This window comes from Xenopus laevis, chromosome 3L (assembly GCF_017654675.1).
Source record: "Xenopus laevis strain J_2021 chromosome 3L, Xenopus_laevis_v10.1, whole genome shotgun sequence".
NCBI lineage: Eukaryota > Metazoa > Chordata > Amphibia > Anura > Pipidae > Xenopus > Xenopus laevis.
The window spans coordinates 42,604,390-42,676,478 of NC_054375.1; positions in this window are offsets into that span (position 1 = coordinate 42,604,390).

The window sequence follows — 72,089 nt, forward strand, 5'->3', positions numbered from 1 at the left end:
ATTAACCCTCGATATTCGACTGGGAATTGAAATCCTTCGACTTCGAATATCGACGTCGAAGGATTTAGCGCAGATAGTACGATCGAACGATCAAAGGATTATTCCTTCGATTGAACGATTAAATCCTTCGAATCGAAGGATTCGAAGGATTTAAATCCAAAGATCGAAGGAATATCCTTCGATCAAAAAAAGTTAGGCAAGCCTATGGGGACCTTCCCCATAGGCTAACATTGACTTCGGTAGCTTTTAGATGACGAACTAGGGGGTCGAAGTTTTTTTTAAAGAGACAGTACTTCGACTATCGATTCAAAGTCGTAGTCGAAGGTCGAAGTAGCCCATTCGATGGTCGAAGTAGCCCAAAAAAACCTTCGAAATTCAAATTCAAAGTTTTTTTACTTCGAATCCTTCACTCGAAGTTAGTGAATCGGCCCCTTAGAGACACTTCGTCTGGCAAAAAATTTGCTACCACTAAGCTATTTCACTAAAATGGGATGTTGCTTCTCAGCAGCCAAACGCTGGCAACGTTTTTCTAACGTTAATTCGCCAGCGGGACCATTTCATAGTGAACTTTCACTAACGTTTGTTTCTGCCTAGTGAAACTTCATTAGTACACTTCCGCTTAGGTCAATTTGAATATGGCAGGTACTTATAGGTCACATAGACGTCTTTATTAGAGATGTTTGAGAAGTTGCTTGAAGTGACCACTTGTTCAACGAAAGAACATAAAGACAAATGAGATCATCTAATGCCCAAGACATGAGCCGACCCTAAAACAAATGTGGAATGCCCCTCAAATGCTTAAAAAAGGTTAAAACATTTTAACATTTCAATAAATGTCCAATAAATTAACATTTTAATAACTTTTCGGCATACGGGATATGATGTCGCTGTCATAATATTGAAGAGGATGTAGCTTCATTTTATCAGTTTGCCAGGCCTAAGCTGGCAAAGGAAACTCTGGCTAAAGAGGTAACGTTCTGTAAAATTCACACTTTCGTGATTTTGTGGAGTACCGATTGTTTGCCTGAAAATTTGCCTGGCTATAGTGTGCAAAACTGTGCTAACTCCCTCCTAAGGGAGGGAGTGGCTAACACAAGGTTGGCAGACTGGGGGGGAGACACTGCACTGTGGTGTGTTTTTGAAATGTATTAACATGAATTTTTGTTGTGATTAAAATGCACAAATTAACTTTTCAGTGAGAAGCTGTGCCTGTTTCTAAGTTATATGTAGCTGATTGAAATGAATATGTATAAACATCTCCACTCCCACAGACATTTTTTGCTGTTCAATTCATATCAGAAGTTTTTCAGCAAAATGCATTTGGGAGTTAAAACATGCTAAATCATTAAAATAAATGTTACCATAGTTTTTTAGATGAAAATCTATACCCTATACCCTGTCACGCTTTGGTATAGTGAGAGAGAAGAGGTGGAGTTTCCTCTTTGGCTTCTGGTTGCTAACCTAGCCGGATTTTCCAGGGAGCATGGGTGCAACAAGCCCAGTAAAGCCATGTGCCCTAGCGGGACCAGTACCTATATAGAGAGAAGTCGGGGAGCAGGGACCTTGTGAATGAGGCTAGTAAGTAGCAGGAATATAAGGTTATAGTCAGAGAGGGAAGAGAAAAAGAGCAGCGTTGTGCTCCATCAAGGAGGTGTAGCATGGAGTAGCTTCCCGGGCTGTAAGATTTGCCTACAATGAATGGACCACAGTGGATAGGATGTCAGGCTTTAGCTTCTCCTCCCTGACCACTCCACTTGATGAGATCCAGACCACGTGTGAGGTATTTCTGCCTAGAGGTATGCTGTACTGCTTCGATTACATCCTTTGATTCTTCTGCATCTACCTCTGAAGCTCTTTGTGAGCCCTGCCAGCTCTGTGTGATCTATGTGTGTGCCTACATATATTCTGCAAATGTGTAATGATGTAAGTACCCTGTGGCAAATAAAAGTTTATTTTGTTTGACTGCAAGAACCTCATGGGACCCAGGAGTTACACTACACCATACCTGAAATCTTCCACTTAGCGAAGGCCCTAGCCTGAAGTATGTGAGTCACATGTAACCCATGCTCTAAGCATTAGCTAGACGTTAACTCATTTTGGCCTGTATAGGCCAAGTTAGCGTTACATTTATGTGCCATTTTCTCCCTTACTCCCCTCATTTGCCATTATTTCTTGCTCTTCCTCTTTTTATTTAATCTACCTCAATCTCTTACCCCCCCGTCTATTGTCCTGAAAGAGAAGCAGCATTGTATTTTCCTTTTGTGTCATACTGCAGGATAACACTGTTGTTTGTTCAACACTATTCTGTCATGCCAATCGGTTTAGATGCTCAAGTCAGTGATATGATATTTGAGCGCAATCCTCAGTGTCAGACTGAGGTGTGTGGTACCACCTGGGGGCCCCTTACCACCATCACAAGCTCCAGTTCCATCAAACTCCACAACCCCTTGCTGCTCTTGCTACATTTTCTCCTTGTGGCCACAAGGTGGAGGGAACTTTCCCAGAGGGTGAAGTGGACATGGGTTGACTGGGGCCATGGGGCCCACCGGGTTTTCCTGCCGACCAAGTCCAACCCTGACAATCCTGCTCTGGACAGAACAGTGTCAGGAGTAAAAAGCAATATTTTCTGATTCAAGATCACATCACACACCTGCAGTTCGAAAAGCATTCTGCCATTCAAAATAACATTTCAAACAGTGGCTGGAGTGACAAAGCTAAATAGTGTGCAGGAGCACTACTGACTGTGCTCTCTAAGGTTGATGTTTTAATTATGCCCCCTATCACTGTCTTGAAAAGTGGTTTAAAACATTGACAATTATGCAGCATATCAGTGTTCATGCCTGTGAATAAAATATAAGCTATAGCCGGCCATATTGGAAATTGTTTCTGAAGACTAACTTGACATGAAACCATATTATCATTCCCTAGAATGATTGGAAAATGTCATTATCTATACACGTGTATACAGGCATTTAAAACTAAACCAAATATACACTATATCCTTATCACGTTTTAAATTAGTAATTACCCTCCTTTGATTTCAAACATTTTTGTCTACCTTTGACATTAAAATGTCTAGACTATATGTATATGAACACATATTACATTGAATCCTTCATTTTATCTTAAATACATGCTTTTAGGTAAACTTGAAGATAAAAAATATATATTATAGTAGGATTTCAACAAAATGTCAGATGTTTTCGTGTAAATGGAATATCTTTCTCCTAAATGCGCTTGCTTTCCAATCTCCTACCTACATTTACTGAACTCTCTGACTTCTCTTTCTAATTTCATATCTCCCTCCTACTGACAGGATCTGTCTTCTATTTCAGCCAAGAGGCTTTAGGGGGTAGTGAAAAAATTTTAATAAAAATTCGTGCTAAAACAGCAACAGGTGATACGATACCATAACACTTCTTAAAAAATTATATATTAAAACAGCAGCGTCCATCACTGGCGCAGCTGGTTCGTTGTAAATCCAATGTAAATCAATTTTAGATATGAACAAATTGTATTTTTCACCAAAAACCATACAAACACAGCATTCTTTTTAATCTGCTTTTTATTGTTAGCTATTAATAGATAGAATACATCTGCACCGTTGTAGTTTAAAAGCCATCTGTAATGGCAGTATTAACTTCTATATCATTAGATCAGGTTTAAAACAGTAAGCACATTGTAAATAAGAAGAAGAGGAAAAGTTTATCTGTGTTTGCTCAGGTCCTTGAATATCTTATCAGGTTTTGTGTTCTTGCTCAGTAACAAGCAATAATGAGAGTGTAATTTCTTTTTACAAGAACCACATCAGTGTGGTCATTTTGGTAAAAATTTGAAATCCTTTTAAATTAAAAGCAGGATAAATAGTGCAGATTGAAAAGCCCATAGGCTCTGTGTTGTAGAGATAAGATAATTGGTTTAACCACATAATAATTCAAGGTATAGGAAACTGCTCACATGGCAAAGAGAATATGAGTTTATTGCAAACACTGAAATTAAAAGAAATCTTGTACCACAAAATGCTGATTCTTTTGCATTCATTTTGACATTAACGTGAATAGTATTTTTTTTTTCAATAAAGGACCATTACACCATTGTTATTGTTCCATTTGGACGTGTGTACTGAAAACACTAAGAAACAAATATTTATAACTCCCCTTTGATTTAATTCCCAAGCATACAAGTGCATTCAGGTGGTCTGACTTGCAGTTTGACCATTGTCTAAGCTGCCATTGTGTCTCTAAAAAGGAAAAAGTCTTCTTTTAACCTTTCTCTTTTTTATGAACCAATACCTTTCTTTGAAAGGGCACGATCACCCACCTGCATCGATATTCTCACAAAACACCATCTTTAAAAGACAAGATGCATTTTATGCATGTTCCAATTTTAACTTGCACCAGTTTTTTTTTTGCTGCTGCAAATTTCCCACAGCAAATTTTCACGAAACCTTTCATGGGCACGAAATGCAGACATTCACCATGAATCCATGCCTGGAGAATAAATTCGCTCATCACTACTCTCCAGTTTGTAGTTTCAACAATCTGGTTGCTAGGGTCTAACTAACCCTTGCATCCTTGCATTGATTTCAATAAGAAACTTGAATATAAATAGGGGAGGTCTTGAATAGAAAGATGAGTAATTAAAAAGTACTAATAACAATATATTTGTTGCCTTACAGGGCATTTGTTTTTTAGATACGGTCAGTAACCCTTATTTGAAAGCTGGAAAGAGTCAGAAGAAAAAGGCAAATAATTAAAGGGTAACTATTGTAAAATTTAAATTTAACATACTGAAATACAATCAATTAAATATTTTGTATTATTTCTGAAATAATCAAGTTTATTTTCATTATCCCTCACTCAGTATCTTCTTGCAGCAGTTGAGTGTCAGATATTCTTTGAAGTTAGATCCAATATATCTTATAAGGGGGCTCCCTTTCCTAGTAGATGAATTAAAACTCAATCAAATAACTGATTCCAGTAGAAGAAAATCTAACAAAATCACTGCCTTTTGCACAAATCCTGCATGTAGAAAGACATGATGTCTGGTGATTTTAATAGAGTGAGCTCTAATACATTTTCTATGCAAAAGGAAAACATTTCTTCATGACCGCAATGTTGATTGGAATCATCCCTGGATCAACCATTTGACACTCATTTAACATGAATTATATTATATTATGCATACTCTTTGGTTTATACTGTAAATATTGAGTTACAAAACTGTGATCATGTTAATTTACAGACAAACTTGATCACAATGAAAATTTTATCATTCCATTCTTTTTATGAATTTGAATATTTAAAAAACTTTAAAAAGCAAATAGCCTGAATGTTGAAAATATACAGGTACCTCCCATTAACTTTTCATTCTAATTTCCATTGCTAGAACTATATTTATAAAGTAGTGTAAAATATTTTGCAACACAAAATAGTGTAAAATGTGGTGTAAATTATAAAGCTACAATGCTCTTTTTCTTCCTGATTTAACGTTGTCCATTGCTATTGCAAAGATCAGGAGACCGATTCAAATAAAAAGTACAAAAGCTGCAGTATAAAAATTTTACAGTTCAGTTTAATAACTAAATTTGGCACTATTATTTTATACTATTCAAGACCTTAAATTTAAGAAACTTAAGGTACAAGTTCAGTAATTTAAGAAATGTTGGTATGTGTAAATGTGTAAATGGGTATGAATTAATGGCGGCTTTTTCTAAGCAAATACTTTTTTATTAAAAGTCGAGCTTAGTTTTTTTCATGATTCAAGGAAAATGCAACAAAAAAAACCCCTGAATACTTCAGAATATTCCTGGAGGACTGCAGGATATATAAGAAGTTTTAATCAATTTACTTTTAAAGTTTTGGATCCTTCTTATGGCTCTTTAGAGTCAAAGGTGCGCTATGGTAAACTCTTTGAAGGAAGTTAATGGGGCAGCATGGTTTTTGTTTGTTTGTGTGTGGAAGGTGTTTGGTTCCTTCTCAGTATGGCTGCTATCACAGTATGCCTTCTTCAAGATGGCGCTAGAGCCAATAAGTTCTGCCTATGTAAGGGCGAGATCAAGCCATAAGGAAGCAGCAAGACCTTTTGCTTTGGCGAGTGCCAGCCCTTCAGTCAGTCCTCCAAGACATATTCCTGACTATCTGCTGGTAAATTACTCCAGGTTGGAGGCTTGCAAGTTCTTAAGATCATTGGTAGAAGACTGTTTCAGACCTTTGGGTTCTGTCAGGCTATTGGATAGAGTTTTTCTCTATCCCAAAGCAAAGGTTTTTTGTTATTTCTCCGGTTCCAAGGTCTACAGAGAAAAGAAGAGCCTTGGAGAAATATCTAAGGCTTCTTTAGTTCAACAAAGCCATTATTCCTGTCCCAGAGAAAAAGGTTTTTACTCCATTCTATTCCTGGTGAAGAATTATTTGGGGGCAGGAGGCCAGTTTTCAATCTTAAAAGATTACACTTCTTTATAGTTCCATAAGAAGTTCAAGATGGAGTCTATTCATACCATCATTCCAGTGGTTCAGGAATGAGAGAAACCTACATGCATGCTCCTGTGGTAGTTTCATCAACCTTTTCTACATTTTGCCACTGCAAATTTTCATTATGTTGCCTGCCATTTGGACTAGCGTCTGCTCCCAGGACCTTCAAAAAACTCCTTGTTCCACTGATTGCAGAGCTCTGCAAGGAGGGTATAAAGATATGGCACTAACTAGATGACCTCCTTCTGTTGAACAAGGATTCAACTCTTTTTCTGAAGCAATGGGATCAAGTTCTTTCTTTTCTCTCAAGCCACAACTGGCTACTAAACCTGGAGCCATCTCAATCACTGGGGGCACTCTTTAATAAATTGGTGTGAGAGGCCCAGAAGCTGATGCAGATGGTTTCACTTCTTCTCAGGGAGGACTGGGTCCCAGCCAAAGATATTATGTCAGTTTTGGGTTTGATGGCTTCAACGATTCTGGTCACCAAATGGGCTCAATGGCACATGAGTTTGGTTCAGCAAGTGTTTCTTTGGCAATGGAACTGGTATCAGAAAGATTAATCGCAGAGGATTGTCTTACCACAGTTTCTGAAGGAGGATCTCCATTGGTGGTTGAATGTCTCAAAACTTTTGAGGAGTCTTCCCCTATGTCAGGATTTATGGGAGATGGTGACAATGAGAGAACAAAAGGTGGAGTTACACACACCGGGGTCCTTTAAAAGTGTAAATCTTTATTCATCCATATTTAAAAGACACGCAGCATGGTTGCTTAAGTGACAGCAGACAGGTCGTCCCTAGGTTGGGGTGCTCTCCTTGATTCTCACTTGGAGCTGGGAGTTTGAAAACCCTGCATTGGGGATGTACCTTCCAACATTTTGAAGATCAGGGAGGTCAAGGGTCCCCTTCAGTCAATTGCTCACCTGTTGAAGGGGAAATCCGTGAAGATTAAGATAGATAACACCACAGCTGTAGCCTACACAAGGAGACAGGCGGGGAGGTTAAGAATGCTCAGCTTCTGCAGGAAGTTTCTCCTATTCTATGCTGGGTGAAATAGAATCTGGAATATCTGACAACGGTTTATATTCCAGGTTTGCAGAATCAGCAAGCAGACTTCTTAAGTACCTTGAGCAAACATGAGTGGCATCTCAACCTAGCTGTGTTTCAGCAGCTTGTGAGGAGATGGGGCTCAATCTGATGGCCTCAGAATGCAATACCAGAGTTGTCTTTGTTTTTCTCATCCTTGGTCAGGAACTGTGGATAGCCTTCTCCAAAGATTGAAGTTTCCCCTTGTGCACCGTTCTCCCCAGAACCTCACATGCTAGCTGTGCTTCTGAAGATTCAGAATGTATACGTCAATGGAAGAAGCACCTGTCTCAATTTTAAGTTTTTATAGTCTGTGCTGGGTTTATTCCAAATATCCAACTTTTTCGGGCAAAAACCGAGCAATTTGAGAAAAAAGCCAGAAAAATTTGAGCAATTCGGGAAAAATTCTAAAAAATAATATAAATATAATAAGCTAAAATCGAGCATGGGAGTTTGGTTGTGTTTTTTTTAAAATAAAATATGAGATAAATTCATCTTTGAGTTAATAACCGACTCTATAAACCTTTCTCTTTTGCATTGGTTGAGTTTTTATTGCCCATCCTGTTTTTTCCTCATCTCAGGAGGCAAGGATTTTTTTTTTTTACAGCTTTGGAGGAGGAGCTTTCTAGTCGGGGTATACACCCAATGTTTGGAAAGGAAAATTTCAGTAAGTATGAAAACAAATGTCCCTATTCCACCCTTGAAAATTATTAAATAGGCCTCCACATTTCACTCCAAAATTTTACTCTACACCAAAATTGAGGTTTATAGCTATGCATGATTTTACACCATGTAATATGGTAGTAAAGTCTTGCAATAGCATGCCTTTATAAATATAAGTAGTAAGAACTCTTGAGAAAGGGCCTTTGATGCCCGAAACATGTTGTGTGGACAAAATAAAAGCTTAATAGCAGTTGATGATCTGCCTACTGTAAAATTCCCAAACCCATGATGATTTGATACATGAAATTGGATGCCTAAGACAGAGTATCCTGGGAACCATTACACAGACAACACTTAGCAACAATTGCAGCTGACTGTGAGTAACATATATAAGTAGTAAGAACTGCCTGTTTTTAGAAACTTTAAAGTTATCCAAAACCAAATAACTGAGTATTGCTTGGGATTATTTAATAAATTAAACTATTTATGATAAATACAGAATTGCATAAGTTGTATTTAGCGAAGCATTGAGAAGTTTAAGTCTATTAAACTGAAATTGGTATCTTACTTTGGCACACAGTAATTTAACCTAAAGATAACACTTTTATCCCCAGAGCTACAAGATGTTCTTTCTAAAACTATAAAATAGTTAAGATAAGAGCTGCAATTTCATCATTTTTAATGTAAAATGTCTCCTGTGGGTCTTTGGGAATCGCAGGCAAAACAGCTAATATGACTGCTGTTCATGAAATACTCCTGATGCCTGCTTCAAAATTTAGGATGAGAAATTAAACAACAAATTGCATTTTAAAGTCATCTAACTTTTTTCTACAGGTTAAAAAAGGAGTCATCTCCTGGAAATGATGTCAATGAAATACATTGCCCATATTAAGTGGATGACAATTTTTTTTAAAATTGACACCATTCCATTAATGAGACTTAATTAAATGGGATCTAAACCCAAAAAATTTATGTAAATTTACTCAGTGTTGCCCTCAAAGCACTTTTCCATTCTATCTATTTTTAGTGGTTTCTGGGATATTAGCTGTCTTAGACTGTCATTACCAGGGTCTCAGCTGAAAAGCAATCTTTGAAAGGCAGAGAGTCAGAAACATGTCTTTGCACTTTTTATGTGCTTCCAGTAAAGTCAGATAACCCTAATGTTACTGACTCTCTGGCTTCCAGAAAGTGCTGTGGAGCCAAAAGCCTGGTATTAGCAATGTTAAACTGACTATTAAACCCCTAAAAAGCAGTAAGTTGCAAAAAATGCTCAGAGAATGACTTTGAGTATGGACAAGCAAACTTTTTTCACCTTGCACAGGTGAAATTTGACAAAATTTGCAGTTCCAACAGTGGTAGGAATATTTGAAAACCCTTGCCTGAATTTCACAATGTGTTCTGTTTTGTAAGAAACAAATGCAGCCTTTTGCACCAGAAAAACAATTCAGAATACAAGCTTCAGCTTTGATAAATCTACCCCTAATTTTTTAGGGTTTAGACTCTTTTAGATCCTTTTAAATTAGCCTTTTAAAGGCTGATTTAAAAAAACAACCAGGCATGGTGCAATGCTGCAAAACTGGCATAAAGCACAGTGGGGGCTAGGTAATAAAAAGGCACTAAGTTTGCCAAGGAGCAGTAACCCATATCAACCAATCAGCAGGTAGTATTTACTGATCACCTGTTTAAAAGCAAACAGCTTATTGCTTGCTTTGGCTTACTGCTCCTGGGCAAATGTAGTGTCTTTTATTACATATGGTGGATTGAGTTTTGTTCCATTTGACATACCTTACTCACATTGCTTTGTTTCACTCTGCTCTTCTACTTACTACTCTTCTGTCAGTAATTCATTTCTGCCTCCTGTGCTGGTGGAAGATACAGGAAAGAATGGAAGTGAACATTTTGAGGACTATTTCCTTTTTTTCAAAGGTCTGGTTTTAGTGGTTTTTAAAGTTTTTCAAACCATGACTAAACTCACAAACTCTGAAACTACAAATGTCATGAGATTTATTAAAAAATCTGAATAAAAAAGTATGAATGGAAAATTACTGTGAAAGAAGTGTTTAATAATACATATACCTTGAAAACCTCTAAAAAAAATTCTAGACAATTCTGGACAAAAAATCCAAATTTAAAGCAGTCCCATTGACTTCTACGGACCTTTTACAAGGAAAAGTTTTGTATTAGAGGTTTTTGTGGTTTTTACACTTTACACTATAATCTCAAATTTTTAGAGCTTTTTTAAAAAAAATTAGAAAACCACAAAAAACGTGAATTCAAATTTGTTAGTAAAGGAGCCTCATCATTTTCCATAAATCTGGAGGCTAAATTACTCAAATGTTTTAATGAACTGAAAAAATAAAGTTGACAGCTTTTTCTTGTTGAGTTTTCTTGTCAACTTCTATTACATTTTTTTTAAATTAATAATGACTATTCAAGTTTCATAAGAATATTCTTTGAGTATTTTCACATTTGCATTATTTTTTTGCATTCTTCTCAGTTTTTTTCTTAAAAAGCGAAATTCAAAGTTGGTGTTGTTGTGTGTACTTCTGTGATTAAACAATTATGGCATTGAATGGTGTTATCATTCAAAGTTTTCATTAAAAAAACAATATAAGTGCATTTATTAAACAAGTAGAAGCAAGGTTGTCTTAATTAGTCACAAATATTAATTTAAATATTAATCCTTGATAAAGCATTCTATAATAAGGTGTCACATGGAAGGTATTTGATGGCACTTCCAGATTTCCATTCAAAGTTGACTATTATTTTTCAAAGGACATGCTGTGTGAATTTAGTTTTCTATATTACCAGAATATTAAATAAAAGATAGAGAACCACATGCCATATAATGGCAATTGATTTAAATTTGGTAGCTTCAGACTAATTGGAACTTTAACAAAATTATCAGATACCTATAAAATATGTAATTATGGTTTATGAAGAAACTCATAACTATTCCAGGGAGCTAATGTATTACCCATTTTGGGATTATTATTTTTTTCCTCCTGCTGAGAAGTTAAATGCACACATTCCTTGCTAGGTAATTTGCTTGCATTCCTCTGAATCAACATGTTATTGAATTTGATGGCCCTTTTCAGCTTCACTAACAATGCAGTTATATAATCTTCAAGCATATTAGTATAGCTTCTTTATGCAACACTTCAATACACCATTTCTTTTGGCCATTAAAAAACTGATTGAGCAACAGCTTTTATTTTCTCATTTCTCCAACTAGATAAATAAATGCTAAGGTGAATTAGGAAAAAATAAAACTATATAAAAAAAGATATCACAAAGCAGGCAAATCTATTTCAGTTTCAGTAAAGGTGGGATAGATATATAGATGAATGCAGTATTTTCTGTTTGAATAAAGCCAGTTGCTTTTTGTCACCATAACAATGTTTTGTTGGCCATAAAAATATCAAAAACAACCATATCTTGATATCTTTCTGACAGCTTTGCCTCCCTCTACTGCTTTGTAATGAAAGCTGGCTAGCACCTGACAATTGAACTTGAGATAAATATTTTAAATCTAGCATGCAAGAGGTTCACCAATCAATCCTCATCTTCAGGAAACCATCAGAGTGAGACAGAATGCCATTTTGAATCGGTTCAGCAAAGCAGAACCAAGTCATATCTTTTGTGGAATGCAAAATAAAAAAATAAATAAATGGAATGTAATACTTTTTGAATACATGGTTTATATATATTTTTTTTTCTGTTCCAGTGAATGCATCTAATGTGCGTCCTAGTGCATTAATACTATTTCTAATTTTTCCATAAACCATATTTTTTGCATTCATGTTCACAACCTTTTATTATGACGGTATGCTTATAGATAGAGCTTGTTTCTTACAATAATGTATTCTCAAATAAATATATATAATTTTAGAATACAATATATATATATATATATATATATATATATATATATATATATTTTTTTTTTTTTTTTTTTTAACTATATAATGAGTTAAAACATAGGCTTAAAATACCAATTTTACATAAGGTGAGTAAATACATTCACCAAATATGGCTAAATTAGAATAACATAATGACCTAGTAGATTATTCAAAATCTTGTTTTTTAAATGCAAATAATTAACATAGCATATGGGCTTGGTAAGTAGCTGCAATGAAGTCAATCAATAAAGTAATTTGAATATGTTAAGGGAAAAAGTTAGAATGGGGAGGTGTTTGGGGGAACAAAAATAATTGCTCCAGGTAAACCCAGTTAGCAGGCAGTATTTAGTATCTGTTATATGAAAGCATATAACTGATTGGTAGCTAAAGATTACTATAGCTAGAATAATATTTGTTCTTATACCATATTATAAATATATTATATAAAATCACCAGGAATGCCCAATATTGACCAAAATGTTTGTGGTGCATAAACATATGACTGTAGTTGTTTTTTTAGTTAGTATGCAGTTATTGATCTGTTTTGTATGTTGACATTACCACACATCCTACAATTTATTAAAATAAACTAAAAAAAGTTTGACTTTTTGGGATTTATAATGTAAAAAACGTCAACAATTCTGAATGTGAAAATACTCCTGTGAAAACCTGTTGAAAACATGTAGAAGTCAATGGCAGATGTCCTTTTTACAACTGGAAGATCTTTCTTTGATTCATGGTTTTACAGTTTTTGGCGCTGACTTTTGTGCGACAATACCAAAAAGTTGTAGTTATTGTGCAACAACTCATAAAGGTGTGGGTTTAAAGACTTTACTGTGACTTTTCCTATTTGTACTTTTTTTGTTTGTATTTTTTAATAAATTTCAGGACATTAGTGGTTTTAGAGAAAGTGAGTTTAGTTGCAGTTTCAAAAACCTCTAATACCACTAAAATCCAACCTTTGATAAATAGGCCTCCACACGTCCAATACCTGTAAAAAAATTGTACAATTGCGGGGTATGTCTAATTCTTACTAAATGAGCTCAGCTACTCCTTGCTTTCTGCAACTCACCATTCAAGTCAGCTGCTGAACTATTTCATATCATTGATAATTATACAATTGTGGGGTATGTGTAATATGTTTTATTGCTTTTACGTTTATCTAGCAACTTTTTTACTAGCTTCAGTGAAGGGTTGGCATGTCTATTGTATCTGACATCTGACTCTATCCTATTAATTGCTTACTTACTGATGTTCTGTTAGGTAACCAGGACTAGGAGATTCTTGTGTTTTTAAACTTGTCTTAATTAATAAACTGCCCGCCCTCACCCATGTGACCCCCTTGATGTATATCAGGACATTCACTTTAGGGGAAGCATGGCAGGAGTGAGCATGTCAAGAGACCTATGGCAGATTTAACAACTTAAAGTCCATTAATTTAATGGACTTCAGGTGTTTAACAACATCTTTTCCAGACCTGACACAATTACAATCCTGCAAACTTTATTCACATAAAGCCAGCACCCTCTCTGCCTTTCTCATGTTCCCTTTGGAATGCATCATCAATCTGGAATGAACTCACAGCAATCCATGATTTCTTTAAATTCAAATCTCTTCATCTTCTGGCTGTTGTTGAAACATGACTCTCTCCCACCCACACTGCTTCACCTGCTGCCCTCTCCTATGGAAGCTTCTCATTTAGTCACACCCCTAGACCACACCAACTTCTCTTTCCTTCACTAACTTTGAAGTCCACATCATTTGTGTGTTTTCTCCAATCTGTCTATGTGTCACTGTCATATATCTTCCCTACTCTACTTTCTTGGATTACTTTGCTGCTTGACTTCCACACTTTCTCTCCAGCGAGACACCTGCTCTCAGTTTAGGTGACTTCACCATACTCTCCCTACCCCATCTGACCAAAGCTTGAAAGGTTTGTCAACAAATGTCTGATCCAGCATCTCACTCACATCTCCCTTCTCGACCCACTGCAATCTGGCTTCTGCCATAGGTCACTATTCCATACTCATCCTTCTAGATCTCTCTGCAGCCTTTGACACTGTTGACAACCCGCTCCTCCTAAACATTTTATACTCAGCTGGCATTTATGACACTGCTCTTTCATGATTTACATCTGACTATTCCTTTAAAGTTGCCTTCTTTAACTCTTCTTCTACTACGTTCCCTCTCTCTGTCGGAATTCCTCAAGGCTCTGTTCTAGGCCCTCTGCTATTCTCACTCTATACTACTTCGCTAGGAAAACTTATTCAGTCATTTGGACTTCAGTATCACCTTTATGCTGATGACACCCAGCTCTACTTGTCTACTCCTCACCTCTCTCCTTCTGTCCTTGCTAAAGTTACAGACTTTCTCTCTGCTGTCTCCTCCTGGATCTCACAGCGCCACCTGAAACTGAATCTTTCAAAAACAGAACTGATTATATTTCCTCCAAGATCTTCCCCTGTCCCTCAGATATCACTCACAGTAAATAACACCACTTTTCATTCCACCACACAGGCATGCTGATTAGGAGTTATCTTAGACTCGCATCTGTCTTTTTCACCACACATCCAAACACTTGCAAAATCTTGTCGTATACAGATGGTCAACATTGCCCAAATATGACCATATCTCAGTTGCGACTCAACCAAAACACTGATTCAGTCTCTCATCATCTCCGGCCTTGATTACTCCTCACAGGTATTCCAACAAGTCACTTTTCACAACTCCAATCCTTTCTAAATGATGCTGCTAGACTATCTATTCATCTATCTCACTGCTCAACATATGCATTTCCCTTCACTGGCTCTCAATCTCCTTCAAAATCAAATTCAAAGTAATCACACTTACATTTAAGGCCCTTAACAGTGAAGCCCCTCCCTATATTTTATCACTTATCTACAAATACACTCCTTCACGCAACCTTCACTCTGCTTCTGACCTTCACCTTGCTTTTCCTCTCATCACTTCTGCCCATTTTCGTCTACAAGACTCCTCTCGGGCCTCTGCTTTTCTCTGGAACTCTCTGCCTCAAGCTGTCAGACTTTCTCCTTATTTCAAAACTTCAAGTGCTCCTTAAAGACCCACTTATTTAAAGAAGCTTATTCAATGTACCTTAATTAATCAATCATTGCTGTATCATAAATCACAAAATAGTTTCTATAATACTAATGTCTCGATTGTACCCTAACATTTAGTTTGTAAACTCTCAAATGTAGGCCCCTCTAATCCTATTCTATTCTGTAACCCCTTGTTTGTTATTCACCATTTATTCTCCGTTTGTTATAAACTAAGGTAAAGCACTGTGTATCTTGTGGGCACTAAATAAATAAATAAATTAAATAAATGACGATGATGAACTTATGTAAAACCAAGAACTTAAACCAATTGCTATTGTAGTTATAATTAATGATATGCATACTTCATTTTCATGGTAGTCGTAGGTATTTAAACTTCCTTTACAGCTTTTTTAAACACTGAGCAAAGCCCACGACCAGAAACAATGCATTAATAATCAAAAACTAGTATTGTTTATGGACATTGAATTTGACATAGTCTGAAATAAAACATCAGGATGAAAAGATGCAATGTAAGGGGTCACCTGTGTAACTGATGTTTCTTGAAAGTGGAGGGGTATGTGTGTGTGTTAGGAGGGTATTACAATTTACTATACTGTTAAGCATGCATGTAGTTTTCCAGAATATCATTAACCATAGCCTTTTGACATAAAGAATTGAGCCTTTCAGAACACAGAAAACTTTATTATACTCATAGAGCAAGCTTTTACTTTTGATGTGAATGTTGCAAGCTCAGTGCTATAGCCTGCAGCCATTTGCTCTTCATTAAACTCGTAAAAGCCAAAATAAAACCTTTGAGATAGGAGCATAAAACTAAAAACATTTACTACTCTTAAGATGTTGTTTATCGGCAGTCTTATATAAGGTATTCTGCTTAAAAAAGTCATAAACTATTAAATCATTGCATCTAACACACTGAAAAGAAAAAGTCACACAATATGTCAGCAAAGATTAAGATGGTACTGTAGCAATGCAGAACGGCGCAGTTATCTGTTCTATGCAGTGATATAGTCAGACTGGCAAAGGAGTTAGCCTCTGAAGGTATCTTCTAATATATGTACATTACACTGTACATAGAAGTTCTAAGAAAAACAAGGGGGAGGAAGAAAAAGGGGAAGGACTAGAAAAGAAATAGACTGCAAGGTTAAATATGTATTTATTTCATGTGTTAAACTATAATACTGTAATACTGTATTACTGTGTTATGGTATTACTTTGCAGATAATACCATAACTAAAATCAAGCCTAAGATCCCAACAATGCACTTAACCATTGCTCTGTCACCTTAGTGCGTGTCGTTTTGACGAATTCCCAGTGCTGTAAAAAAACAACTTTTAGCCCTCTTGCTATGACAACATTGTTAATATATTTTTAGTTTATGGAATTACATTTGTATTACAGTGAAGCTAATACAGGTATAGGAGCTATTATTTGAAAACCTGTTATCCAGAAATCTCTATAATTTACTAAAAGTATGTTTTTTTGTGAAAATCGCCAAAGATGAAGCAGACAATTAGATTGCGAAAAAGCTCAGTGCAAGAGAAATTTAACCACGTTTCAAAAGGTGAATTGACGCCGAGGCGAACGATCGTTGTGACAAAGTCTTTTTTGCCAGGTTCTACCTGGAGAATTGATAAGGTGAAGCTACATCTGCAACATTATTATGTCAGTGACATCATATCCTGTATTCCAATAAAGTCATAAAAAAGTCATAACGCTGCCATTTTTTCATATTTTAATGTGGGATTCTGTTTACAAGTAGCAACTGTTAAATATATGTTATTAACACTTTTTTAACCATTTGACAAAGTTTTGCTTGTTGATAAATATGCATATACGCTACAAAATAACAGCGTAGATGTAGTTGCATGAAGTATGGTGGAGCCTTCAGAAGGGAAAATTCGCACTTAAGTAAATTTGCCCCATGGATGCAATTTTTTGATCAAATAATAATTGATAAATATGCATATACGCTACAAAATAACAGCGTAGACGTAGTTGCATGAAGTATGGTGGAGCCTTCAGAAGGGAAAATTTGCACGTAAGTAAATTTGCCCCATGGATGCAATTTTTGATCAAATAATTCAAACTATTAAAACAAATTTCCTTTTTCTGTAATAATACAGTACCTTGTAGATCCCAACTAAGATATAATGACAAGCAAAACCAGCCTATTGAGTTTATTTAATGTGTAAATGATATTTAAACAGACTTAAAGTATGGACTTTTAAATTACAGAAAGACATCTTATCTTGAAAGCCCCAGGTCCTGAACATTCCCATAACTCCCATACCTGCAAACAGCTTTTCTATTTATTCTATCATTGAACCTTGTGCTAAAATCCGTCCCATAGATGTGATATTAGGGATGCACCGAATCCAGGATTCAGTACGGGATTCAGTCAGGATTCTGCCTTTTTCAGCAGGATTCGGCAGAATCCTTCTGCCCGGCTGAACTGAATCACGTGACTTTTTGTCACAGAACAAGGAAGTAAAAAATGTTTTCCCTTTCCCACCCCTAATTTACATATGCAAATTAGGATTCCGATTTGGTTCGGTATACGGCTTAATCTTTCACAAAGGATTTGAAGGTTTGGCTGAATCCAAAATAGTGGATTCGGTGCATCTCTATGTAATATACAGTAAGTGATCTGACCAGTGAGTAAATTAAACAGAACAGAACCTAGCCCAAGAAATGCCACTTTTGACCAGGTGTAATGTTTAGTTTTGCCTATAAAATATACATAACTTCATGTCCTTTTGTCAAAAATGTATACTTTTGCCAGCCTTGAGTTCAGTCACAGACCTTTCTGAATCAGTCCTGGTTTAGAAAACTTTTCTCCACTAATATAACTGGATATACTACAGCACATGAGGCTTTCATCATTAAGATTACAGAGAATAATAATGTAATGGTTCTTTCAGAATAAAATGCTTGGAACTTTCCCATATAACAAGCTTACATGAAATGGATAAAAAAAACTATATCATGGATTTTTTATGTTTTTCACAGTTCAAAAACAGTACATTTCTAATGTCATTAACATAATTATTAATATTTGAATTTTTGTAACTTAAATGTTGAATAATTACCTGTATGATATATTTAGAAAGTATATAAAATGTAGAGTATATTTGTGTTATATAAACAAGGCATTACTTACTCCTATAAATGTAATTGTGCATTTTCATTTTGTGTCCACACATCTTTGTTTATATACACATACTGTACTTTTTTTCTGCTTTAGTTTATACAGAATTATCTTTTTTGGGGGGCTATTTACATAGTCTTTGATGGATTTGTAAATGTGCCCTTTTGCAGGTGTCCCGATAGACTTATGTTATTCATTGTTGTGAATGCCAAATGCCCTGTTTCCTTTTTTATGACAAAAGTATGCACAAATCTCACATACAGAGACTTTAATAAAATATACTTTTGTCAGTTTGTGGACCAGACTGTATGATGCATGTGTTGCCCACCAAAACTAAATGTGATTATGGTTGCTCAACCTCAGATGCAATCATAGCAAAATAAATTATTGAAATTAAAAAATGAATCTACTTCTAACCTGATGCAATGCAGCAGTTATTCTGCAACTATAAAGAAAGGGCAAGATTAAGCTTGAAATGTTGCCTGACCTAAAAAATTCAACTTTTTGCAACAAATAACTGCTGCAGCTGTGTTTTTTCTTGTATGTCTATGTAACTCCTGGCAAAGGTTTCTGGGCTGCTTTGCATCCAACTCACAGGTTATACAAGGTGGTTGAGGAACACACAATTTCTACTATTCTGGAACTACAGTATACAACAGCTACCCAGTGAGCGGAACAAGTTACGATGGGTCCATTCCCTGCATTCACTTCCCTTTGACATAAATGGTTTGAGGGAGAAGCTTTGCTATTTTAAGAGATTTCCACCTGACGCAACCATATTCTGCTGTAGTCACTGGGTTTCCTATTTAGGTGAATAGGATGTTGCTGAAAGGTGGAGATATTTCATTATGTGTCAAAATATCTGTTGTAGTGATGGGCGAATTTGTGCTGTTTCGCTTCGCGGAAAATTTTGCGAATTTCGTGCAAAATTCGTGAAACGGCGAAAAATTTGCTAAACGTCTCCAGCGTCTGGTTTCTGACGCCGTCACCCGTTTTTGACCCCGGCATCCGTTTTTTTTTTACGCCGGCGCCCGTTTTCAAATTTTTTTGGAAAATTTTTTTTTGACGCCGGCTAATTTTTGCCGCGAATTTTCGCGGGCATTTTGGGAATTTATTCGCTGGCGGCGAATAAATTCGCCCATCACTAGTCTGGTGTCCTTAAAGGAAAAGGAAAGTCTTTTTCCACTTGGGGTTGCCAAATGTTAGGCACACCCAGATGATTGTATTTACTTGCCTGAAACCCCGGGCCGGTGCACCTATCAGCAGAAAACTGCACCTGCCCGGGGTTCTCCCAATGAGCACCATGGAGTGATCCTCTTCCAGCTTCTTCAAATTTCCCAGGGCAGACGCATGCACAGTAGAATGAAATAGCCAACTTTTTAGTTAAAGTTCGGAAAAGAAAGAACAAGCCGGAAGAGGATCGCTTTGTGGTGCTCTCTGGAATAACCCAAGGCCGTTGCAGCTTTTTGCTGAATGGAGCACCGGCCTGGGGTTTCAGGTACGTATATACAATCACTTGGAATAAGACTTTCCTTCTCCTTTAAGGCTGATTTAATTTTTCCAACATTTTGCATCTTCTCTTTAATTCTCTTGTAGCTCTTGTGTTTATTACAAATACTTATCATAAGCAGTTAGGGCGAGGCAAAACCAAAAGTCTTCTCTGATTGCTTTTCCAGATAGCAAATGTTTTCCTATAATGAAAAGCATGCCGTAAAACGTATGAAGGCTGTATGTGTAAAGTGCTAGTTCCAGAGACGTGATTCTACAAAAACTGTCTATCTTGGTTGTTATTATTTACAGTATATACTCCAGCCAGTAACTTTATTTTTATGTCTTACCGGTAACTGTTCATATTAATCCCTCATGGGTATACAGAAGGCTATTTGTTGTACTGAAGGTTCTGTTTTTTGCATGACCTGATTTGATAGATATTTTTTCTTTTTGTATTTTCAACTTTTAAACTGTTCAAATCATAGATGACTTTTGATTGTTGAAACAACTAATAAACTCAAATCATATATTAGCACAGAGAACCTAACTGGTTTTGAAAACCGGAAATTTGGATCTTAAAATAACAGACAGCGGCATTTTTGCCACCCCTGGTACCAGGTGGAGCGCTGCTGCCTGAGGTGACAGCCTCAACTCGCCTCATTGGCGAAGTACCCCTGAGCACATGACCAGGCAAAATGACCTGAGATGGCTGCCTACACACCAATTTTAAAATTTAAAAATACACTTGCTGGTTCAGGAATTTAATTTTGTATGATAGGGTGAATTATTTGCTATGTAAACAGTGTAATTTAGAAATAAAAACGACACCATTCAAATCATGACAGAATCCGTTTAATTAATTCCTCTGTAGCGGAAGGCACCAGGGACTACATTACCAAGCAGTCTTAAAGGCACAAACATTTCGGGGGTTATTTACATTTTTCTCATATATTACCAGAAACAAACTCAATCTAAATTTGTGGCATCATGCGTCAAAATAAAAAGACACGTGTTAAAAAAATTTCGCTGCGCGACATTTTTTTGATGCCCATACATTTTAATCGGTGTCGGTGAAATTTCGCAGGTGGCAAATTTTTGGCAAAACAAAACAGGTCAAATTCGCCCATCCATATTAGACAGCCATGAATTTGTGGTGAAATTCCAAAAATTCCTGTTGAAAAACTTGCAGAGAAAAAATGCACATAATAAAAATCACCTCTTGACTTTAATGTATTAGGACAAAAAAGACGCTATAAGAAAAAAGGCCCATTAACTTTTTAACGCATTAGGATAAAAGTCACTTTAAGAAAAAAAGCCCATTGACTTTAATGCGTTTGGAGCAAGAAAAATTGTCATGTGCGTAAAAATTGTAGTGCGTAAAAACGCCCGTTGACTTCAAGTTTTGAGACAGATTTGCTCATCACTATGTAAATGTTTATGTGATAAAAAAAGCAAAGTTGATCGCTTGTATTGCCTAACTAGAGATAATTACCATTGCAAGCTTTCCGTAAAAAACATTTCCAGATTTGAATGAATCTGGACCTGTAAAATTTATAAAGAATTCCCAGTTCAAATTCTTTTCACAATCCAGTGCACATGACCCGTGGTTCACTCACTAACTGGATTATAAAATTCTAGTATACGATATACTTCAAGAAGAAAGTTTAAAAGCTTTTATTTACAACATTTGGCTTTGATCTGTGACAATTGGCACACAATTGTGACAAAAGCCTCACTGTATGTCCTAAATAAAGGCTTTAAACTTTCTGTTGTGTCACATACTAGAGTTATATTGAAAAGAGGTCACAAAAGACTGGTGGGGAGTTGGGAATTTTAGCCAACATCATTTAAGAGAACTTACACTTTGTGCTTTGACTTTGCGATGTTTAAAACTTTGTGTATGATAAAACGATGGTGTTTGAATCAGTGGAATGGAATGGAGGAAGTATAACAAGCTTATGATTTCTGGGTCACTGTAAAAGTGGTTGGGATAATAGAAGCATCCTGGGGGAAGTGCAGCAAGAATCAGAAGTAAACCTGGAATAAACAAAATATAGTTGCTGGACAAAGGAAGGAGCCATTATAGTTTGGCAGCAGTGAAAAAAGACCATAATATAGTAAATAATTCCCTTAGTTAATAATCTCAAACTTAAATTAATAATAACATCTAAGAAAATGTCTCCATAAATCAGGAAAATACTTGAATGCATATGTGTCTTATTTTTGTCTGTGCACCATTATAAATAGACTCTTAATAGTTTAATATGAATTTCTCACCTCAGTAAGGACATTACATTGGATTATTATTTGCCCTTAAAATATTTAGTCCCCCAAATTAGTATATTAGCAGAATATTGGGCCACTTTAGGCCACAGCAGACTGCTGTCAATCTACCATAGCTTTATTGTAGATCAAGGATCTCATTATTTGTTCTTTGCAATTTGCCTAATGTCAAAGTGGCAATTCTTCTCTTAACAATGAAACATTCAATTAACCTTGTTCAGATAACCTCCGCAAAATCTATACTACCTAAATGTTCACTTGAAAACCATGATGTTCATTTGAACACCCAAAATTAGCTGATTAAAGTCAATGTCAAATTGACTGGGATGACAAGGATGCCACTGTTCACTGAGGTGTAAAAATGACATGAAGGATTATTATTCAGAGTTATAAAACCATAATCAGTTTTTGTTAGATCAAAAGTGTTACAGGTAATGTTAACAGGATCGAATAGTATAGTACTATACGATCCTTATCATATTAAATATGATCAAATCTCCAGTATTCCTGTCTAATGCATTTAGGCAAAATAGAGCATAAAAAAATTGACTCTAGCGTCAAAATAATTTTGACGCCCATTAACTTTCCACTGTTTTACAAATTTTTTTGCTGTTTCGCGAATTTTTCGGTGAAATGGGACAGCGAAACTGTGTTTTTTTCACGTAACATTTTTCAAACATTGCACGCTGCATATTAACTATTTTATATAAAACATATTTTACTATTATTTACTATATTGTTTGTACTAAACATATGAGCAGGCAAGCCCCTATGTGAAATCGAATATATATAAACCCCCAAAAGAGGGAATACGTATAGGGAGCGATCAGCGCCTGTGGCAACAGAAATAAAAAACAACAAAAATAGCGCAATACGTTTGCAATGTAGAATATCACCCCGTGCTTGCACTGGATGTTAAGTGAATATGTTTTCCCCTTTTCCTTCAGGTGGCTATTAGTGAATGAAAGTGGCAATTCAAGTGAACAGAGGGGCGGAAGAGTGCTTTTCCTGTAAAAATAGAATATATTCCAAGGATGCAGGTGCCTCCACCTTCTATATAAAATGCCTACTTACAAACCACTGGCGTGGTATAATGCGTTTAATATGAAGCTCTCTCAGGTTTTCTCCTCCAGTGTTCAACTCCGTCCAGGTTCCCAAAGTAGGAATACAAACCGATGATAGTGTAACACCGTTTATTTAAAACATAATTAAAAGCAATTAAAATTTACACTCACATTTCCCTTGCGGGTTTTTGCGCATTGAGTCCAACAAACAGTTTTTCTGGGGTCCCCAGAGGCAGTCCTGCCAGCTCGCTCCAAAAATCTTTTCTGCTCTTTTCTGCCCCTATGTGGACGATAGCCTTTGGGAGACCCTACTTGGAAGAACACCTAGATTTTATGCAACTAAAACTTGCTTTCAAGTCTGGAATACAAAAATATTCACCTGCTTTGAGGCCACTGAGTGCAACATTCAAGGGGTTGGTGAGCAACTTGCGAGGGGACATGATTACACTTTACAAAAAGCATTTGCCTCTCTCCTTAGCTCAGAGTTGCCAAAACAGAGTTACTGTACTGTTTAATATTGCTTGAGAAACAATCATAGAATACCATACACTTCTGTGTAAAGTATTGCAATAAGCATTAATTTAACAGGTTTTTTTTTTATTCCTTGTTTTGAGAGAAAAAAACATCTACTTTGAGTTTCTTACAAAAATGATGCCTTGGGGAAATTAGTCTACAAAGCGAAGTGCTAATTGAGTGAATAAGCTGTTTGTTGTAGAAATCATATCCATATCAATTTGCTGTATTTAAATTATTGTATACACTTGAGAACAAATGGTGAGCTTATTCTACAATGATAGTTTTTGAATGTTTCAGTAGGTATGAGACTAACGCTCTGAAGATATAAATTGATAAAACCTAGTCTGTGGAATTCTTAAGGGATCTAGAACAAATAGAATGTTGATGTTTAAGTTTGATTTGATGTGAAGAACTATAAGGAGAAAATAAACATGAAATATCTGTATTATTTGAAAAAGAGAACTGGTGGGATGAAACATGTGACTGGATTGTGAATTTAAATGGTTACACCCTTTTTAGGAGGGACAGAGGGATTAAAAAGGGTGGAGGAGTGTGTTTGTATGTAAAGCCTGAATTAAATCCATGCGCTAAATAAATAACAATAGCTGGCACTGGTGAGGGTGTAGAATCACTCTGGGTAGAGATTTTGACTGGGCAAAAGGTAACAAAAAGAATTATCATTGGTGTATGCTATAAACCACCTCGTATAAGTGTCGAGTATGAAGCCCAGCTACTCTTGCAGATACAAGCGGCTTCACAGCTGGGTCAAGTTGTTGCTATGGGTGACTTCAATTATCCAGACATTGACTGGGGAAATGGGGTTGCTAAGACAGAAAAAGCTAGTAGGTTTGTAAATATGCTGAATGACAACTTTTTATTCCAGCTCGTTCAAGAACCTACTAGGAATAACTCTCTTTTGGACCTTGTAATAACTAACAATACTGAACTCATCTCTAACATTTGTGTGGGTGAGCATTTAGGGAATAGTGATCATAACATGGTCTCCTTTGAGATTCTGTTGCAGAAGCAATTCTATAAGGGAGTAACTAAAACACAAAATTTCAGACGTGCAGACTTTGACAGTATAAGGGCATCTCTGCAAAATATTAAGTGGGAAATGCTTTTCACAGGGTTAAACACAGAACAAAAATGGGAAGTCTTTAAAATGCTGCTTAATAAATATACTTGTCAGGGGGGTCAGCTGGTTGATGAAAACAAAATAAAAGCGCAGATTCTGAACTCATATTTTTCATCTGTCTACAAAAATGAGGAACCAGTAAGTAGTGATGGGCGAATTTGCGCCGTTTCGCTTCGCCGAAAAATTCGCGAATTTCTTGCGAAATTCGCGAAACGGTGAAAAATTTGCGAAACGGTGCCAGCGTCGCGTTTTTGACGCCGGCGCCCGTTTTTTCGATGCCGGCGCCCGTTTTTTCGGAAATTTTTTTTTTGACGCCAGTGAATTTTTTCTGCGAATTTTCGCGGGCGTTTCGTGAATTTATTCGCTGGCGGCGAATCGCGCAAATTCGCCATGAATTCGCGCCTGGCGAATAAATTCGCCAATCACTACCAGTAAGTGAAGGTTTCCTTCTTAACAGTCCCAATTCTAGTAATACAACTAATGATGCATGGTTCACACATGAAGAAATTCAAAAGAGACTAGAACATGTTAAGATTAACAAAGGTCCAGGGCCAGATGGTATTCATCCCAGGGTAATTAGTGAGCTTAGCTCTGTGATTGCCAAACCTCTTTACTTAATTTTTCAGGATTCATTGAGATCTGGCATAGTGCCGAGAGACTGGCGAATTGCTAATGTGGTACCTCTATTCAAAAAAGGATCCCGTTCTCAGCCTCAAAACTATAGGCCAGTTAGTCTGACGTCAGTGGTAGGAAAGCTTTTCCAAGGGTTAATAAAGGATAAGATACTGGACTTCATAGCAAATCATAATACTATGAGTTTGTGCCAGCATGGTTTTATGCGTAATAGATCTTGCCAGACTAACTTAATTTCTTTTTATGAGAAGGTAAGTAGACACCTCGATTCTGGGATGGCAGTGGATGTGATTTACTTAGACTTTGCTAAAGCATTTGATACAGTGCCACACAAAAGGTTACTGGTTTAATTAAGGAATGTTGGCTTGGAACATAGTATTTGTACCTGGATAGAGAACTGGCTAAAAGATAGACTACAAAGAGTGGTGGTAAATGGAACATTTTCTAATTGGACCAGTGTTGTTAGTGGAGTACCGCAGGGCTCTGTACTAGGTCCCTTGCTTTTCAACTTGTTTATTAATGAACTGGAGGTGGGCATTGAAAGTACTGTTTCTATTTTTGCAGATGATACTAAATTGTGCAGAACTATAGGTTCTATGCAGGATGCTGCCACTTTGCAAAGTGATTTGTCTAAACTGGAAAACTTGGCAGCAAACTGGAAAATGAGGTTCAATGTTGATAAATGCAAGGTTATGCACTTTGGCAAAAATAATATAAATGAAAGTTATACACTAAATGGCAGTGTGTTGGGAGTTTCCTTAAATGAGAAGGATCTAGGGGTCTTTGTAGATAACACGTTGTCTAATTCTGGGCAGTGTCATTCTGTGGCTACTTAAGCAAATAAAGTTCTGTCTTGCATAAAAAATGGCATTAACTCAAGGGATGAAAACATAATTATGCCTCTTTATAGGTCCCTGGTAAGGCCTCATCTGGAGTATGCAGTTCAGTTTTGGACTCCAGTCCTTAAGAGGGATATAAATGAGCTGGAGAGAGTGCAGAGATGTGCAACTACTGTAAATTGGTTAGAGGGACAGAAGACTTAAATTATGAGGGTAGACTGTCAAGGTTGGGGTTGTTTTCTCTGGAAAAAAGGCGCTTGCAAGGGGACATGATTTTCACTTTACAAGTACATTAGAGGACATTATAGACAAATGGAAGGGGACCTTTTTACCCATAAAGAGGATCACAGTACCAGAGGCCACCCCTTTAGACTAGAAGAAAAGAACTTTCATTTGAAGCAACGTAGGGGGTTCTTCACAGTCAGGACAGTGAGGTTGTGGAATGCACTGCCGGGTGATGTTGTGATGGCTGATTCAGTTAATGCCTTTAAGAATGGCTTGGATTATTTTTTGGACAGACATAATATCAAAGGCTATTGTGATACTAAGCTCTATAGTTAGTATAGGTATGGGTATATAGAATTTAATTAAAAGTATGGAGGAGTATGTGTATGGATGCTGGGTTTTCATTTGGAGGGGTTAAACTTGATGGACTTTGTCTTTTTTCAACCCAATTTAACTATGTAACTATGTAACTATGTAAGAGGTAAAAAAAGCATTTGTGTGCACACTATTTGTAAGTTTGTGCATTTAATTATAGAAGACAGCTTAAGATGGATCATTTACGATCACAAGTGCATGTGCAAAGCAACTTAGAATCTTGTAGCAAGCACCAATCTTCCCACTCGACTCTGATAAATATTACTTTAAGCCCAGGGTCTAAAGGACACATATGAGCTGTGGAATTAACCCCTGTGTATAAACTAAAACAGAAAGTTTGGGGGTTTTATAGTATAACATAATTATATCCTCTTCATTCATAAAATACAAACTTGACTCTTTATTGAGCACTGGAAGTCAGGTTGCCCCCATTTCCAAGCTGCTTCAAAAATATAGCACCTTTGGTGAAATAAAGTGCCATTTCCAGGACAATAGATAATGATACTTCAAACAGGGGTGTTGCTTGCTTTAAGTAAAGGCTAAGTGTAAAAGTCTTTATAAGCACTCAATAATGATCCCTACTGTAGTACTGTAGTTATTCTGGGGCCAGGTACTGTACTGTAGCTCAGATGTTTCCAGGGATTTCAGGTTGTTCCATGGGAAACAATGTATAAGACACAAGTGAGATCTAGTATTAGGCTACAATGTGTCCAAGTTTTGCATTTGAAACACTTCTTATTTTATGATATATGATAGGGCATCTGTCTCTTTCCCTTTTGGGGGTATTGTTTGTTTTTTAACTGTAACAAGCATAGTCTTGTTTTTCTTCTTTTTTGTACCGTATTTACACTGTTTTTCACACCTCAATTTTCCAAATAAAGATTTCTGTGAATCATGTGTGACTAGAGTAGACTGGCAAATGTATATTATATTAGATACTAGAAGCAGTAGAAGTAGTGGATTAGCTACCCATTCAAAAACTGTAAATACCACAGTGATTAGCAGTGCTGTCTTGTGCTTCTGTGTTCTTTATTGGTTCCAATAAAGGCATGTGGAATTTTGTAGGGGTGGGTTTGTGGAGTTTTTTTGGGGTTCCTAAAGGCACTACTGTTTTCTGCCATAGTGAAAATACTGGTAAGTTAATATACAGAGGCTGAATGATTCAGAATGCAGAGACTTTCATTGCTTAACAGGGGCTGGTGCCCAGATACAAATTTTCTCAGTGTTAGTGCATGACCCCCATCAATTCTGTGACCTGATTAAAAGGGTTAGGCCAATGAAAATCTAAAGCTGGAGTATGCTACTGTTTCAACTCTCAACTGCTATGTACAAAGGTGTATTATTGACCATACACATCTGTGTTCACAGATTACTGGAGACTCAACATATAATTCCACTTATGGAATTAAATATTAAATTATTAACATCATCATCCTTTATCATAAACATCTTGTAAAATGAGAAGGTGAACTATCTGAAGTTGGCTCCAACATGCTTTCAGGAAACTAACAGGAGAAAAAAATGCTGAAATTTGACATAGTTCTAGTGAAAGAATGAAAGCATACACCAATTTTATGTATCATATACATGTTTTGGGATCTAATATCTGGAATGCTTGGAACCTGGGGTTTTCCAGATAAGGAGTCTTTCCATAATCTGGACCCCCATACCTTACTTCTACTAATTTAGAGCTTTCTGAATAAAGATTTTCCAGAAAAGGGTTGCCATACTTGTAGGAAAACCACTTATTTGGGTTTTACCTTATTTAGTGTTACATTGGAAGGATTTGACAAGTCAGTTATTCCCTGACCTGAATGGTTGTTGTGAGCGATAAATATGTTTGTATCATGGCTTGTTTTATTGATCAGTTTTGCTCAACTGACACTCAAGAGCCAGTTGCAGCTCAACAAATCGGTTTCTAGTGATCACAATAAATCACCCTAGAATGTAAATAAATAAACCTCCAGTGAAAATGGAACAGTGAAACATTTTAAAACCTATAGATGAGAAGGGACCCTTGAAATGTATGAAAGACAATCACAAGCTTCATCCTTTTATGGATTGCAATATTATATGAGCTAATGTGTATAATGGAAAATCTTCCCATTATGTTTTAAAAGCTAGATATATATCAGATGCTATTTCATTTTACTGTTAACATTATCTTTATGCCAATAATATATGTACAAATGAATGTCATCATTTGAGCAGAACAAATTAGAAAGATAATGTTTACCTTGCATCTATTAAACAGGATAATGTTACAATCACTCATTAGACTGTGCCTTTGGAATCATTGGCACTGTGGGCATAACTCTAATTCCTCTGCATTTCCTGTCTTATTTAAGTGTGCAATAATAAGCATTTCAATTTCAGCAAAGAAAACTGATAGAGCCACAGTTTTGATGATATCTCTGAAAAGTTGCTATGCAATCTCATAAAGCACTTTACAACAATAAGAATGGCAAATATGTGTTTCTGACACTGTGAGTGCAGCAATCAAAGATTTCTTAAAATAAAGCCTACTCTAAAGAACATGTTTTTTGTAAAACTGATGCCTCAGTGAAATTGTTTTTGAGTCCTTTGAAAGGATTTTTCATCTCAGACCCACAAAAGACATTTTGTGTTTGTTTTGTTCTCAATGTAGCATCAACTTGATATTCGGTTGACTGTTTCCTGGTGTTGTTAATTGTTTTGCCATTCGAAAATATGTTCTTTGTTATTAAACAACAGGTTATTTGGCTTTTTTTGTGGTCCTGGTTCCCTCCTGCAGTGTTAGTTTGCAAGAAGCACAGTGTCCCAGAAGCTGGGTTAAAGCAAAACCTGGAGTTGTATTGAGCATTAGAAGAAAACCGCATTGTTACAAAGATAGAGCACAGCTATAAAAAAAAGTCAATTCAAAATGATTTTTTTGCTCCTTTTTAGGTTTTGCTAACGTAATGTTTAAGAACCTTAACACTTTTTATAGGTGACCCTTACAGTATTGGAATGTGACGTGAACTTGGTTTGGTTAGATATTTGTATTGATTTAGATTACTCCACTGTAGTGATGAGCAAATTTCTTTGCCACCTATGAAGTCAACTGAAACTGTGTCGAAAATTCGCCACAAAAAGTTTTCACCAGGAAAAATGCAAGAAAAAATGCCCATTAACTTAAATGCATTTGGAGTGAGAAATAAAAACACCCATTAACAATGCATTTGGAGAGAAATATAAGTCATACATAGGCTAATACATTTTGCTACAAAAAAGTAGCGTCAACAAAAATGTCACCCATAGACTTCAATACATTTTTGCTAGTGTATTGAAGTCGGGGCCGATTCGCTCAACACTAATCCATTGATATTCTCACCATATTTATTTCTAGAGTTAACATCATAATATACTGTATTATTGTAGGTAACAGTCAACAAAATACGAATGATACTCCATATCTTTTGTATTAGTGGCCTATTATGTTAGTGGCTCCTCCTAGCTGTGGCAAAAGTAGCCAATAAAGGTTTTGTTGCTTTCAGTTTCCTTTCTCCATTCTTCAAGAGAAATGCATCAAAAATATAAGCTATTTAGGTGTGCTGCTTACATTTGTCCCACCTGCTTCATATTAGTTGGCCTTTCCCCAAACACTACAGCTTAAGTGAATAAAGGAGCATATTTTCGTCATATAAGAATTTACTATGTCATCTATGTATCCATATATACTAAAATGTTGTACAGGTATGGGACCTGTTATTCAGAAAGCTCTGAATTATGGGAAAACCATTCCCATAGCCTCAGTTTTATCCAAATAATTCACATTTTTAAAAATAATTCCTTTTTCTCTGTAATAGCAAAATAGTTATTTTTACTTGATTCCAGCTAAGAACTAATTAATCCTTATTGGTAGCAAAGCTAGCGTATTGGGTTTATTTAATGTTTACATGATTTTCTAGTAGACTTAAGGTATAAATATCCAAATCAAAGAAAGATCTGTTATCTGGAAAACCCCAGGTCCTGAGCATTCTTGATAACAGGTCCCATACCTGTATCTCCATATTGATATGTGCTGCAAAAACATTGCTTTATGGTATAACACCCTCTTGGCGACCCCCCTTGTGCCAATGTTGTACATTCTTATCAACTTCTAATGCAGATCCTGAGTCCCCTTTGCATGGTGAAAGGGTACTGAGAATTTCTTCTACTGGCAGTGCCTCCACCTAATGGGATCCAGGAATACACCTGCAGGAGGCCCCATTAGGAAAACATTCAACACACACTTTATTGTGTAACAAATATAACGTTATGCAAAATGTGAAGGTAAAGTAAATCTCCATTTGTATCAGCATAATTGACCCACTACCCTGGGAAACTGTGGCAGTCCATTCTGGCACCTTCTTGCCAGACAAAGTCCCGCACTACTTTGGCAGACAAAGAGTCTCAGTCCCTTTTTCCCAAAAGAGTACCAGTGTCCCCAGGTAGCGCTACCTGCCCAAATACTATTCCCGTTGGACAAGGTATTTGCTCCCACGTGGCAGGCACACAAGAGCCTGTATCACAACAGGACACTCGCTGAATCCTTTTCTTTTTATACCCTCCTAAGGCACAACCTATCCTTGGGATTCACACAGATGGGTAGGCTCACACAGAGCTGGAACAGGCATCCACTGTGATGAAGTCATTTTAACCAAGCCCCTGCAGCTTGCTTTATCTTCAGGGTATTGCTCCCAACACTGTCCATAGCGCGAGCATGACAAACCCCCTTTATTCCTTACAACACAGCTCCCAGCACTCTCCATAGCGCGAGCAGACAAGATGTCCATCCCAGCTCCAAACCATGCTTTGGAGTACCCTGCATCAGCCTGCAGGGCTATCGAACTTCTTTTAGCCACTTACATCTTTGCAGCAGTTCTGTCCACCCTCTCTCCATGAAAGTGAAAGCAGGAATTCTCATGTGAGCACATGGCTCTCCTATACATATTCAAAAGTGGTGCTGCAGCGACACCTTGTGACACCCTCCTGTATCTGCCAGCCCTGCTGCATAGGGACAAGGGATCCTGGCCCTCCCAAGACCCTAGGAGACCCTGTAGCTGCACAGGCAGGCGGTTTCCACCAAGTGGTTCAGATTTTCAGGAACAGAGGGGAATTAATCCTCTGTATCCCCACAATATTCTTGAGGAGATATCAGAGATCAGTGATTACATTGTATTTCTGTTTTTCTTTGCAGTGGTTGTCACAGTCATGTATAAGCTTAGTTCAAAATATATTGTAAATATAATTTACTGCAGAAATAGTGTATATAAATTAAATTTCAATACCACAACTCGTCAGTTTTAGCCTATGGCCATTTTTTCTTTCCATAGGACAATACAATACAACAGTCAGAAGGTTTGATTCATCCTTCAGAAGTGACAATGAAGTTTGAAATACCTTTTGAATGAAGCATCTCCCACAAATGGCAAGCACATCATTTTAATCAGGCAGAAGAGTTCTACAGTAAGTATTCACAATTGTCAGTCTGACATTTTCTCAATACATCTGAAAGAATTATCTCTGAAATACGTTTTTTGTGAAATCATTTTATGCACATGAAATCTTTTATGTTCATGGTAACAGAGAACAATAGTACACTTCAAAAAAATAAAAAAAGGAAAATGCCATGAAATGATTTGGAATTCTAATTTGCTTTATTTGGAAGTGGGTTTAAGGAGGGTGAGATGAACCTCTTATAAAGAATATTAACTGATTTTCTTTTACACATTTCTGAACAAGAGACCCTAAAGCTTGAATATGGGAATTAGCAGAATCACTTGCAGAATAAGGTTATTTTTACTAGGAATGAAAAGCAATTTATTGTGCTTGTTACCAAATCTTTGAATTTACATTAGATAACTACTTTTTTCTGGTTACTGAAAACAGATTAGGTGCATCCCTAAAAAATTGCACTTTGTTTTGCCAAGTTTTAAAGTGAAGATACCTGCAAGCTCATCTACAGGCCAGTTATTGAAGGCCAAGAGAGAAAGGGAACAGAGCTATTGTATTTGTTGAGAAAACTGGATAATATACTATATACTACCATATATGCAATCATTTCTTTCCTGTCCTTTTAATTTAGAAAGGGCTATCATTTCTCATGCTTATGTTATAACATCAGTATGCATACAAATTAGCTAGGAAAAAATATAATTTGTTATTTAATAATATGTTAAAGATGAAAACACTGTCAGGGCAAAAGAAATATCTAGCTTCCTCTGAAAAAAAAAACGTTTCTGTCAGACAGCCAATAAACTAATAACTAGATAGTTTGTCAAAGCTGGTCAATTTATAGCTTCATTCACAGGTGAGAAACCTCTAACACGAAACTTGACTTGGTGGTCTGACAATAAAACAAGCTGAGTGCACTATATTTCTCTCAACTTCCATTTATTTGGCTGTGCACGATGATTGCACAGTCTCCACAAATGAAAATGGTACAGGGAAGTCTTTGGTTTCAAAACATAAAAAAATTTATTTTATGTCGGAGCTGAGTAGTAACTGTGCTTATTCCACATAAAATATATCTAAGATATGCTGTCTGGACATGGAGTTATAGGTTTCTGGTATGCAAATGCCATGCCACCTTACGGCTGTGTGAACTGCAGGATCCATAACAGACACTTTCTTCACTTTAAGGCAGTTTATTTACCCACAGGAGTGGCCATTTCAGGATACAAAAACACACATCATATTAATAAATCCTGCCCACTGGGTGCTACCTTCACACATGAAGAGTTCCCTTTCTAATCTGGTTCCCTTATGGACTACCAGTAAGCAAACACATAAGTAAGGGTCACCCTAGTACTCACGAATCTCCTGGTGGATTTCTCCAATGTCTTACACAGACTGATTCTCTGGCACTTGGTCTTTTCTCACAGTGGCAAATGGCACCCCAGTCCCCCTGGGGGTTCCTCACACAAGCAGGTATCTTTCCTGCTCTGTGCCCTGCTCTGAGAGACTCCTAACAGCCTCACTAGAACAAAATACCTTTCCACAGGACAGCCTTCCTGTGGAAGGTGAGCTCTAATCCATGAGCTGGACTACTGGATTTATAAATATAACCATGCTCAAGGCAAATATATTCACTGTGTGAACTAATCTGCCCTGTGCAAAGTACCTGGCTTGTCTGTTCTTTCCAGAATACTCCAGCTTCCAGGATCTGTCCACCCAAACCTTTTAACAGAGAAACTCTTCTCTGTTTAACACTCTTCCTGGTGCCTACATCTTCTACTGGGGAGAAATCAAAGGAAAAACACCCCTTTTTAACCAATTCCTCGGTCACTCTACCACAGGTACTTATGCATAGGCATTTTAACCTGCATCCCAGTTCGCTCAGGAGATAACTGGTTGTAGTCTTCTTTATGGGAACTGTAGTGCCAGACTTTTAGATTGTAAATCCTTGTGAGCAGGGCCCTCTGATACAATTTTTATTCTGTAACCCATATTTGTTAAATTATTGGAAGACTCCTGTTATAAATTAATGTAATTGCTGCAAAACGTGTGGTGACTATATAAATGATGATGATGTCATGTAGTCCAAAATAACATTGTTGAACATAAATCTGTGGAGAAGGAGTACAACTAACAGTACCCCACAACAAAAATAGTGTCCGTTTCTCAGCAAGCAATAGAGGGCAACAACTCCTTAGCGGTTTACCCTTTACTACATTCAAGCCTGTTACTGCTATTGTGGCAAAATGCTCTTTGGGATAGTGGAGTGGTTGATCGGCCATTTTTTTGCACTCCGGGGGTCATTTATAACGTTTTTGCAGTGCATATTTATTTGCAAATGGTTGTATTGCCAACGCTTTTTCCTGAACGCTAAAATATTGCACTGCTGTGCTCATCTTTAGTTTTTTTTGTGAATAAACTTTCGCAAATGGCTCGCAAATGAGACGGATGTTTGCATGAGTGCGCCCACTGTGCGAGAAAATAGCTTAACTTCGCACTTTGCAAAACTGTTTTGCAAATATTTTTTCTGCCACCAAAGTTGTGGCTTTATTCAAATGCAGAATGTGCGCATAAATATTTGCCTCCTCCTACTCGTCCATTACATTTCAGTCAGATGCATAAGTTAGAAATAATTTGAATCTTGTTTCTATTAATAATGGAATTTTAAATCACATGAAGCAGGCAGGAATCATTTTGTGGACATTTGTATTAAGGCAAGCTTTTCATCATACAGACAAATGCAAGAGGTCCCCTGCACTCTACCCATTATCAATATATTAAGGACATTGAGACATTTGGTTGTGTTTGTAACACGAAATGCGTAAGGCAGAGGACACAATTAGTGATGGGCGAATTTATTCGCCAGGCGCGAATTTGGGTTGAATTTGCGTGATTCGCTGTCGGCGAATAAATTTGCAAAACGGCCGCGAAAATTAGCTGGTGAAAATTCATCCGCGTCAAAAAAAAGAAGGATGCTGACATCAAAAAACAAGACGCCGGCGCTGTTTCGCGAAATTTTTGCAGTTTCGCCAATTTTGCACGAAATTCACAATTTTGTCGGCGAACCAAAATGGCGCAAATTCGCCCATCACTAGACACAATAAATCTTTTCTACTTGATTTCTACTATTTGATGGAAGATTGCCTTTATTTGAGTGCCTGCTACAGACTTTTTCACCATTATCCGCTCCCCATGCTGAGGGCTCAGGGCAGTGCACCAGGGCAACTTCCTTAATGTAGTGAGTAAATACTCCACTCCATGAAGACCGCTTCTCTACCTAATTAAAAGCTTTTCATCATACAGACAAATACAAGAGGTCCCGTGCACTCAACCCATTATCAATATATTAAGGGCATTGAGACATTTTGTGCATATATGTGATATAATATAATTATTTAACTTCTGTCAGAGTATATTTTCCATCAAGTCTCTACTCGGCAAGTTATTTATATTCAATCTGCTACCAAGCTTAATGCAATTGAATTAGTCCCTGAAAGCAAATGCTGTACCTGGTGAATGTTCAGAGCGGATTTATGCAACTGGATTGTATTATTCTGCCTGCTTAAACTGCTCTATACATTGCTCTCAGGATCCTGCTAGAACACTGCTGCAGTTTGCCCCGCATCCCTGCCACTGCTGTAACTTTCTCAAAGAGAGAGTAACCCTTTTCTGCAAAATTGCAAAAAGTCGCATCAAGGCTCTGTGCATTAATTTACAACTGAATTTAAGCAAGTGTGCCTTTCACTAGAGCTTGCAGACATCCAGGGAGAAAACCCCATGCAAGTATCCAAGTGCCAAGTATCAAGGTATGTCTCTCAATGATGTTATTCTCATTGGTCCCAACTTGAGTAACAACCTTGTAGGAGTACTTCAGGAGGGAGCCAGTCGCTATCACAGTTGATATACAGCAGATGTTCCATTGTTTTATCTTATAAGAGGACCACAGAATTTTTTTCAGATTCCTCTGGCACTGCAATAATGACATCAACTGTGAAGTGATAGAATATTGCATAAAAGTGCATGTCTTAGGTAACAGTCCATCACCAGTTTGAAGACTTAAATTTGGGAACAGGTGACCCACCCTTTCAGAGAAGCCTAGGCTCAAGATGGGACTTATTGCATGACACATTTGGCTTCCAGGTTGCCACCACAGACAAAACATTTACCAGGGATGGTGTCTTGTCAATAGTGAAAAGCCTGTATGATCCACTGGGGTTTGTAGCACCCATCACTGTACAAGTAAATCTTAAATAAGACATCTATCAGAGAAAGATTGGGACACTCCTTTACCAATCAATTAACAATCAAAATTGGAGGCATGGAAGCAGTTTCTAAAAGATCTGAAAGAGCTCCACATGCCTAGGTGCTATACCTCAACCTTTCTTTCTTCAAGTCAGAGAAGAGAGATCCATGTTTTCTCAGAAGCATCTACTGAGAGTTATGGCATACCCCAAGGGAAGATACATTTGTGGCCAACCTCATGTAGGTTTTTCATTCGGCAAGTCTAAGTTGGCACCAAAGCCTGAGCACACAAAACCAAGTTAGTGGAGATAATTTCACTGGAGCCTGTAGAGAGTTGCAGTTTGTCACTAAGGGGCCCATTTACTAAGTGTGGAAGTGAATTCGAAGTGAATTTTCGAATTCAAAAACTGCGACCATCAAATAGGCCAAAATTTGATTTGAATTGAAAAAACTTCTAATATTCGAACATTTGAAAATCGAAGTACTTTCTATTTCAAAAACTTCAACTTCGACACTTCACCACCTTAAATCTGCCGAATTGCTATGTTAGCCTATGGGGACCTCCTACAACCTATAGCCAGTATTTGGCTAAGTTTTTAGAAGTCAAAGTTTTTTTTTTTTTTTGAAAATTGTTTGATCGATCGATTAAACCTTGCAGAAGTGTCTGCATATTTGTTGCATTGCATGTTTGTTTTTCTCCTTTTCATCTTTTAAATCTCAGTAAAACTAAATAATGTTTATTTTGCATTTCTATAACTGCTGTTATGCTGTTATGTTTAATAGATAAAGATACCAGACAGGGAGTGTGCTACCCAAACAGTTAATTGTTTCATTATGTTTAATATGTGTGTTCAGTTGCTTATGTTTATACACATACTTGTTGTTCTGCTGCCACCTACTAGCCAAGTTCACTTTGCAAGCATTTCCTTGTTTGTAAAAACCCTCCTATTCCTTTTCCCTATGTGTGATGCCAGTTCCTCTCATCTATTTGTGTTCCTGCCTTCTATGAATGAGGAGCTCCATCCACCCCAATAAAAGAACCTTTTTGGATTCCATGTCTCTGGTGAGTTCAACTGTCTGGCAAGATTGTGTCATACAGACCAGGCAGACAGGTCTCATGGGGGAATCAATCACTAACACAGCAATTGGAGTCAGAGTAATAGTTGTATAACTAGTATAATTAGATCTAGTATATTAGTAAGTTGTATAATTAAATCTAGAACAATACAGAATATAATAAAAAGTGTGTCTATTGAATATGTTATTATAATCATGATTACAAAACTTACCAGTAAAGGGTTAATACTGGAGCAGGACCATACAGAAGCAGGAGCCTTTTGCTGTAACTCCAGCTTCTCTGCAATAATTTTGTAGATATGTATGCCCTGTGCCTGGATGTGATGGAAGGGTACTAACACCCTCACCTTAAATTCCTTCAAGTACACAATAACTGTCTTGTGCATTACTAAAATGATTAATGAAAAGGAATAATGCAAAGAGGATCAGTTTGTATTGTAAAAGTGCTGCTTCTTCAGTTTACTCTTTCAGTGGTTAATGAAATAGATTGACCTCTGCATGAAAAGCTGTATTGCTGCTAATATTATACAGGGCTGTACACAGAGGGGTTTATTTTAGCTGCAGTCCCTTTATCTGAAGCTCAAGGAGAGAAATATACATAATATAAATACTGCACATTCATGTACCCATTATTAGATCGTATTGGTTTTGTTGTTTGATCAGTGACACTTTATTTCTGCAATATTTGGCATTGGTTCATTTCAGTTATCTAACACTACTAAAGTAACTGATCCAATTTAAGGCATCCCTTAGCCTTGGCAGAAGATACATTCTAGATGTATGAAAGCTGAAATAAAGCACTTCTAGTTCTAAATAATTACTTGGGGGGTCGAATATCGAGGGTTAATTAACCCTCGATATTCGACTGGGAATGAAAATCCTTCGGCTTCGAATATCGAAGTCGAAGGATTTTACACAAATACTTCGATCGAACGATCGAAGGAATAATCGTTTGATCGAACGATTAAATCCTTCGAATCGAACGATTCGAAGGATTTTAATCCAACGATCGAAGGATTATCCTTCGACCAAAAAAACTTAGCCAATGGGGACTTTCCCCATAGGCTAACATTGGGTTCGGTAGCTTTTAGGTGGCGAACTAGGGGGTCGAAGTTTTTTCTTAAAGAGACAGTACTTTGACTATAGAATGGTCGAATAGTCAAACCATTTTTAGTTTGAATCCTTCGATTCGAAGTCGAAGTCGTAGTCGAAGGTCGAAGGTCGAAGTAGCCCAATTCGAAGTTTTTTTTCTTCTATTCCTTCACTCGAAGTTAATGAATTGGCTCCTTAATACTTGTTAATTAAACAATTCAATTGCATATATAAAAAGTTCCTTTTATTCATAAAGAAAAATCCCATCTCATACAGTATCTAGTTTTTGAAGTATTGGATCTCTAACTTTAATGATTTCCTCATATTATTATTTGAAACATGGTCATGCAACATGACTGCAGACCTCAAAACAAAGCCCACACTACAACCATCTCCCCCTTCCTTACCCCAACATCTTCCCACAAAGACAATGATGATGTTGGGATACATCTAACTAATAAGATAAATAATAAGGTGTAACTTTAAACAACATAACACAATTATGTTTTATTAATGTTCATGGTCATATTGAGATTCTTGCCAATCAAAATATCTAGGCAACCATAATCACCACCCTCGTTGAAATTCTTATCTGCGAAGTTCACCACTTACCATTGGCACCTGTTTGCAGACACTAAGCTCTTCAACCCTGGCAAGCTTTTCTCCATAAGCTTTGACAAATGAATCCTAACAACCTGTAACGGTTGGCACCCAACACCAGAACAAACACCTGGCACCCTGGTCTCGGCTCCTGCTTCACCAGTAGTGTAACCGCCTTTGTGCCGCGGGAGGAGCCCTCGGCTTACTTGGATGCCACCTGGACTTAAACGAGAGGTGCAAGATGAGGGTTCTGGATAGGCAGAGGGGCACGACTGTAAAGCAAAGTCTTTGAACAGAAGGTCGTAGTACAAGGCGTGAGGCAATAGAGTAGTCAGATCAGGCCGGGTCGAGGCAGGCAGAAAGTCAGCGTAAACAATTCAGGCCGGGTCTGGGCAGGCAGCATTCAAAGCGAGGTCAGGCAGGCAAGGGTCAAAACCGGGAGATCAATCAGAGGGATACAGCAGAAGAGGTAGTCGAAATTCAGGCAATGGATCAGGATACAGAGGTCAGAATCGTCAGGAACAGGCAGGGGTCACAACAGGTAGTCAGAATCAAACACAGAATCAGAATAGCAACAGCTAAAGGCATCAGGAACAACCTTTCACGGGCAACCATAAAGTAACCAATGCCCCTTTAAATATTTTTGAATTTGGCGCCATTGCGCAATGACGTCATACGTCAGAGCGCCTGCACCTTTAAATAGCGAGAATGTGCGCGGCGCGCGCACTAGGGAGGAAGCCGGCAAGAGGAGCGACGCGACGGGCTTCCCCGCAGCACTACTAGACCACCAGGGTAAGAATTCCTGACACAACCCTTAGACACTTCCAAATCCCATGCCATCTCCAAGGGTGTGCTGAATGCTGATTGTCCACAGGTAAAAGAGCCTTACACTGCCTCTGACCCAGTAATTTAATGTTTCCTCTGACCTTACTTCCTGCTAGCATCACTATCAATCTCTGTCCTGCACCTACAATCCATCCAGTTTCCTGCCCACTCCATTCTTGGCACAGTCAAGACTCCCCATTTGCTTTGTCTATTTGGTGAACTAAGCCTTTAGTTAACCTTCTGGGTTTTACTTTTTAATGACTAAAAAATAGAAGTTTTTTCTCATAGTGAATAACTCATCATATATTGAGATATTTTTTTTTGAATGATACCATCAGACTTTCACATTACATTGAGTTCAAAAAATAAAATCTAAATAAAACTAAGAATCAGCAGAAAAATTCAAAAAGGTTACATTCTTATGTTCAGTCAAAAATGAATAAAACATGTATTGAACGAACTGTACATCTTTCAAAGTGTTGTTTATATGTTTGTGTATAATAAGGCTTGTTGTAAATGCTACTGTAAGTCTATTTTAATTTATACACTAATTTGTTTATAAATTATCAGCAGGATGAATATTTATGTATGATTAAGGTTTATATGTATTAGCAAATAATATTTAAATAAATCAAAAAAGTAATTGTGTTGTTTAATTTTAATTATTCAAAGGTAATCACTGATTACTGAACCAAGAGCTGTAATTGGAAAATTATACAGAAGAAAAAAAAAGATAGTTCTATCTTGCATATAAACAACTATTCATTTAGATGTGATAACTATTTTTATTGTATTAAAATATCTACTTATTATACTATTTTCCTTTCACATGTATAACATTGACTTTCTCCAAGTTGGAGACATTTCTTTTTTTATATTTGTAAGACATTTACCTATAAATTATTATTTTGGAAGAAAATATTCTATTGGGAAGCCATGTAAAGAAGACCCCCTAGGATCTGTAAAATGTAATTTAAAAAATGCTGTAAGAATTAAATACAACAACATATGCAACAAAAGGCAATGTAAATGCAGATAAATAAAAGAATAAAAACAAAATAAAATACAATACAATTCATAATGTAATATACGTATGGGATTCGTTATCCAGAAACCTGTTATCCAGAAAGCTCTAAATTATGCAAAGGCAATCATTTCCACCTTAAACAAATAATTAAAATTTTCAAAAGTGATTTAGATTTTTCTGTAATAATAAACCAGTACCTTGTACTTCCTAACTAAGATAAAGTAAATCCTAACTGGTTGAAAAACAATCCCATTGAGTTTATTGTATTGTGTTATTGGGTTTATTGTCTAAATGTTTTTATGTATATGAGATTATGTAGAGAGATTACAGAAAGATTCCATATCTGGAAAATTTATAATTCCAAGCATTCTGGAAAATAGGTCCCATACCTGCAATATTTTCTACTCAGTTTATAGCGCGGCAAAATATATTTGCACATTTTTAATACCTGCTTGAAAGTGGTGTGATTTTTTTTGGAGCAAAATACAGTAACTGCTTTTTTAATAAGATATTTTATTACATTCACTTTCCATTATTACACAAGAAAACATCTTTTGGATAACAAAGCATGTCTTAACTGGAACTAAAATTTTTCACATCAAGTTATTTGGCGGGTTTTTATTGAAAGATTCACAGGATTGAACATGAATATATACGATAGTATATATAACCATTTGACAAGTGTGAACAGGTTTGTTGATACACATGGGTTTATACTACATCCAGATCAAGTTAGTTATGTTTAAAGGGGTGGTTTACCTTCAAGGTAACTTTTATTATGTTATAGAATGGCCAATTCTAAATAACTTTTCAATTGATTTTCATTATTTTTTATAGTTTTATAGTTATTTGCCTTTTCTTCTGACTCTTTCCAGCTTTCAAATGGGCGTCACTGACTCTAAAAAGCAAATGTTCTGTAAGGCTACAAATGTATTGTTATTGTTACTTTTTTTTTACTGATCCTTCTATTCAGGTCCTCTCCTATTCATATTCCAGTCTCTTATTTAAATCAATGTATAGTTGCTAGGGTAATTTGGACCCTAGTTACCATTGCTTAAGATGCAAATTAAAGAGCTGCTGAATAAAAAGATAAATAACTCAAAAACCTTCAATAATAAAAAATTGCAACAAATTGCAAATGGTCTCAGAATATCGCTCTCTACATCATACTGAAAGTTATCTCAAAGGTAAACAACCCCTTTAATACTAATGGTACCTTGTTTGCATTTTAAATGCCACCCAGGGGGATGGGCCTTTGAGTCAGCAATGCCAGGTTTGGGTAAAATGTAGGTATAGTCCCATGGCAAGCTATGGGCAATGTTGTTTGGTCCTGGGTGTGGATGGTGTGGTAGCTATGGGACCAGGGAGGCCCATACTCATAGACAGAGAGCCTCGTAAATGGCTTTGGGGCTCATCAAGCAGGTATTCCTCTTGTGTCCAGACAGGCGTTTAGCTCCTGGGTGATGTAAAAAAGTGTGAGCTGCCATCGGCCTGCACCCGAAGGCGAGCAGGGTAGAGAATCGCATATGTCAGCCCAGAAGCTTGCAGCTGGTACTTGCTGCTTTGGAAGACCTCTCTTTGCTGTTGCACTTCCATTGAGTAGTCTGTGAAGATAGAGATGTTGGCAGCTCGGTAGAGTAGTGGACCTTGTGTTCTGGCTAACTACAGGATCTTATCCAGGTCTCTGGCATTTAATTGTCAGGCGATCAGCCCCGAGGGGTGGGGAGGATTGCCTCATGTGTGCTCTTTCAGTTGCGAATGAGCCACACCAAAGGTATCCCTTAACCCGGTTTCGAGGAAAGATTCAGGAGCATTACCTTCAGATAGCTCGGGAATCCAACGAATTTTAGTGTTTTTTTGGAGTAGCCGATTTTTAAGATCAATCAACTTGTGTTGATAATCTGTGACTAGCTTACGCACCATACAGTATTGTTCTGGGAGGTCGAGGCACGCAGCTTCCAGGCTGCTCACACGTTTCCACCTCCGTTGTTCGCTCTCTCCATTTTTGGAGGTCTCCTTTGAGGATCGAAAGATTAGTCTTGATTTCCTCTGTAGTGGAGTGTATCAGCGATGAGCATTACATTGTGGAGTGTGGGTTCCGTGAGAGCTGCAGGTGCATCAGGATCATGTGGCGCACCTGCAATTGGGTCTTCTCTCGTTAGGCCAGAGGGAGAGCTGGGACAGCTTGCAACCTTCTCTGCTGCACCGCCATTGTGGGAGGCCTCCCGGGTAAACCTCCCCAAATGAGATGCAGTTTCAGATGCTCATTTTTGCTTCAGCATTATGGATAACAAATCTCATGCCTGTGCTTAAAAAGAAACATATGTTAGGGCAAAAAAGAAGAATCAGTTGACCTATAAAAGCAAAAATACTAGGTTACATAGAAAGATTTTTAAAAATTACAGAAATCCATCAAGTTCAACCCTTCAAAAAGTGTCCAAACTGATTTTTTGGCTGCCATGGCTCTTTACGCAATAAGCAATAAAGTGGTTGCACTGCCCTGTGTGCCATAGCACACATTATAAAATAAAAACATTTGTCACTCAAAATAAGGTTTAGGGATAATTATATATTACTTTGGTAATGGGAGTAGGAGAGAGAACTCTGGATTAGGCAAAAAACTAAAGCCATTCAACTTTTAAATAACATGAAATGTATGAAATCTAAACCTCTGTAAGAGAAAAAAACAGTACTAGTTTAACTTGTGTAAATTGAGTGTCATTAATGAAAGGATGGTATAATATGATGCCCATATATTTAAGGGAAGAGGCATTGGGGGTGGTTTCAGCTGGATTGCATTCTGTACCTTCACCATAATGCAGGTCGGTTATCAGGTAAAATGATTTACATTTTCATCTTGGGATCAAACAAGTCATATAAAGCAATGTAAGATGAGTGCTAAAGAAATTTGGTAAACCATGTGGCTGAAATTGTACAAAGAGCCATTACTTAATATTAAGGTACAGTAAATTATATAAAGGTGTCAATAAACAGAGAAGTGTAGAAGTAATCCCTACTGGAAAATGCACAACAGATATATTTATTCTTATGTATGAAAACTAAACTGTTTTCTTCTAGAGTGATAGCGATGTCTTTTTCTTTTTATTTTCTATCAAGGCTCTGTGAAAACAATATTGTTTTCCATATAAAGTTAATCTTCGTTTAATGTTTGCTAGCTTTTTTGTGTGCATTAAGTCATCAAGCTTTTGTCTCTATACAAAAAGCTAACCAAAACCATTTTCCAGATAAAGAGATTTATTTTGTTTCTTCTTATTCCAGATTGGGAAGATATCCAAGCCACCTTTTCAAGCAACACAGTGTTTGGCAATCCAAGTAAAAAAGATGAAAACTAAGTACTATGGAGATTAAATTGCCCTTTTGATGCTATTTTCCACCCTGCTGAACATCATTTAAATATATTTAGTAACAGTAGGTGGTACCACTTTCTTTCCATCAGGCCTCATAAGAACAAAGTAAGTTTTTCCACCATGTAGAAGTTAAATATATATTAACAAATGTGCCACACTTTTTGACTATTAGCTGTAATTGGGGGGAAGTCTGGCAAATGAATAACAGGAGGGAATAGCTGATATTTGAGTGAACAAAGCTTATTTTTCTTTATACTATGAATAATATAAAACGTTTTAAATCCAATAAGGCCAAATAAGAGTACATTTCTTAATATACTTCTAGTGATGAGTAATTATGCCCAGGTTTTCTTCGTTAAATATTTGCAAAACAGTAAATATTTGCAAAATGCTTAGAAGTCAATGGTTGTTTTTTGAAGCAAAAAACATTGCAGTGTATTCATGGCAAACATTTTTGCATAAGTTTTGTGAAAATATACAAATCCATACCTGTGAAAAAAAAATGTGTTCATCGCCATGTTCTACATATTACTTTATTGACACCTTTTATTTTTTAAACCTGATGTCTCTCTTTCAGAAATATAGATATATGCAATTACTGCAAAAAGCAGAGGACCTTGCAGCCCCATTTAGTTTATTATAGGTATAGAATATATGCACATAACGTTTGCTTACTAAAAGGACAATATACTGTATACTGTTTTCAATACAGATTTAATTTTTTTTATAAGATGGCCCAGGGAAGCCAAAAGGTTGGGCACCCTTGACATAAATGGTAATAGTAAATGCTAAGGTATCAGAATATATATAATGCAGCTTTGGAAAGTTACTAAGCTCCATGTGTTACAACTGTGCTGAGATTTAAATTACTATGGGATGAACCTATAGTCATAAATGGGTAGGTGAATTACTCATTTATCATATACAAGATTACTTATTATGTAATGTAGTTCGCACCAGCGGCGGGGACGCTGCCGCATGGTTCTCGCTCCGGCGCCATCTTGGAATCTAGGGTGCGCGCGGCGCGCCCGCGCGCCTCTTAAAGGCGCAGGCACGCTGGCGCATTTGCGCCAGCACGTTTTTGACACCCGTTTGGCGCGAAATTTGTACCTATTTAAGGCCCATTCTGTTTCCCAGCCAGTGCCCGTGATAGAACTTTGTTTCTAAGTGGTTTCTGAGCCTAGTGCATCTGTTCCTGTTATTCTATATCCTGTTTATCCGTGTTTGACCCTGCCTGTATCCTGACTATTCTGAACTCTGTATCCTGACCTTTGCCTGCCTACGACAACTCTTCCTGCTTAACCCCTTGATTGACAACCCGGTTTGACCCTTGCCTGCCTGACGATTCTGATATCCGCCTGCCTCATCTCTGCCTGTCTGACGATTCTCTTGCCTGCTCCATTTGTACCGTGACCTTCGGCCCAAAAGACTCTGCTACCTGCCGTGCCCCTCTGCTAGCCAGAACATCTCGCCTTGTACCCCTCGTTAAGTCCAGGTGGCACCCAAGTAAACTGAGGGCTCCTCCCGAAGCCCAACGGTGGTCACACTACTGGTGAAGCCGAGCCGAGACCAGGGTACTTGGCACCTGTTCTGGTATTGGGTGCCGGCCTTGACAGAACCTTTTTGCTAAACAAACTATTGGTGTGAGTCACTAATATCATCCTGGTTCCTACTACTCAATCTCACAGTACCTACTAACTCCTAAAAAGATTAAAAAGTGCTGAACTTTGAAACAACCTTGAACGCCTTTTATCTGCATTTTGATCAACAGTACAGGAACAGTATATTGCTCCGTGAGCCGTATTCATTGTATTTTTATGCAAACCTAGCATTGTATGCTTGTTAATTATGCTTTTTAATTGCATAGTTTGGAATGTCTGTCTTGATGTGGTTTTTGTTCTCACATTTGACTCTCTAAATTGTTTTGTAGACAGTCTATGTAATACTTGTTATACACAAAATGAAAAGAGACATATTTGTCACAGTACAGTATATAATGCATGTTTTTGCTAAAAAAAACTTTAAATAAAAGCAAAACAACCCTTCCAGAACTTCCTATTTTACCTGTTCCCGTGTTTCATCCTAATCATATAATCAAACCATGTACTGAGACCATGTAATTGTTTTATCAGCATCAACAGCACTCAAGGCAACTTCATTCTAAAATTCTTTATTTTGACTAAAACCAGCTAAACCCTTGATCTCTCAGAGTCTATGTATGAAAATCAAGGTTTTTTTATGCTACGTGCTCTTGAAAATAGATGCTGTTAAACCCATTTGGAGGGTGACCACCAGGATGTGTGACTGGATGACATTTTGTTTGCTGACTTTGAGCAATGTTTTATTACTGGTTTATGCCATGCTTTTTTTTTTTTAAGATTTGTAAAAAACTGGTGAAACCTTTTCATACCTACACAGTATGTGTGAATCAGAACTGTGGACCAAATGAAAAACATTTTAAAACCTGACAGTTGCCTTGATTGATTAATGAGGATGAATTTGAAGTAAGGTAATGCATAAAACTCATGAGCTGATCTTTTGACATATACAATCCTTAGATTGTTCAACATACTAGACTGCACAATGTAAATAGACTCAAACAAGACATAGCCAAATGTTTGCCAGGTCATGAGTTTCTGTGACAAAGTAATATGGAATCATGAAGTAATATAGGATTCGCTGAAGGGCAATGTGGGTTTAGGAAACCTTCTACAGAAAATAAAAGTGGTTACTCAAAAATGTTTTTCTGTATAAAATATTCTTCCAGATAAACATTTGTTTTTTTTTTCTCCATATTATTAATAGGCCAAGTCTAATGGCACATGGGTGAAAGGTAACACAGAATGGCCCAGTCTGAGGCAGCTACTATATTGTACAATATATTATTTAACCAGGACTTTGTGTCCACAATTTTTATAGTAATTATTTGTTAGGAAGATTTTTAATGTTTTCTAACACTCTATTCTAAACCAACATAGATAATTTATTGATTTACAGCTGCCAATGCCAATCAGCATGTAAAAAATGTATTCAAGCAATAGATTATGTCTCACATATATCATTTTTGTTGAAGCTAATTATGTAATAATCAAATTCAGAATATGAAACCATGCAAGTCAATTATCCAAAGATAATTATAACATGATAATGCTTCAATAGTCATTTTAATGTAATCAATTTTAATACTGAACTCATAGCCTACAGATTGATTATTTTCTACAACATTGTTCCTATTTTGGGGCATAGTAAGAAAATCACACTATTGAAACATGCTACAAGCAAAAATCGCCACCCTCTTCATTCATTTATATAGCTCTAGGAAACGTTGTACTGTATTATATTGGAAAATGTGTCCACTCCTGTACATGATATGAAGTTGCATACCCACTAAAACAGCTAAGGCTGCAGATAAGCTTTTTATACATATCACAGAACTCCTGGGTGACTTCTAACTTACTTGTAATATGCCTTAGCGAATATGTTATCCCATATAATACAGGTTTTTACTAATGTACAAATGTCCATTTGATAGGAGGTACCCATGAGAAATTACTTGTGTTTGCTTTGTGTAGTGCAATCTTTTGTACATGTTAATTGGCTCAAATCTTCCCTTTGGGTCTGTATCCTAAGATGGAAACTAACACTGAAGACTAAAATATATTCTTTCTGTGTTTACTGTTAGTCATTATTCCTATGGTTACAAACTAGCAGGATAAAATAAACCAATTAGAATATGCTAAACTGGTCATCTGTGTGGTTGTGTTGTGATCACACATAATGATTGGCACTATGTAAAGAATAACAGCATTGACTAATTACATTCCTTAAGATCCACAGTAAATTGTGACTAGTGATGAGCGAATTCATGATGTTTTGCATCGTCGAAAAATTTGTGAAACTGGGGAAAGTTTGCAAAACACATTTTTTGAAGAGCATCAATTTTTTTTTGACATGTGTTAAAAAATTTTGTAGCAGTTTTGCAAAACTGAATGTGTTTCAGTCCAGGCACTGATAACTCCAAGCAGTTCCTTAATGGAATTGTTCAGTGTAAAAATAAAAAATGGGTAAATAAATAAGCTGTGCAAAATAAAAAAAAAATTCTAATATAGTTAGCCAAAAATGTAATGCATAAAGTCTGGAGTGACTGGATGGCTAACATAATAGCCAGAACACTACTTTCTGCTCTCTTGGTTTCCACTGATTGGTTACCAGGCAGTAACCAATCAGTGACTTGAGGTAGGGCCACAGGGATCATAACTGTTGCTTTTGAATCTGAGCTGCATGCTCATTATCAACTGCAAACTCACTGAACAGTTATGTCCCACGTGGCCCCCCTTCAAGTCGCTGACTAACTCAGAGTTAGATAGCTGAAAAGCAGGAAGTTGTGTTCTGTTCTGTTATGTTAGACATCCAGTCACTCCAGACATTATACATTACATTTTTGGCTAACTAACTAGATTAGAAATATTTTTTTATTTTGCACAGGCTATCTAATTAGCCAGTTTTTATTTTCACACTGAACTGTTCCTTTAAGTAGTTGCTGTGCATTCAGCATTACGTGGGCTAGTTGGTTTCATTTATTTATGGGGTTTGCATACCCTGTGATGGAGGTCAAAGTATTAGTATATGTGCCTGTAGATACTAAATCTCTAGTGAGAACTGATCCAATGAATGCGTTGCTGTGTGTGTAGAATAGATACATGCTAAAGCAAAACATATTCACAACAAGTATAAAAAAATCATAAGATAATTGCAATTTCTTACGATTGATTACAGGTAAAGTTGCTGTACCTTGTTAGCCAGTAAAAATGTTACAGGGCAACCCTTTTGAAATAAAAAATAATAAAAGTGGTATAAAGGTGATCCCTTTTTTGTCAAACAAATATAATCATAGCAAGCTTTCAGAACATTTTCAAGCTGATTACAATGAAGCTGGGGTGTTCTGTGGTATATATATATATATATATATATATAATATTCAGCTCATAGGTCAAATAACCAACAAAAATGAATATCAATCTATGTCATTTACGAGGAGATCTGCAAGAGACAAGCAGATAAGGTACAAGATAATGTGGGTCAAAGAGGCTGAGCATAAATTAGGACTGAATTAGAATCCCTTCTTCAGAGAATTGAAAGTTCCCATTAAACACTTTTCTTTCATTATCTGTTTTCAAATTACCCTTAACAACTAATATTCTTAAATCTTTTATGGAGTGATGAGGGCTATTGAAATGATTTCCTATTGTATGTCCAGATTTTTATTGGTTATATTGAATTGGTGGTGTGTATTTCTCATTCTCAGACTTTGCCAAGTCTCTCCTATATACAGTCCCCTGTAATGCATTTAGTGCACTACATTGGAAGAAGAACAATTGAGCATGGATGCTGTTTACCCATACTGGTTCCCATCCGTTGCAGAAATTCTTCCTGGGAGAATAAGGAGCAGTTGTGTGTTAATGTAAACTCAATCAGTTGTACAACTGCTTGGGATGGTGGGTCATGCTTTTTCAGAAATGTTTCTGCACGCTTTGCAACCCAGTATGCCAACCTCGTCATGGCAAAACTAAAAGAGGACTTTATCTCCACCTGCAACACTAAGCCTTTGCCATACCTCCGCTATATACATGACATTCATAATCTGGACAGATACTGAACAAGAACTTATTCAGTTTCACAAACAGTTTCAAGACATTCATCCAAATATCAATTTGAAAATGAGCTACTCCCCCACTCACATCCACTTTCTGGACAAAAACATTCACATGAGGGAAAATACTATTCAAATCACCATATATCGAAAGCCAATGGACAAACCATCATATCTAATGTATGACAGCTTCCACTCTGACCACACTAAACACTCAATCTACAGCCAGACTACAGGAACCACCACCTCAAAACACTCAAAGCAGACTTCATCAACAGGGGCTACAACCCCATGATTGTAGATCAATACATTCATGCAGCCACCAGGATTCCCAGAAGTCACCTTCTAAATTATAAACGATAACCTGAAATAAATCGGGTTCCCCTAGTGGTCACATACAATCCACAACTAAGGACCCTCAGGAAAAATAGCCAGAGATCTACAAGGTACTCTTCATAAGGACGAGAGGCTCAAAAGCTTATTCCCAGGCCCACCAATCTTAACATTCAGACAGTTTTCCAACCTAAAGTCACTAATAACAAGAAATGCCTTATTGCACGCCACCAAAAATGGAACATACCCCTGTGGCAAAAAACAATGCAAAACCCTCCCACACACCCAGACTTCAGACAAAATTACCAATTCCGAACACATTAGAGGGATACAGCATCCAAGGTCTCTACAATTGTTCTTCTTCCAATGTAGTGTACTTAATACAATGCACTAAATGCATAACAGGGGGATATATATAGGAGAGACTGGGTAAAGTCAGAGAGAGAGAGAAAAACACACCACCGATTCACTGTAACCGATAAAAAACTGGACACACCAATAGGAAATAATTTCAATAGCTCTCATCACTCCATAAAGGATGTAAGAATTTTGGTTCTTAAGGGCAATTTTAAAATATATAATGAAAGAAAAGTGTGGGAATACAAATTAATGGAAACTTTCAATTCTCTGAAGAAGGGACTAAAACTGGGCCTTGGATTTATGGCTAATTATGTGGACTAAGAAAGGACTGCACCAGGTCAGAAATATGACTGGATATGGACTAAGAAATGATATGGAATTCCTTTGATTCTACACTCCAATAATTCAGCCCTAATTTATACTCATCCTCTTTGACCCACAGTATCTTCTACCTTATCTGCTTGTCTCTTGCAGATCCCCTCGTATATGACTTTGACGTCTCACACATAGATTGATGATTGATATTCCTTTTTGTTGGTCATTTGACCTATGAGCTGAATGTTGTATATATATATATATATATATATATATATATATATATATATATATATAGGGATGTAGCGAACCGCCGATAATGTGTTCGCGAACGCCGTTCGCGAACACCGGCAAAAAATGCGAACAGTTTGCGAACAGTTCGCGAACTTCGAACATCCGAAAATCGTTCGATTCGAACGATCGAAGGATTTTAATCGTTCGATCGAACGATTTTCGTTCGAATCGAACGAAAATCGTTCGATTTTAGCGACCGAATGGTCGAATGGTCGAACGATTTTGACGCGAACGTCGCGCGACGTTCGCGAACTTGCGGCGGACGCGAACAGCCGATGTTCGCGCGAACAAGTTCGCCGCAGAACAGTCCGCGACATCCCTATATATATATATATATATATATATATATATATATATATATATATATATATATATATACCAGAGAATACCACAGCTTCATTGTAATCAGCTTGAAAAAGGAACTAAAATGTTCTGAAAGCTTGCTATGATTATATTAGTTAGCCAATAAAGGTATCACCTTTATACCACTTTTGTTATTTTTTATATCAAAAGGGTTGCCCTGTAACATTACGATTGATTACTAATATTACAGTTTCAGTTGTATTAACTCACACAAGGTAAATTTAGTAAAAAAAAAACCATAAGCTAAATAAACTGTTATCTAAAGTCATCTAAACTCATTTAATGCATTTATTCTTTTCAATAGCATACCAAAACACCATTGTTCACAAATGGTGAACTCTTTAATTAGGTGGGATGCCGTGACACAATATTCTGTGTTAAATGGGATAAGTGTGTTAAACACACAAACCAAAGTAGCTTCATCTGTATAAAGAGGCAAAATTATTAGTCATTTCTTAAGTAAATGCCATTTTTATTGCAAACAGCACTTTATTTGCTTTATTAGCCTGACAGAGTGCCTAGAGGTACAAAGTTTATTAACCACAAAAATCCAAATCATTCTCATTTAAGGAGGCCCCCAAGACATTTCCATTAAGTGTACAACTAGCATTTAAGTTATTTCTAATGAGGTGCATAACTCTCATTTATCAACATGAACCTCATTTGCAAATTTTCTGCCCAGTTCTCCAATTTAGTCAAATCTCTCTGTGAAGCAGCAATATCCTGCATGGAAATAGTTTTGCACAATTAAGTATAACCTTTAAAAATACAAACAGTACTTAAAATGCCAACCTTAAAATTATTAATGGACAAATCAAAAAACAAATAACCATGGATGGACCCCTGTGATACTACACTGGTCCAATTAGAAAATGTTCAATTTCCATCACTCATAATCTATCCCTCACCCGGTTTTCTACCCAGCTACAAATATTAATATATAATATACTACTATTCCTTAATATAATCATTAACGTTTTGTATGGCACTGAATCAAATCCTTTAGTATAAGCTAAGTAAATCATATTCGCTGCAACCCCAAAGGGAATGCATTCTATAAGGAGGTATGCAGATGCAATTACATGTCTCTTACAAGATCTGTTACGCATAAATCCATGGTGTCACAGGCCCTTAGGGGCAGATTTTTCATTGTTTTTACAGCAATGGTTTTTTTGGGTGGCAAAAATCACAAAATCTCAGTTTCTAAAACTCAGATTTTCCAGATTAATTAGGGGGCACATTTACTTAAAAAAAAAAACTTCCAATTTCAAAGGTTTTTTTTGGCTACTTCGACCATCGAATTGGCTACTTCGACCTTCGACTACGACTTTGAATCAAACGATTCGAACTAAAAATCGTTTGACTATTCGAACATTCGATAGTCGAAGTACTGTCTCTTTAAAAGAAACTTTGACCACCTACTTCGCCACCTAAAACCTACCAAGGTACAATGTTAGCCTATGGGGAAGGTCCCCATAGGCTTTCTAGGCAATTTGGGATTGAAGGAAAATCGTTTGATCAATGGATTATAATCCTTAGATTCGAAGGATTTAATCGTTCAATCAAACTATTTTTCCTACGATCGTTTGAATGAACGAATTCCGGTAAATCCTTCAACTTCGATATTCAACCAATAGTAAATATGCCCCTAAGTGTAAATTAAGTTTTTTCATCTGTAAATTCTCATTCAAGAATTTTGACTAATCTGCCCCATAGTATAGTGATTTTCAATGTTTTCAATTATCATTTCTCTTATTCCCTTCTACAAAAGCTCCTATCTCTGATGTTAAAGTGACAGTCATATATTTTTTAGGCTGAGAAGTGGATCCCATTTTTAATAATGGCACCACTTTTAAGCATTTTGTCTCACAGCACTGTTCCAGAAGTTATTGGAAATCACAGAATTGCGCTATTTTAATACTTTGGGATAAATACCATCAAATCCAGGACAATTGATTAGTTTCACTTTACTTTGAATTTTGAACTTTTCAGTGAAGCCATCATTAGTTACATTATTAGAACTGGGTCTGTTAAAAAGAAAACCCTTTATCAACTGGTTGTTTAGTTGTGTAAATTAAACAACTCATCAACTCATCATCCACTTACAGTACATCCCCCTGATACTAAGGGTCTCACCATCACCACCTGCAGTTTTATAATATTTACATATTAAAAAAATAATTTGGGATTTATTTTATTATTTCATTCCCTATTATATCTTTGTTTTTGCTTGTTTTATTGCCTCTTTTTGTACTTGACTTTTTGTACTAATTGTTGTACTAACTTCAATGTCTTAAATGCATGTTTTTTTCTTACCACCCTTAAAACTAACATCTCTATCAAACCATGCATGCTTCCACAATGATTGCTAATCAGTTATGAAGCCTATATGCTTGATTTACATTTGTTTGCAAGGAAACACATTGGTCCCTGTATGCACTGCTCCAATAGTATGGCACCAAAGGGGTAAATTGAAAGTAAAATGACAAATTATTTAACAACATATTCACAAATATGACACCATTTTCAGATAATGTATGATTGAAATAAAGACAGACATTTGTATGAAGTGTATCTGAGAGATGTGGTGGTCATGCTGATATTATAAGTGGTTTACATAGAATCTGAATGGATTTATAATGTTTATAATAATTTATTCATATTTATATATAAGCTTGAGAAAAATATGGAAAACAAAGTCAAGCTCTCTGAGGAATAAGTTGTTACCAAAAAAGTATTTAAAATTCATTAATAAATGAGTCAACATCTGCAGGAACATATAACAATAATTTCTGCATATAAACTAAAAGTGCTTGCGGAAAAATTAAAATGGCATGTCATATGGTTTTCTGACAAACATGTTCTCAGTTTTTTGGCATAACCTAACAGAACTATTACACTTTCCGTAAATCCTTCCAAATAGCAGTTGCCAGATCATGCTGTGTTGCCATATGCTTTTAAATCAGCCTTACAGGTCTAAAGTTGTTTTGCTTTAGGTTAAAATGGAAGCCAGTCTTGTACGCCAAGTTCCATATAATGCAAAATTATTTTGTAACTTTACTCAAGATATATTTCAAACTGTTATTGCCATTGATGTTTATAAGAACAATTTCTAAGGATGTTCACACTCTTGTTTATTTTTACCAATAATTGAAGTTAATTCGTTTATGCCACAATTACTGCTAAAATACAACTACAAAACTATACATTTGATATACTTTACTAACTAAAAACATAATTATTCAATGAAACCTTTTTTAAATCCTTTTAGCTTTTTCCTGCTGAACTTTTACTAAAACTATTGACCACAAAATCCACTTAAATTGATGCAGATTAATGCAGACCAAGGTTGTCTGTATCACATCACCCTGAAAGGGTGTGGCAAAGTTTACAGCTAGCAACATTGTGGTAGAACTGTACAACTTTGGCATATTGGGCAAGTACAAGGGGGTGGGGGCTTATACTGGCACAAGTTTAGGTCTAGACCTAGACAGCTTTTCATTTTTTTAAGGGGTAAATCTCAGGCAGATTCGTCAAAATGTGAGACTGGAGTTTATCACAGAAAAACTCACCTACTTTCTATGGATTCCTATCAGTGTGATAAAGTTATAGTTCACCATTACTAAAAATCCCATAGGAATGAATAGAAAGTGGATGGGTTATTCTGTTGTAAATTCCATGCTTGGATAAAATCTACCCCATACTGTCCAAAAATAAACTTCCAATAAAAAGAATCTTTGGGTTGCGAATAAAGATTATTAAAATAATTTCACTTCTGACTTTTGGATAATAGCATTAAAAATGTGGTGCCTTATCAGCTTTGTCTTGACCAAAAAACTAACATGTTTATTGTTTGAGGCAGAGCTCAGAGACATCTAAGAAATGTTCCATGGCTTATAATGAGTTATAATTAGGCAATGCAACCTTCTAAATCAGTACTCATGGCCAAAATGTCATAGGTTAGTAGCAAAGGCGGAGACAGGAATATCACTTCTATAATGAGTCTTACAACCCACTTTTCTTTCATCTACTGCTATGCGTGATATTAACACAGTTTTAACTATTAGTACTAAAATGCAGTGAAATTTCCTGTTTCTATTATTATTTAATAAAATAAAAAAATATTTTGTTTTACATTTGTAGACAAAGACTAAACCACCAAAATACACAGAGCATTGTATTTTGCCAACTACATATATAACAATAATTTTTACCACCCCATATAAGAAGCATTTTAATGTACGGCTTCCCTTAAAGTAAATATAAATAAATCAATAAATCACTTTTGGCAAAATGTGCCTACCATCTGTAAATCAAATTATGGGCCCGATTCCATATTATGAGATTTCCTCTGTTATACAAAACTGCTTCATTATAAAATTGTATGTAAAAATTAAGGGGCATATCTATCATACTGTGTAAAAAACAGCAGGATAGTAAACCACGCATTGAAAGGCTTCACTGTGTAAAAAATGGTGTAAAATTATTATGTGTTTTTTCTTAGAGTGACTTCTGCTGGAAGCAGCAAATCTGGCATTTGCATGATGTGAAATCACACACATTTTGATAAATTTGCCATGCATTTTATACAGCTTACTATTTTTTTTGGTGAATTTCATTTTACACGGCATAATAAATATGCCCCCTAAGAGTACAGAGTACAGTTAAACACAAAAGGTACCTTGCATCCAAGGGATTGTCAATCAACAGGTAAAAAAGAAAGGGGGAGAATTGCAAAGCATCATTTATTTTTGAGTGGTTTCTAGTGGATTTACAAACTTTTCCAGTGTTACTTCTAAATAATTCAGAAACGATTTCTGCAATTTGCAGAGTTGCCTTATAGTCTTGCATTGTGTTAAATGTTACTGAATGCTCAACTCAAAAAACGCAAAGTCTTTTTTAGTGCAGCCTTGCAATATATCTATTTGTAGAAACCTTGTTTTATCATTGATGATGAAAAAGTCAATGTGGACAATGGGCAATTAAGCAAAATCATTATAATATTCATTGTTCTAGCAAAATGTCACAGATATTTTACAGATTTCCAAAAAAACATTAAATAAATGTGATAACATTTTAAACAGGAAAACCCTTGTTCAAATTTTCCAAATTCAAGAACCCCCTGCCCAAAAAGAAAATAACAATGAATCCTCTTTAAACTACATTGTATTCATAAGTATCATTAAATCGATATTTTGGTTAAACTAGTAGGCTAGATAAAAGCTAAAACCCACTGCTTTCATGCATGGCAGGTATCATACATTTCATTTTTTACTACCATACAGTCTGTGAAGTCTGAAAGTTACAAATGATCATCAGCTGATACTGGTTATTTTCAAAGGCGTGTAATTATATGAGACAACATTGCATAAACAATAGAGGACTGTACAATATCTTCTGATTTCTGAAATGCCTACTGTATCAGTATTATCCCGTATAGAAATGTTGCTGACAATCATTGCTTTAAACATTGGCTAGTAGATTGGATAGTTTATTCTTCCCATCTGTTGAAACTATAAGCCAATAATTCTTCCATATTATATGGAAAATTAGCAAATGAATACACAATTGTACTTGTGTTTAGTTCTACTGCAAGCCAGATGATTTTAATATGTGTATGCTACATTACATATACAGTTTTACTCCTTGGCAAAAACATCCTAATTTACATGAGGTTGTTTAATTCTATAATTCTGTAGAGAGAGCCATATCATGAGATTCCATATATAACTATTATCAGAAAAAGAACCAACAAAGGACGGCACTCCGGTTAAAAGGCAAGTTTATTGCAGAATCCTGAAGGTATACATGGCCTTACACATTTCAGGAACCAAATCCCTTAATCATGAAGCCTATGATTAAGGGATTTGGTTCCCGAAACGCGTAAGGCCATGTATACCTGCAGGATTCTGCAATAAACCTGCCTTTTAACTGGAGTGCCTTCCTTTGTTGGTTCTGTGACATATATTGGAAGTGGGGATGCTGCGGACAGAGCACCCATTGGTGGGAACAGTTTGGGGTGTGGGTTGGAGCGGTCCCTACCATGTGAGTGGAGTTTATTATCAGAAAATCAATGTCTGGGGCAGCGACAATATGACGGGCCCTCAAACCAGCCACATGTGATATCTTGGCTGAAAAGTCCGCAGCTTATTTATTAAATCACATAAATAACGACCAACATAAACCAACAACAGTTGAGTCTAGTGTAATGTTCAATCAAATTTATATAATATTTAATTTTCTTAACAACTGAACATCTGAAGGCTGCAAAGAATTGTTCCCAAGAGTGAGGGGGCATTCCTGTTCCTCTGTAACTTTTTTCACTCCAGATAAAGGTTTCTGTGTGAGAATGAAATATTGAGTAACCTTTAATTTGCATTTACAATGTTGTTTAGCAGTCCTGTTTGTGTGAATCTACATTTCAATCAATAGGACCTGCATGTTTTTTTTAAAGGAGACATACAGTATAAGATAACTAAAAAAATGAGGCAATTATAAATAATATATGGTTCTCGTCTCCCATTGGACTCCCTTTATTGGAGCTCTCTATACATCTGCTACAGTCCAGGTTCGTGTTTCAAATGAGGGGTGGGTGTGTCCTAAAATTCCCTGCCAGAGGCACAGTAGGAGGGGAACAGCCAATCACAGCCAATCACAGCCCTGCAGTAACACAAGCAAAGTCAAACTTCAGTTCCCTATCAGGACAGCATAGCTGCCGATTGGTTCCTATCCTACAGTGCAGTGTGCTGAATGTTGATGACTCCTCTACACAGCCTGGGAAAGGAGGCAGCTGAAAGTGGAATAGATGGGTGGGACTAGTAGGGTTTTTGCAGAAATGTTCAATAAATTAGATGAAACACTACTTTTTAAAGCACATTTCTTCTATATTTCAGAGAGTATAATGCAATGGCACATTCCTGTTTTTTTTACACAAAATGTCTCCTTTAATTTAGGAAGACTTATTAAACCACTTTCAATGTTTTATTAAGTTTCTCTTATGCCTTTTCACATATTTTGCAGTACTGCCTAATGCCATATTGTGTATGCTCAAAATAAAAAATAAAGGGGCGTGGTTTGATGGCTAGAGAGGACGTGTTCTGGCTGGGCTCCCGTTCTCTACGCTTGCCAGATTGCTCTACATTGCATTTTTTTTTGCCAGAATGAGGAGATCACAGAAAACCAACCCTCCAAGTACTTCCCAGAGGACAACTCTTTCGAAGAAAGACAAGGAAATTGCTCAATTCTTCGCGAAGAACCCTCCGTCGCCAAGTGTGGACGGCAGCCCCAAGATGGCCGACACTGAATTGCACGAGGGAGACTTGCCCGATCCAATAACGGATACACAGTTCTCGTCTACGCTACCAGATGCTACTACTTTGCTGCAAATGATTGCTGCTCTCCCACAAAAAGGGGACTTATCTGCGCTACTGGCTGATATCAAACAAAGTCAGCAACAGGAGACATTGGTGCTCCAAAATGAAATCCAGGGCCTACATACTAAACTCCAAGACTTGGAGTGCCGCCATTCGGATCTATCCCATGTGGTCAAAGCGAACTCGGCCAGACTTTCTACGCAAGCACGCCACATCTTTAATCTACGCAGATTACAAGAGGACGCAGAAAATAGAAGCCATCGCTGCAAACTCTGCATTCGCGGTATACCGGCGAGTATTGAAAACGCTGACCTACACCATAATCTTATGGGTTTATTCCAACACCTACTTGACCAGGAGCCGGGCACAGACATCTTGATTGATAGGCCTAATAAACCGAAGGATGTTCTCTGTACCTTTCACAGCTTTTCTGTTAAAGAAAAAATACTGCGCAGGGCCAGGGAGCTTAAGGAGCTACATTTGGAAGACACTGCCTTTGAAATCTACCAAGATCTGGCCTACACTACTGTGTTACAATGTTGTATGCTGCGTAATGTGGTAAACCACCTCAAAGAACTCAATGTCCCTTACAAGTGGGGTTTCCCATTTGCGCTGCTTGCGCACAAAGACGGCAAGACTTTTATCCTGAAAGAACCAGCGGACCTCGTCCCATTCTCCCGCAACCTTGGCCTTCCACCTATTGACATCCAGGATTGGAACCGGTTTGTATGCCCTGATGAGCCCTCCGCTGATGCTCCCACTGTCTCAACCGAACCTCCCATCGGAGGCAAGGTCCTGGACCCACAGATTCCGGCCACCCCAGATTTGACCTGAAAGATCGTCACTCATCTTTACAGTTTTTTTTTTTTTTGCCCCTTTGTATTGTAGGGCTGGCGCTCCCTCTGCATTTTATGCCTCTTCACATCGGCTTTGCCATTCTTGCCTAATCTAGGCACCGCTCCTAGACACCGATATTGAGATGCGACGCTATTGGTAACTGTATGTCGACCTTACAATTTCTGGATCTAAATCTACCCTTCTCCCCCCTTCCCCCCCTCTTTTTTTTTTTTTGATTTTTTTTTAAATGTATTTATTTTATTTTTTTGTATTTTTTTTCTTTTTCTTTTTTTTCTTGCTTTCTGACCCGCATGAATGACTTATTCTGTTCTCAGTTTGACTTGTGTTGCTATGTTTGGACGGAAGCGGACAGACCTGATGATCCGATACCCTATGACCCGGCAACCACTGTTTTGCTACCGTCTTGCTACCCCAGTCTATCTGGAACTTTATTACTCGCCTATCAGGATTTGGTAATGTTCTCGTACGTACTGTATAGGCTCATCTAATTTGATGTTATATTTTATGCAACGTTCCCCCATTATTCTGGTTTGTTTCTTGTGTTATACTGTTTTCAGATGCATTATGGTTCCTTTAAGCCTATCCACTGCTTTCATGCCCCCATCGCACGATCTTTAGCATAACATATTGTGGGGCTGCAATGCATATGTTCCCTCTCAGCTCAACGTATTATATTTCTGCACCTAAGTGCCTCATGTCATTGCATAGCTCACGGCTCTACCTCAGCTCATCTATCCTGCAACATTTTATTACAGTTTTGACTTATACCTGCTGAGTAATCATTCGCCTTAGGCAACTTAGGGAAGGGAGGGAAAAGAAAAGGGGGGGAAAAATGGATAAAAAAAATGGAAGGGAGAGGTGAGGAGGGTAAAAAAAAAAAAAGGGTAAAAAGAAGAAGGAAAAAGAAAATAAAAAAAAATAAAAAAGGAAAGAGGTAAGAAAAATAAAAAAAAGAGAGGGAAAGGGAAATAAAAATAGGGGAAAAAAAGGAAAAAAAAAAAAGAGACGGGAAAGAGAGGGAAAGATTCTGCTTTGTGTATTTTATGCTATCCTATGTTCCCCTACGTTAGCTGCTTGCCCAGCTCATTTCACTGATCGTTCTGTTGATGTTGATTATGTCAATTTTCCTTACACCTTTGTTTGGATAATTCAAGTACCAATACAATTGATATACTTATCCTACTGCATGCCTCTACTTTGCATTCTACTACTGCTGACACGTCTATACTCAACTACTTACTAGACATATATCTTCTCTCTCCCCCTTCCCCTCACCTTACCACCCCCCCACTTTTTTTTTTTTCCTTCCATTCTCTCTCTGTTACCAGTTCCCCCCCCCTTCCTGAGCTGGTTTCAGCTGTTGATCCATTTCTTACGATAATCTTATTCTGGTACCGTGGAGAGCGGGAGCCCCCGTGACCCTACTCTTTGCTGTGCTAACTTCCCTACCCCCGCTTACTACGTCTTTCTATTCACTATAGCCGTAGTGCCTGTGGCCTACGCACTATAGAGACGTACTTTCTCCCCTTTTTCCTTCCCCTCTATTTTACCACCCCTTTCTAGACTCATTCTCCCATCTGCATCCCCCACCAATCTCGATCCTATGCCATCCACCTTAACGAAACCTAAAGACAAACCGGATTCCTTTAAGGTTATCAGTATCAATGTTAATGGTTTAAACTCCCCCCAGAAGAGGATCCTCCTCTCCTCTGATCTCCAAAAACAAAAAGCCAATGTGGCTTTTTTACAGGAAACCCACTTTAAAGAAGGATCGGTCCCTAAATGGAACAACAAACACTTTCCTGATCTCTATATGAGTAAACCTCAACCCTCTAAAGCTAGAGGTGTTGCAATAGCTTTCTCTAGGAACTTTGGCTTTGTGGTGACAGACAGAATAGCTGACAGGGCCGGACGCTTCCTTTTTATAAAAGGACTCTATATGGGTCGCACTTATACTCTTGCCAACATTTACCTTCCCAACGTGGATCAAGCTCAGGAACTCTCCCATATTCTGGAAACTTTACACACATTCACTGATGGCACCTTAGTGCTGGGAGGTGACTTTAATTTGCCCCTAGAACCACGCCTAGATTGCTCCACCGGCAAATCCAGCCTGCCAGCCAAACACTTCTCCCTTTGCAAACAATTGCTTCACTCCGTTCAATTAACTGATCCTTGGCGTATTTTGTACCCCAGCAAGAGAGACTACACTTTCTATTCACACAGGCACAATTACTACTCGAGAATAGATAATCTGCTTATTACTCACAGCCACCTATCTGATGTCTTAGATTCTCAAATTCTGACTAGAACGTGGTCCGACCACTCTATGATTACCCTTCTATTGAGAACACCCCTAACTTCACCTAAACAATTTATCTGGCATCTTAATGACACCCTTCTTAAGGATGATGCTGTTAAGACAGACCTACTACACCAGATGACAAATTATTTTGTTGAAAATTCTGCACCTGACATCTCTCCTTTGACGTGTTGGGAAGCTCATAAATGCGTCATTAGGGGCCATCTCATAAAGCATGGGGCTAGGTACAAGAAAGATAAAGAAAAAACTAGAGCGGAACTAATAGCTAAGATCCAAACGCTAGAACGTAGCCATAAATTATCCCACTGCGATAAAACTCTGAAAGACTTGACAGAAGCCAGGAAGTCCCTTTCCACCCATTTTAATTTTTTTACCCAAAAAGCAATCACGATGTTTCGACATAGACTTTATGAACATGGTGACAAATGTGGACGTCTCCTTGCTAGAGTCCTAAAACATAAACAAAGCAGGAACTTTATTCCTTCTATTAAAAGGGCAAATGGTGATCTGGTTCACACACCTGGTCTTATTTCTGATACTTTTAAAACCTTTTATAAGGACCTTTACCAATTGCCCGATAACTCTATTGATGACGGTCCTGACTACAAACAACTATTGCATGACTTCTTACAGACTTCCAACAGGAAAACCCTATCCGCAGAGGATTCAGATTTTCTTGACCTGGATATTACTATGGTCGAACTAGAAACGGCCCTTAAAAACACCCCTTCAGGTAAAGCCCCTGGACCGGATGGCTTCACCACCCTCTATTATAAGTCGTTCAAGGATACACTTCTCCCTAACCTTCTTAAAGCTTTCCTGGCCATCCAACATGGCTCCCGCTTTAATAAACAATCTTTAGAAGCACAAATTAGCTTGCTATTAAAACCTGGAAAATCCTCCAATGAACAAAGTAGTTACAGGCCCATATCTCTGATTAATGGAGATATTAAACTCTTCGCAAAAATTATTGCCAGTAGAATAAACTCAGTTCTTCCCCAACTAATTGATCCTGAACAAGTTGGTTTCATACCAGGTAGAGAGGGCAGAGACAACACCAACCGATTGATCAACATATTGCATTGGACTAAAACACACGATACCCTACTCATGCTCCTCTCCACCGATGCCTTTGATAGAGTCAATTGGTCTTATATGTTCTCCTGCCTGGAACACATTGGTGTTGGTCCCAAAACAGTTCAGTGGATTAAAGCCTTATATGACAACCCCATAGCCCGAATTCGCACAAATAGTCAACTGACTGACTACATTGACATTCGTAATGGCACGCGTCAGGGCTGCCCCCTTTCGCCAGCCTTATTTGTAATCGCGTTGGAACCATTTCTATGTCATGTCAGGATGAATCAGGACATCAAAGGCGTCCCCATTACAACTAGTCATCATAAAGTAGCTGCTTATGCTGACGATCTGCTCTTTTTTATTACCCACCCCACCACATCCATCCCGACTCTCAACCATTTATTAACTCAGTTTGGCTACCTTAGCAATTTTAAAGTCAACTTCTCAAAATCTGCAACTCTTAATATCTCCCTACCGCCATTCACGATACAATCCATGGCTGCTACCTTCCCTTATAAATGGTCCCAACACAATATAGTCTACCTAGGAATTAAAATTACGAGAGATTACACTGAATGGGCTTCTAAAAATTTGAAGGATCTGCTGTTAACTATCAGGAAAGACTTAGATAGATGGCTGGATAAACCTTTGTCGTGGTTTGGACGCATGAATGTGGTTAGGATGAATATTATTCCTCGCATACTTTATATTTTTCAAACGATTCCTTTGCAACTCCCTGACTCCATCTTAGACTCCTTACAATCTGCCATCACTAAATTCATCTGGCATAAAAAAAAATCTAGATTGAGCCATAAACTACTTATAAAAGATAAGATCCAAGGAGGGGTGTCTCTACCTTATTGCAAATTATACTACTATGCTGCTGGATTAGGGCGCATCATTGATTGGTCGCACCACATTGACAATAAACTCTGGATTGAAATTGAGCAACAAGCTACTTCTAGCTCTCTACTACACCTACTGTGGCTAGACAAAAGATACAGGCGAATCAAATACGTGGACCATCCACTCCTTACTCATACTCTCTCGCTGTGGGACAAATGTCGCCTTAGATTTAAATTTACCCAATTCCCCTCCCCGCTAATTCCCATAATTAATAATCCAGCCTTTCCTGCAGGCCAACAAACTAAATATTTCTCCCACTGGCTGATAAAGGATAATTTAAAACTTCTACATCTATTAGATAACTGTGATTTTATAGTTAAAGAAAAATTCCAATTGCTCCACCCGTTTTCACCCACTGACCATTAAAAATTCGCCCAAATTAAACATTTTTTCCAGAGTATGGGAGGTTCCTCTGCACTGGGACGAGAACTGACTCAGTTCGAATCCCTCTGCTCCACTGGGACGGCTCCAAGACACAATTTCTATAATTTACAAACTACTGCATCAACCTCACCAATTCATATCTCCATCCTACCTGGCTCGGTGGTCTACAGACCTAGGTGTTCAGTTCCAGGAAGGGACCTTAGCCGACTGTATGCTCAAATTATTTAAAAGCTCCAGGTGTTGTAGACTGCAAGAAACTAACTATAAGATAATCTCTAGATGGTACTTAACTCCTTCCAGACTCAAACGCATCTTTAAACACACGAGCGACAGATGTTGGAGATGTGGAATTGGGGAGGGAACGTTGTTACATATTTTCTGGTCCTGTCCACTTATCGTTCCTTTTTGGAATACTATTAGACAAACCATGAGTCGTATCCTACAGTTTGATATTCCTGACGATCCAGCGTATGTGCTGTTGTTCCATATGGATAAATCACTTCGCAATTTCACTTCCACTATTGAACCTCTCCTGTTGAATGCAGCTAAAATGTTGATCCCATTAAAATGGAAGCAAACTACCTCCCCCACATTACAAGATTGGTTTCATAAGATGGAAGAACTACACAAGTTTGAACAATTATCATTGTTTGATACTGATCCAAATCTCAGTTATAATGCTAAGTGGTATAGATGGATTTCATTTAAGGAGTCGGATTACTATAAACAATCACTCTCCTAGGAGTTTAACATAACCTTCTTTCAGTGTCATGTTCAATGTATAGCCTGGCAATTCCTGTTTCTCACTTGCCTCCTTGCTGTTAACTCAGCGCATTTTTTTGTTTTTTTTAATCTTTTTTTTTTTTGATGGTTTCGCTGTGTGACCCTATGTTGTCATTTATTATTGTAATGGAGATTCCAATATGGCTTGTATCTACAGCACTGTATTTTCCTTTCCTTCCATGTCATACTCCCCCCTCTGTTTTACCCCCCTTTTTATGTTTTCTTTTTGTGTATAAAACTCTCAATAAACAGTTATTTAAAAAAAAAAAAAATATTCAGCTTGTGATTTTGTACTGATTCACAGGTATAGGATATAATAATTTTCTGAGTCCTAAAAAAATCAAATTGTCCTTCAAAAACATATATGAATACATCAGAAGTGTTATAAGTAGCAGTAGTATTAATATTTCTTTTATAATTCTATGCTAACATAATCATTTTATTTAATGCTTCCACTGCATTGTCTGAATTTATAAGGATGTTTCCTGTCTCATTGTCAAACTGTAGCTGAATTATATGAGAGTCAAACATGAAGTTACTGATGCATTACAGATTTTAACATATTGTATCCATCATTTATTCATTACAAATGCACAGCATATAACATTTCATAAACAAATAATTGGAAATATTGTCATTCTGCTAAGTGTTAGCCATTAACAATGAAAAAATGAAAGGCCAGCCATTTAATGACAATCTGCCTGAAATACAGTGCCCAAGCTCAGATGTGTTGGATGTCTAGTCATGTAAAAGTTACTGTACACTATTTTGTTCATGGTTTTGGAAAAGCCATGTTTAATAGAATGCCTTTTATCTTTATTTTTTTATTACTATATAATTAGCTCAACTTTCCTAGCATCACATTAGATAACTCCTTTTGATGTAGGGTCTCTTGGCAAAATTGCAGTATTTTCACCACAATGTGGTTAAAGTAATGTTAACCTATGAAACTTTATCTTGGCCCAGAACTTGGTTTCTTTAACAATTCTTTATTTATAATTTCAAAGAAAAGGGGTACAGAAGGAAAAGGAGCAGAGAAGGGGGTGAACAGGTTTCCAGATTATCCTTTCAAGGAGAACAAAGCGTATTACACAAATATAATATAATGGCAAGTAAACATCAAGTTATTACTTCAATCATTATTTTCACATATGCAACTTCTTCTTTACTTCATATCCAGTGATCATATAGATATACAGTTAAACTATATCTGAGACTTTAAAATTAATTCACTTTAAATTGGAAGTTAGAAAGTAGTGACTGTAACCAATTTCGAGGACTTCTAGTTATTTCGAAAATATAACCATGGGTACCAAATCTCCCAATATGTCTTGCTTTGGTTGTGAATAAGGTAAGTAATCTCTTCCATTTGTCTCACCTGAACTTTAGATACCCATTCTCTAATTGAAGGGGCCTTGACTGATTTCCACTTTTGGGGTATTAGCGCTTTAGCCAATTGCATGAGGTGCAAGGTAAGTGGATCTTTTATTAGGTTCTTATTATCTTGATGGATATTAAATGAGATGGATTCTGGCCTTTCTAACGAAAAATTAGATTGTGTTACAATGTTGACTATCTCTAAAACCTCTTTCCAGAATAATCGTAAGATAGGGAATGTTATCCACACATGGGTATGTTTGCCTTCAACAAGTTCACATCATCAGCATAATCCCGAGCTATTAGGGTACATTTTTTTCAGTTTCATAGGTGTATAATGCCAACGAGTGGCTAGTTTGTAAACTGCTTCTCTTGTTTTGGCAGCTTTATTTGTCTTGTATATTGATTTAAGGATGCCATTCCACACAGTATCAGACAAGACAAAATTTAATTCCTTTAACCACTCCAAATGTTGGGGAATTGAACTTGTACCTATTGCATCAAGCAACAGTTTATATGTTTTGGTTTGGTTAACTCAATTGAAGAGGATACTAATGTTTCTTAGCTTGTTTCAGGTCTCTTCCACTCTTTAGTTAAAATTGAGTGAATAAATACATGTAATTGGTTATAGCCCCATGCATCTCTGGTTTGGTAACCCCATCTCTTTTGTTTCTCTGCCAATGTAATAATTTTCCCATTTTTCATTAGGTCACTTATTTTAGTCTCATTTGTACCCCATTTTCCCCATCTATTGAATGCCCCTTTTTCCATACTTGGTGGAAATTCTGGGTTGAACATTAAGGGTTGTAGTATATAGGGAGTCATTGTTAATCTGTAGTTGAATTTATTTTTGTGCCATTCTCTTAATGTAGTTCCTACTAATGGATGTTGTAATGTTTCTTTTGAGATAAATTCTAATTCAGTCCATAGGTTGTCAATTAATGGATACCCTGTTGGCATGTGTTTTAATTCACACCAGTCTTTTTTCTTTTTCCCTCTCTCCAGTCTAGTATCCTAACTAAATGGGTGACAATGTAGTAAAGGTAGGAGTCGGGTAAACCTAACCCTCCTTTCTCTTTTGGAGATATTAGGAGAGTGTTTTACTCTTAAGTGAGGCAAATTTACATTTAGAATCTCAGATTTGGTGTAGTTGACCTTAAAGTTAGAGTAATCTCCAAATTCTCTCATTAAGGCTATTACCTTGGACAGAGAAATGGCTGGCTTTGTTATGCATAGTAACAGATCGCCTGCGAATACGATACATTTCTGTTCTTTGGCGTCTGCTATTACTCTTAAAATATCAGGATCCTTTCTAATGTGGGATAACAGAATTTCCATAACCATAATAAAGCGAATAGGTGACAAGGGACACCCTTGTCTTGTCCCATTGCATATTTGAACCTTGGGGGACAGAGTTTGATTAAGTTTAATTCTATTGGTAGGGTTCTGATATAACGCCATAATTCTCTTTATTATTGCAGGACCAAAGCCGTAAGTTAACAGTGTTTTTTCAAGAAAGACCCAAGATACCCTATTGAATGCCTTTTTGGCATCTGTGGTAAGCATAATTGTTGGCATACCTTGTTTTTGGGCATGTTTCATCAGAGATATGACCTTAAATATATTGTCTTTTCCATCCCTTTTAGGAGTGAATTCTGCCTGGTCTCTATGAATTTCAGGTAAGTATCTCTTTATTCTATTGCTTATAATCTTGGCATATATTTTCATGTCAATATTGATCAAGGAAATTGGTCTGTAACTCGGGCATAGTTGTGGGTCTTTGTTTGGGTAATGATTATAGTTATGAGGGCTTCTTGGGCTTGAGGATGAAAGTTCTTATTATCCATGATATTACTGAAATGTTTGAGGAGTTATTTCCGCTTTAAATGTTTTATAAAATAAAGCAATATATCTGTCAGGTCCAGTGCTTTTCCCTGATGGTAAATAATCTATGCAGTACTTTATTTCTTCTTTTTCAAATGGGGCATCTAATAATTGTGTTTTTTTCTTGCGTCAATTTGTTTATACCTGCTTTTTCTATAAATTTTTCCATTTTCTTTACAGTCTTGTTTTTTGGAGGTGATGTCTTTAGTTTGTAAAGTGTTTAATAATAATTCTGAAATGCTTCAGCTATTCTCTTAGTATCATAATGTATGTTATTGTCTTTATCTTTGACAGAATCTGTTTGTGGTTAAATCTTTTAAATAATAAGAAAGATTTTACCAAGAAATTGTCCATATCCATAGGACCTCTGATTATTGCAGTTGTCGTATCTTTGGTGGTTAGGGAGAAGGGGTATGCCCACCTAAATTGAATATTGTGTTCAGGTAACTTGTCAGTAATTGGTTTCAGCAATTTTCTGGCTAACTTCTCTAGCCTTGGTTAATATCTCTTCTTTTAGGGGAAAGTCATGCAAGCAGCACAGTTTGTCTCTTGGCACGTTTAAAGGGGCTGCTTTGGGTTTAAGAATTCCATGAACTCTATCGATTTTGATATCAGTGTCAGGTTCTCTTTTTGTAGGATGGAGTTAAAAATTTGGAATAGTGCATCTCTTGTTTCTTCATTTTGAACAGTTTTAGGGACTCCTCTCACCCTTATATTGTTGTGCCTACTCCTATTCTCTTGATCTTCTTATTGCCTTTGGAGATCCTGAATAACTGCATCTTGCTGTTGCACATGCTTGTATATGGCTTTCTGTCTGTTATTGCTTTTAGAGGCATTAGTTTCCAGACTGTCAGTACGTGCAGCAATAGATAGCATGTCTTTTTTAATATCATGAATTTCTTTCCTGATTGCCATGGTAACTTCCTGTAGCATTTCTTTTATATCTGACTTTGAAGGTAATTTAGCGATATAAGAGTGGATATCTACCTCCTCTTCCACTTTGCTATCTACTTCAGATATCTCTTTTTTGGAATCCGCTTCCTCCTCACACGCAGCTCATGCAGCCGCCATTTTGGATTCAACTTTTTTTGCAAATAGCGGCGCTATGTCTCTGGTAGATTGCTGTAATTTTCTCCCCGGAGTTTTGTCTTTGTCTGGTTTGTTTTTGTGCAATTTCCCCATTGTTACCTGTGGTGTTAAAGGCTGGCCTGGGAAAGTTATCACGGAGCCTCTGGGTTATGCTGCCATCACGCTCCGGGTCAGACCACACCGCCCCAGAACTTGGTTTCTCAGCTGTGCCCTTGCAATGTTGTGTGGAGGAAGAGAGTAGATTTGTTGCAGCAATATTGCGGATACCCTTTTGTAGTTTAGACCACAAGAGTGGATACTACCCTGAGCCCCTTTCCTTAGTGTGGTCCATTCTCTTTCAGGCAGAGCATCTCCTCTAATCTCTTAATGTTGTGTTTGAGCTCAGAACTGGTATTTCTAGCTGTCCTTTCTAGCTCACTCTCCTAGAGAGTTGCTAGTTACAATTTATTACTGTTTAGTTACCTTGTTAGAGGCTCTATGTTGACATTTTTAACCAAAAGGATGGTTTCTTTAGGGCACTCTTTTTAACTGGGGCATTGTTGTCCTAGGCTTTCCAGCAGAGCTACAGTATAGGTTCTTAGTTACTGTATTAAACGTGAACAGGAAATAGTATCAGCTATTCTACGCCATTGGGGAATATTATCCTACCACAGGTGCTGGGAATTAGAAAAAAAAGCAAATCAAACTATTAGAGGATTTCCCAAGACACAGAGATTTAAGCCTAGGGTCCTACTGACCTTTTTTGGCAAGAAGCAAAACTCCATATGAGTGTGGAAGGGTTTGTTTTTTTCCTGTTAGTGGCATCATGATTGGCTACCTCTGTAGCCAATGGTTAGGGGAAAAGTTATGGTTAACTGACCTTTTCACTTTGAGTGCATTCAAATTATTCCTGAAGAAACTAAAGTAGGTCATAGAATGAGCCATAGTGTGTGGCACAAAGCGTCTTATTATCCTCATATTATGAAGTTTAGTCATCTAGAAACAAGTACTGTATATATGTTAATCTATTCCTTGCTCATAGATAATGTTCAATCATAACATTAGCAATAATCACATCTTTAGTCACTGCTATATTACATTTTATAAAGAGCCAGAACTGTAATCAGTGTACTTCTGAACAGCAAAAATTTCAATGAATTAATCTGTACAAGTCAAGATAGTCTATCTAAACCAACAATCCTTGGAAGTAGGCATGCTTTTCATTTTTATAAATAACTTGGAATTTACACTGTAAAAAGCTTGACTAATGTTTTTTTATGATTTGTGATAGACAGTATAATAACAGAGCTTTTGTTTTAAGTATCATTCTCTATAATCATTGTGTCAGATGAAGTGGGCAGGAAGTCTGTGAGCTTTTAAGCCTGACAAGGTCAAGATAAAGCATGCACAACTATTGTTTTGAAAATCCATATCCATTATTAAATATATGAGTTGCCATGCACCTACAATTTATAATAAAAAAGAGCCATTTTTTCTTTTTTAAAGTAAAATTTTCTGCTAATGCATGAATATTCATAAATGCTTGAATATTCAACTCCCAAGGGTGTGATTTTTAAGTATGTAAAAAAAAATTCAGGTTTAATCAGACCAAAGCTCAACCACTGTTTACTCTGTTTACTCACCTAGGTAAAATAAACTCGTATTTTTACACATGCAGAACTTGGAGTTGAATGCTTGCAGGTATTTGGGAGCAGATATATTAAAGTCGAGTTTTCCACAAAAAATTCTCAGCTCAGATTTTTCAAGATTTATTATACCCTGACCCTGGAAGTGGCTCGAATCTGAAGAAAAAAACCTGTTGAAGTATTGTAGAAGTTAATGACAGAGATCCCTTGAACTATGTTAAGAGTCTTCATGATGTTCAAGTTTTTTTCTATGGGTTTTGCTAGAAAACTCGATACATTCGAGCGATTTAATTTTTTTTTCCACCGAAAAAAAAAAGTTTCAGTTTTCGGGTTGTTAACCCCGAACTTGCCAATTCAAGTTTTTTGCATTTGAGTCTTAAATTAGAAACCATTTGAGTAGGAATCTGTAGGAAAGGTGAGATCAAAAACCATCTTTGAAGCAAGTTTGGTAGCCTGAATGCATACACCAGATGTGCTGGAAGCAAGGCT